The sequence below is a fragment of the Crocodylus siamensis genome, chromosome 3 (assembly GCF_052110815.1).
Source record: "Crocodylus siamensis isolate JL-2025a chromosome 3, ASM5211081v1, whole genome shotgun sequence".
In the NCBI taxonomy this organism is placed as follows: domain Eukaryota; kingdom Metazoa; phylum Chordata; order Crocodylia; family Crocodylidae; genus Crocodylus; species Crocodylus siamensis.
In genome coordinates, this window is record NC_143397.1 from 222,945,488 (window position 1) to 223,017,576 (window position 72,089).

The 72,089-nt window shown below is 44.5% G+C and overlaps 1 protein-coding gene across 1 annotated transcript; it reads right to left on the bottom strand.

The window, feature by feature from the left end:
• Positions 1-12,210: 12,210 nt before the first annotated feature.
• YWHAZ (tyrosine 3-monooxygenase/tryptophan 5-monooxygenase activation protein zeta) lies at positions 12,211-37,702 on the bottom strand. The gene is made up of 6 exons (XM_090040443.1): positions 37,544-37,702; positions 35,451-35,754; positions 19,179-19,302; positions 16,166-16,329; positions 15,981-16,076; positions 12,211-13,256 (listed from the first exon to the last, which is right to left on the bottom strand). The coding sequence occupies exons 2-6, from the start codon at positions 35,742-35,744 to the stop codon at positions 13,197-13,199; spliced, it is 738 nt and encodes a 245-aa protein (XP_089896569.1). The 5' UTR covers positions 35,745-35,754; positions 37,544-37,702; the 3' UTR covers positions 12,211-13,196.
• Positions 37,703-72,089: the final 34,387 nt, after the last annotated feature.

A 72,089-nucleotide genomic window follows, 5' to 3' on the forward strand; every position in this document is an offset into this window, starting at 1 on the left:
CGACAGCATGGAGAGGGTCCAGAGGAGGGCCACTCGTATGATCAGGGGACAACAGGGCAGGCCCTATGAGGAGAAGCTGCAGGACCTGAACCTGTTCAGCCTCCAAAAGAGAAGGCTGAGGGGGGATCTTGTGGCCTGTTATAAACTAGTCAGGGGGGATCAGCAGGCATTGGGGAAGTCACTGTTTCCCCGAGCACCGCCAGGAGTTACCAGGAATAACGCTCACAAGCTGGCAGAGGGTAGGTTTAGGTTAGATATCAGGAGGCGCTACTTCACAGTCAGGGTGGCTAGGGTCTGGAACCAGCTTCCAAGAGAAGTGGTGCTGGCTCCTACCCTGGGGGTGGTTAAGAGGAGGTTAGATGAACATCTCGCTGGGGTCATTTGACCCCAGTATTCTTTCCTGCCATGGCAGGGGGTTGGACTAGATGATCTGCTCAGGTCCCTTCCGACCCTACAAACTATGAAACTATGAAACTATTCCATTTCTCCTTGTGCACCTAAACAGCAGCTTGCTGGCTGCTGAAGACATTTTTGGTATTCATATGCAAGTAGTGGTTCTGCTTCCTGAGTGTGGGAACAAATAGACACATGTAGATTGAGCATGAACAGTAGGCTGCACACTAGCTGGGCAGCAACGTGTGTGTCCAGTTAAGACATCTGCCTGTTTTTAAGTCCAAAAAACCCAGCCAGACAAGAACTTACAAGTCATGGGGTTAGATTCAAGAGGACCCTCCTCTGTTCTAGACCTGCTAGCTAAGTGGTTAAAACACTTGCCAAAGAAGCAAGAGGGCTGGGTTTTAGGCCTATATCACCCAGAGGGTGTTTAGACCTGCCTCTGACTTCCCAACAAACAATGCTCTAACCACCACACCACAGGTCTGGCATTATCTAGGCCTCTCTCTCCAGTGCCCCTTTTGAAGCTAAAACACTGCCCCTTACATTTAAAAAAGGGTAACAGACCCAAATGGATAGAGAGCAGCTCTGTGGAGAGGTTTCTGGGCCCATTAGGAGTAAGGGTCATCCAGCCTAGAACATGGTCTCCTCCCATCCAGGGTAAAAGCCATCTCGGAGAGGGGAATTGGATGCCTAAGCCATGGTGTGGTAGTTACAGCATAATACTGGAAAGCAGGAGTAATGGAGGTTCACACCCCCTTTGCATGAGAGGGGCTTAGAATCCAGATCTGCTGCTTCCTGTGCCAAGATTCCAGTGACTGTGCTATGGGGATGGCATTTACACCATGACCAAGAAACGACCTCTTCCTTCTCAGACCAACACACCATGTAAAGCTCCAAATGCCATTCAAGATGAAATCCTGCAACATCTTGCCCTTCTCGGAAAAGAGTACAGCTATCAACATAATCAACATTACTTCTGCCATCTCCACCATGCCTAGAGCACTTAAGTGGTAGTACGTCAAAATGAGCATCAAGATACAATTACTGATGTAGGTCAGATCTTTCCAGCAATAAAATCTGATTGTAGAGACCTGGATTTAATCCAACTGATAAAATCCAACACTATTTTGATTTTGAAAAGAGATTGTACTTACTGCTCTAAAAAGCCTATGAATTTTTTTTATGTTAAATTTCATACGGCTTTTCAATCTAATATTTTTAAGACAATGGGGTTAAATTGGCCTAGCTGTAACAACAGAAATACAAGAGATCACAGTATAATAAGAAATCCTAAGAAAAGCAACATGAAAGAAGAGACATAATTAAATAGAATGTAATATCATGTATGCATGGTTTTAAAATTAATGCTGCAGGGTTAACAGCTAAAAACTCCCACCATTATAGCATAACAGACATTGCTAGAATCAAGAAAAGGTCACTCAATTCATTCTTCTTGGACATTTCATTTCCTTTTGAAAGGCATTTTATTGGTTCTTTGTCTCAAGAACCTTGGTAGGGAGAGTGCAATGTAGCTTGTGTTTGCTGCATTACATATGGCATAAAGTTGGCTCTGAATGTGACTCCGTCTCAGATACATTTGTGTTTTTTCACAGTGCTTCAAATAGCATTGTGATAGATGTTCCTTATTTGAATATTAAATGTTTTAATCAATTAGTCAATTAAAAGCCACACACCTCCCCAAGATCTTTCACTTGACAGATACCAGCTTTGGAGAGCAGTTGTCCTTTTGGCTCCAGAAGAGAAACTAACACAGAAAGCAGCACTGCTCTACAGCCTGGTTGTACAAGGATGGCAAGTGTACAGTACTGTCAGAAAAAAAAAAACAAAACCAAAAACTACCAGAGCTTTTTTCACCCATCTGATATAGAAAGGCATGTTGGAAATGTTGAAAGTTAGAGGGATAAAATTCTACTTATTCACCATTTTTGTCTCCCCATGTAACCTCAAAGAAAGAAGCCATCATCTCTGAAGCAAGAAAATTCTTGGCTGTATCTGGGGAGGTTCTAGCTTTGTTTCCAAGCTTCAACTAATTAGAAGAAAGGTGAGATAGGCTGACAAGCTCCTTGAACAATCACAATTGCAGATAAGCCAAACAGGGCATTACAGAGTAATGCCCAGGTGGGCAATTATTTTGGGCAGAGGGCCACTTACTGAGTTTTGGCAAGCCATTGAGGGCCACATGGCAGGCAGCCAGGGGCAGATAAATATTAATTTTCTAAATTTTTTTAGGGGTCCTGCAGGCCAGACAGAATGGCTTGGTGGGCCGCATTTGGCCCACCCCTGGAGTAATGGCTATGACCATTAAAGGTCTCACAGGTTTCCCAACTCTACTAAATGTTTTATGAGCACCCTAGTCAGCATCTCTGGTTTCTTTTCCTTCCTGTCTTTCCTGCCCCTTGGCACTAAACAGCCCATTGAATGACGTCTTTGTGGATCCTGATGGGCTAGCAAAATATTAACAAAGGAGTCCATCAAATTTTTCCACCTGTAGTACATCTGATAAAATTACTGTCCAACACACTAAAGAGAATCTGTCAAATCCATATTCATTCCTTAATGTTCCATCAGCCCTAATACTTCCCAACCTTTCCACCTATCACACCTGAAGCTGGAAGAACTGTCAGGAGGTGCTGACCTGCCTACTTGGCAGCTATTCCTCAAGGCAGCAGCACTGGTAATTGGCAGCAAACGATCTTGGGATGCTCAGCTGTGAGGTAGGGAATGGACAGGTTTCCCTCGACTGCTGAAAATCTCCCTTAACTGGAGCGGGGCTGAAGCTTCCTTTGCCCTTTAAGGAGAAATGGCACCAGGAACTTCAAGTCTGGTCATCCTTGGTTTTGCTCGTTGAGGATCTCACATTTTTACAGCAGTAAATACATATCTGAATGGGGGAAGGGGCTGGGTGGGTGGAAAGGAGGAGGCTGCCACTATGCATCAAGGAAAAACCTCACATTTTGGAGACAAACCTTCCAAATATTATTGTGGAGCTCCAAAATAAATGGAAGGGTAAGAAGTGGTCAACTTTAAATATGCTTATTTGACAGTGGAGTTGGCTAACAAAAAAACCCCCAGTAACCAACTTTGAAAGAGACCTTGCGCTTATGGTTTTTGGAGGGATAAGACTGGACCAACCGTATAGCTGGGAGAAAGAATGTTACACAAACTTTTGAACACAAAATCTCTTTCTTTAGATATGGGCCTGAAGACCTAGAGGGCATTCTGTGCCGAAAGGTAGTCTAAATCTCTCCCAGCCATACAGCTAGTTTATTAAAAAAGAAACCTTATTTTTTTTTGTGTTTCCCAGGCAGTCATAGTTACAACTCTCCACCCTAATTACAGCTTAAAGCAGTCAAACTGAAATCTATTTCTCCTACTGTATGTTCAGGTTTTAGTACCTTAACTTCAGTGATCTCTCTCACATTTGCCATAAGGCAGACCTGAATTTGTAACAAAAACAAGTACACAAACGGCCACAGTCTTACCAAAGCTTCATTAAGATAGGTTAACACAAATAAAGGTTTGGTAAGAAATATTTATTAAAAATAACCTCCTTTCCTCAGCCCCTCCCCCAACAAATCAGAGATGGACTAAAAACAGCATTGTTAACTTTTCTCTGCAGGTCATCTTTAAAGATCCTATAGTGCATATTGCAAAAGCATTTTGATCAGTTTTTCACACTGTCACTTTCTACCTGCCTAATCACCTATGGCACCAAATGATACATTCTTCTTTGCTTTCTATCCCCATTGTATGTACACACAAGCAAACTATATAAAACACTCATATATACTTAGTAGTTTGTATTGCCTCATGGGTGGCTGCACTTCAAGGGTGGGAGACTAACTTGTTTACTCATGGCTTGCAAAATACTTCTAGATCCTTCAGGATGAAAGGGACTGGCTATTTTTACATAATATATATTATTACAGTTGCCCTTGTTATAGGGTGGAGAAGTAAAATGGTGTAGTCTCTACTGTGAGCTCTGAGGTTTTACTCTAGCTGCTTAACTTCCTTATCTCTCAACACATCTGCTTACTTCCTTATTTCTGTAGTCTTGTTCTTAGCCCCTTCCTTTGCTCTCACCTTTTCAGCCATTACACAGGGCATGTGTTTGTATCATCTCCCTTCAAGTACCGCATCTTCCCACATGCATATTTCAACAATCTCACTTTCTCTAATCCTTAAAAATAAGCCGTTTTTCAGTCATACTGACTGGAATTGTACTGCACGGCCTTGACTCAGTTGCTTATTCCTTCAGGTGAGGCTACATTTAACACGTCATTAGTCCCCTTATGCCTGTCATGATAGCTGAGAAATTCTTCATCCAAAAAATGTTTCTTTCAATGTTTTTCAATGCAAAGCCTCTTGCTTTGGTAGATCAGGACTAAAAGTGCCAATATTGCTAGAACTGCATAAAACCACCTGGTGGTCAAAGAGCAAGTTCAAATCACCCACTGCCAGACTCAGCTGCTTTACAAGATATAGGCTCGGCAGTGCTACGTTGGATAGCACTACAGAAGAAAGAGACTTGGGGGTCATCATTGACCACAAGATGAACATGAGCCTGCAATGCGATGCTGCGGCTACTAAAGCGACCAAAACGCTGGCTTGCATCCATAGATGCTTCTTGAGCAAATCCCGGGACATCTTTCTCCCCTTGTTCTCGGCCTTGGTGAGGCCGCAGCTGGAGTACTGCATCCAGTTTTAGGCTCCACAATTCAAAAAGGATGTAGAGAAGCTTGAGAGAGTCCAGAGGAGAGCCACGCGCATGATCAGAGGTCAGGAAAACAGATCTTACGATGATAGGCTGAGAGACATGGGACTCTTTAGCCTGGAAAAGCGTAGGCTCAGGGGTGATCTGATGGCCACCTATAAGTTTATCAGGGGTGACCACCAGGATCTGGGGGAACGTTTGTCCACCAGAGCTCTACAAGGGATGACTAGGTCGAACGGTCACAAACTCCTGCAAGACCGTTTCAGGCTGGACATGAGGAAGAATTTCTTTACTGTCCGAGCCCCCAAGGTCTGGAACAGTCTGCCAGCGGAGGTGGTTCAAGCACCTACATTGAACACCTTCAAGAGCAAATTGGATGCTTATCTTGCTGGGATCCTATGACCCCAGCTGACTTCCTGCCCTTCGGGCAGGGGGCTGGACTCGATCTCCCGAGGTCCCTTCCAGCCCTGATGTCTATGAAATCTATGAAAGATAATATCCACACTTGTTCTCTTAGAATAAACATGGACAGCTATCATTTAGTGACTGAACTCTTTTGCTCAGAGTATGATCCTGTCACCCTCTGTGACTGGTAATCTAGAGCAGTGGTTCTCAAACTTTTTTGCACCTGGACCCATTTGTAAACATTAACGGCCAGTCCCAACCCTGTGCCTCCCATCCCCAGCCCCGTGTGCGGGGTATGGGGGGCCCACAAGCAGCCCCTTGCAGGCTGGAACTCTGCCAGCCTGCAAGGGAAAAGCCACGGTTTCCCATTTTTCTCCTTTAAAGGAGAATCCATTTTTAAAGTTTGTTTGTGACCCTTTTGATGTATTCTTGCAACCCAGTATTGGGTCACAACCCATTGCTTGAGAAACACTGATCTAGAGGCTGTAAAGCCCACAACATACAAATTTCATCAGTGTAAGTCTCCTTACGTACTAAAGTACACCTCCAGTCACACAACAGATTCACAAACACTTTTCAGGCTCTATACAGTAAGGGTTGAATGGTTAGTACTCATACTAGAATGAATTTTATTTTTTAAGCATGAGTGAAATCTCACTCAGTGAGGGGGTAAAGATTTTTCACTCTTACTAAGGAGTAAGCCTACCACAGGTTTTGAAACCAAGTACAGTTCACACAATCTGGTATCCCACAATGGCCTCTTGGGGAAATTGGAGGATTGCAGGAGTAACTGTGTGACAGCCAGGTGGGTAGGCAGCTAGCTGCGGGGTAGGACCCAGAGAGTTCTCATGAACAGATCTGTGTTGTCCTGGTGAGAACTGGCCAGTGGTGTCCCTCAGGGGTCCCTGTTTAGGCCTGTTCTCTTCAACACCTTTATCAATGATTTGGATATGTGGGTGAAGAACTCACTGGCTAAGTCTGAGGACAACACTAAGTTACGGGGGAGTGTGGTCATGCTTGAAGATAGACTGCAGATACAGGTGGACCTAGACAGGCTGGGAAATTGGGTGGATCAGAACCAGATAAAGTTGAACAACGAGAAATGTAAAGTGCTCCACACCTCAGGACAAGCAACCCCCAACACTTACAGGCTCAGGGACACCAAATTGACCAGCACGACTGAAAGGGGCTTGGAGGTAATAATAGATCGCAGTATGAATGAGCTGTCAATGCAATGCTTTAGTCAGCAGGGGAAATAATATACTGATTGCATCAATTGATGCATCTCAAGCAAAACCAAGGAAGTGATTCTTCCGCTTTACTCAGTGTTGGTGAGACCGCAGCTGGAGTACTGCACGTAGTTCTGGGCATTGTACTTCAACAAGTGTGTGGTCAAACTTGAGAGTCCAGAGAAGAGCCACCTGTATAATCAGAGACTTGCACAACAAGCCATACAAGGAAAGGTTGAAAGACCTGGGATTCTTCAGGCTGAAAAAGAGAAGGCTGAGAGAGGACTTGGTAGCAGCTTAGTGCTGCATCAGGGGAATAAATCAGGCACTTGGCAAACAACTGTTCACCAGGGCACCCTTGGGGAAAACCAGGAGTAATGGCCACAAACTCCTGGAAGACCATTTCAGGCTTAACACTATGAAAAACTTCTTTACAGGAAGGGTGTCCCTCCAGAGGTGGTGCAATCACCTATCCTAGGAATCTTCAAGAAGAGACTGGATGGTCACCTCGCTGGGCCCCAGTTTGTCTTTTCTGCCTAGTGCAGGACAGCTGGACCTAATGATCTTGTGAGATTCCTTCCAGCCCTTACAATCTAGGAATCTATGAACAAGAACACTTCGGTCTTAAGCATTTTTTCTCTAAGCATTTTTTTCTGTTTTACTCCTGTTACTCCATGGGAGTCGGTGCGTGGAATCGGTGAAAGCGTATATATTCTTGATTTTGGATAATACCAGGATTACTAGGCAAGGAGAAGTATTACAAGGACTTTTCCATGAGATCTCTCCCCCCAACCTTTGTCATTGGTTGTTTTTTACTTTGACCACTGGAGAAAATGCTGTTCTAGCTAACTGTGAATGTTTCATAAACTTGCCCCTCCAGCCTATGTGATCTGAAATCACACACTGAAAAGAATCACTGCTGTCTGACAAGCTGACTCAGCATAATGCTCATGTGGTAGAATGCACTGAGAAATGAAGTCTGCCAATAAGGTAACAAAAACAGTGCAAGGTGAGAAGTAGCATGAAGAGGGACTTGACAGTAGAATAAGACAAGAGGTTGATAGGAGCCAGATAAAGGGGATTGGGCAGTACGATTTGCAATTCTTCTCCTATCTAAAACAACCTCAAAGCCTTTAAAAACAGAAGTCTTATCTGTGAAAAGGGTTGGCTGTCGCTTCAGAGGTAGTCAACCCTACTTACCAAGGTAAGATTTACCAAAACCCTATTGGAATTGGGAGCTGGAATTAAACATATAATGCTAAATCAACTAGGCTGTTTAGGTATTTAGCTAAACAGCTCAGGTTAAACTTTAAAACGGGCTTCTTAAAAATGCTTGCTACTGTGATAAGCATGTGAGACTCTATTGGAAGTTTCCTCCTTTCCGTATCTTGTGCATGCAGAATAGTTAGTAGAGAAAGTGGTAAAAGAGTTGAGATGACTCAAGCAAGTGGGATCTCACACTAGAACATAAGTATCATTTTACTGTAAGAACTCTACCCAGTGACCCTCTTCCCTGGGTATTTCATGGCACCCAGTATCTTTGGACTGATTTTGCAACTCTACATGTGGACAAAGTGCTACACCATGCAGGTTCAATAGGATGTCTGTGCATAAAGTTACAGATTTTAGCTCTGATATTGAAAGGTACTGACAAATGCTCTACTAGGCATTTTCTAGCTCTTATTTCTTTAATTGTGTTGCTGACCCCAAAATTCAACAGTGAAAAGGATCCTTATAAATAAATGCCTCTATTACATAGGAATCACATTACTTACGACTAATACAGAGCCCCAGGGTGAAATGCTGCAACTTTGAAGAACCATCTAGAGTTACTGTGCACTGCAAAAAACAGAACATTATTATGAGTGGGGAAAAAGAGGAGAAAAAGGAACAAAAGAAAAGCCAGGTGCATAAAAGCAGCACTGCTAGGAAAGAGCCCAGTTTTACAAGGCTTCTATTACAACTATTTTTAAAATATTTTCAGGGATTTAAGAGAAACCCCCAGATGTGGGACTTAGACCATTTGACAAACTTAAAAAATTCTTCCCTTAGAATCTCATCTCTGATGCTTTCATTGTGAATCACATGCAGCAGTTCTCAAAATCTTGTATTTAACTAGATTTCAATATAGGATCTCAATGGCTTCCAGCTCCTGTGGAACAATCCCCACAGGAGTGCTAAATATGATAGTGGTGGTAGTGGCACATGGAGGTGGGAGGGAAAGCAAAGTTTCACCTGCAGTGCTTGTATCAAGCTGGCTTATGGAGCCATAAGAATTCTCCCCTACCTCGAGAAGTATGTGTCCCTTGCTGCTCCCCACTTTAAACTGCCCTGTAGAAGTGTTCTAGAAAGCATTTCTATAGAACCAGGACCATCTAAATTCTGGGGAAAGGTTGAAAATCAGATTCTGGGGGCAACATTTTGCTTTCATGTTGCTCAACTGCAGTTCATAGCCTTCCTTTTACCACTGGTAGACTCCTGCATTTCCCTCTTGGGAACAGAATCTAAAGTTACCAATTTTTCTCCAATTTTGAATTTGCTACATAGAAAGCTACCATGGAGTGGAATTTGCAACAAAGATGTCCCAGTCATTGTCAGCATACCAGACCAGGCAGCTGCTGTGACCATCCCCCTTGAAGGGCTTCATAGCTACACTATTCCTGTCTCTGCCAAAGTTTTTGCAGAGCATTATAATTAACACCACCACTGAAAACCAACAAGAGGCTTCAGCTGGTGGAAAAAAAGCCTGTCCAGTCTGAGGCAGACTAATGCATACTGGGCAATACTGGTTATAACTCACAGTATTAAGAACAACAAATGTGATAACAGCTGAATGGTACATGTTTTGCTTATTGAAGCTATAGTCTGTCTCTGTACTATATTATGGCATAGCAACTGGAAAGAACATTTTTGCTTTTTGCTACAGGCATTTGATTTTACAGCACCAAAAGATGGCATTTCCAGCAGATTACAGAAGGCCCCTCTAGATCTTGGTGGCCTTTGGATAACATGTAAGGCACATAATTTAGCTTAGTTTTCTAGCTGATTATATTCTATTATGTAATATGATCCTAAATTTCTTCAACTGCAGTTAGTTGCTATGGTGATTGGCACTTCACAAATTAAGAATTATTTCTGCCAAAGCAGCATAAATCAGATAACTGGGAGAAGAGACTGTAAAGTAGGTAGCATTCTCAATGCACATAATTTCATTTTATATGAAGCCAGGGTGGGACAAACTAACTGTTACATCAGAGGTGGGCAATTATTTTGGGCAGAGGGCCGCTTACTGACTTTTGGCAAGCCATTGAGGGCCATATGACAGGCAGCCCAGGGCAGATTAATATTAATTTTCCAAATTTTTTAGGGGCCCCATGGGTTGGATAGAATGGCCTGGTCGGGCCACATCCAACCCCCAGGCCACATTTTGCCCACCTCTGTTTACATACATCCTGCATAACAAGTTCATCTGCAAACTTGTGAACCAACATGCTTGCATCATTGCAACTAACCATTCAATGAGGATCCATATAAAATTTCCATTTCAGCAGAAGCAAAATGTATCTCAGTGTTCCTGTCTAACAGGCTAATTGAACACTTTGCTCAAACTCTTTTCTACTTCATATTTTGATAGTTGCCATTCAGTGTTTTTTCTACTAGCTGCTTACATGGATGAGTTAAAGCATGTTAAGGTTAGCCTCGTGTCTGGCAAAAATACCTTTTAGGAAAAAAAAGTAAACAGAATAAAGTGAGCAAAATGTTCCTGATGGCGAGCCAGTTTAGCCTGTATAGTCTTCATTGTGTCTATTTAGCTGCATGTTAGTACCTTGTTCTACGATCATTAGTTTTTACAGTTGCTAGTAGTCCTGCCCCTTCCCTCACATAGTATTTAACAGAGTTGTCCTTTCCATAGTTTAAGCCTGTTTGTTGTACAGCACTCAGCACCACGCATTAACATGTTATAAACAAATCCTTTTCCATATCAAATAATATCTAGAATGTTAAACAAACTTGTTTCCTTGGTTAGAGAAGAGACTGTTGATGGGATTTTGGACCCCCTGTGCCCCCCCACAAGTTCCTTGTAGCTGAAGAGTTCTGCTTAGAGGACAACGTTTGCAGCTCCCTTAATTCAGAAAATATGCAGTGTAAACAGTCAGAGATACTGATAACAAAACCGCCTTATGTGAGCATTTAACAGTTTTATATTTAAAGGCTGGAGTCATTTCACAGAGTTCATTAGTGTTGTTCACCCATAATTCTCATATTCTGCAATCAGCTCTGCTATTCAAAACAGAGAATAAAGCTGTCTTAAAAGTGGATAACAACCCCCTTTTTTAAAGCAAACCACAGATTCATGGATGAAGAGTTGATGAAGAGTCATGGAAGAGCCAAGTATTAGTTATGCTGTACTCCACTGTATCCCAATGTAATAAGTTATTGGGTCTTATTTTGTATATAATTTTAAAGTTCCAGTTACAAGGAGCAAGTCAACCATTTCATTTGGCTCCCTAATTAAAATAGAACTGACAACTCTCTAGGAGTAAACTTCAATTAAAATTTACTTTGAAAATCTAAGTTAATCCAATATGTAGGTTTAAAAAAAAAGTTATCATGCAACTCTGAAGTTAGAGTCCACTATTTTTCTCCATTGATGGCAAATTACTTCTAATGAAAAAAAGGTTTACTTATGCTCAAAAACAAGTTATCACATACCATACAAATATACCTTGCACCCATTTCTACAATGGGGAGTTGGGGGTGGGAAGAAAAGAAAGTCCTTTGGAGGATATAGCCATGTTCTAATCAGACACTGTTCAATTAGACCCCAGCTAGAATTCAGCCCTTTGAGTTCAGTAACAGCATTCACCAAGCAATTACTGCCTTTCCCTTTAGAGAGGCAAGGCTAAAGTCATAATACTAGACAAAAGAATAGGCGTCTAAAAAGTAATGACCTTGGGTTATTTTAGATTTTCCTTTTCTAGGGGAAAGCATACACTTTTACCTTCCCTGAAGTCTCTTTCCATCTTGAATCATTTTACAACAAATGCTGAAATTCATTAAGAAAACACAACATATTACCTTTGAGCTGGTAACCAGTTACTGCCATCTGGGAGCAGCTTCATAGTTTGAAAGATTATCCTACCCACCTGCTAGATGTTTCCAGCGTTGTTGTATAACTACTGTATTCCCCCAGGACTTGTGATAAATTTACAGAGTACCACTCAGAAAGCTTCAACAATTATTACAGCTTTCAGACAACTGCGTTAAGGCTAACTTAACTCCCCCTCGCCTCCCCACTACAGAAAAGATGGGTCAAATACCTAGATGCATACATTTCTTTAAGTTTAAGGGAGTTATTTGACTAGTTCATATACTTTCTCAGTGCATTTAGCGAGAAGGAAGAAATATTTACATGAAAATCTAATTTCAAAGGTAGTTGAAAAGTCCATTCATAAAACTTTTATTCCACTTACATCAACTTAATACACATGTTCTTAACAGTTATGCTTAGATTGTTCATGAAAATTTCGTAAGACATTAAACAAAGCTAGCCATCATCTCAAGTTATTTCCCTGTTAACTATTTTTACAGCACATGCATGTTAGGCAAGTATCAAAAAAATCACGAAAGCAAAAAACCTAAAAAAAAGTTAAATACATGGGTTTGTTTTACTGCTGTGCTCGATATACAGTGTAGTTATCGATATCAAGCATTTCATTTTTACTGCATCTTTACTTGTACATTTGTTCTTAGGTTGCTTAAACCATTTAAATACAAATAAAATGTGTAGCAAAAATAATGAAAGCAACAGCAGGTAACTTTACAAATAATGGAATGTGAACCGTTTCTGCCCTTCTCTGGAAAAAATGGACTGGGTTATCAGACTGTCTCAAGGAACACTTCAGCTGCAATCAAGATGTACACGTGATTATATTCCATAGATTTCACATGCTTGACATGCAATATCCATGGGACATTGGTTCCCTCACAGCCATGTATGCTCCAGCTTTGAAGTACTCGCACTAACTACACCTGTGGCTGCAACCGATTATCCCTCCCCCCACCCCACCCTGACTGTGACAGACCAATATGCAAGCGGTTTTCTTTGCCTGACATAGGAAGCTGTTTAACACTGGCCTTGTGGGAAGCCACAATGTACCAAAAGTACTATGCCAAACATGTAAAACTTGTATAAAAATTTCACAACCCTATATTGGCCACCTCAGATGAAAACAGATAAATTCCCCAAATGTTAACTGGCTCTATTCCCTTAATATTAAACAAAACCACATGGGAAATATAGAAATCCAAATAGAAGTAACATAAACCTGTCATAAATCGTAAACAAAACCTATTTGTGGGACAGCATGGATGACAAATGGTCTACTGTGTCAATTTTAGAATGAGGCAGATGAAAGTTGGAAGGCTGGTTAATTCTCCCCTCCTTCTCCTGCTTCAGCTTCGTCTCCTTGGGTATCCGATGTCCACAACTGATTGAGAGAAAAACAGAGTAAAGTGTTTACAATGTGAAGAATGCAGAAGATCCAGTCGAATTCCATTTCTAACTAAACACTGAAGTTGGTACTGTAAAGGTAAAACTGTTCTTGTTTTCAAAGGTGTTATTTCTCCTCACAACTAGGTTAAATTCCCTTATGCAAGTTGGTTAGCAATCTTATTCTCAGTTAGTTTCTTCCTCACTGTGACACACAACACCGTGGGTAAGGGCTGATTAAAAGAAGCAAGAGACTTCCCCCTTCTACTTGAGGAAAAACAAATTAAACATTTTCAGCCTCAAGTGTGGTTAAGCCTCTTCCTGAGAAGGAGAGGCATAGAGATATCCCCTTGAACTGTAAAACTAAAAATGAAGCAAGGCAGATTGGGGTGGGGGTGAGGGGGTATGTGCCGCAGTGCCAATACCCACCTTTTGGTTGTACCATGCATGCACAGTTTGCTCAGAACTCACTGCAGACTCCTGCTGATTAGTGCAGGCTCTGACCAGAGCCACTGTTTCTGTGCAGCTCCACAGCCCATGAGGTGAACACCACTATAGTTTGCCCTCTCAGAGCTTACTGCACATGTGCAGCACAGCTGAAAAGAGGATGTGTCCCCCAACCCCTCAAGATCTGCTGGGATGAAGCAATAAGGAAGTGAATGGCAAATCCACAGTACTCCCAGTGCTATGATCAGAAAATGGTAGCTTTCAGACAAAAAAATCTGACTGTGCAAGAAGTCCAGATTTAAATTTCCTAGAAGGTGTCATAGGTCAACTAGACAACAGTGTTTTGCATGACAGAGAGGAGATAACCAATGTATTTTTGTTTCACAAAAGTGTTTCTTGTCATTTTTAGACTATACTGTCAAGATACTAACACCACAATGCGATTTGAAGCCTGTACTTCCACTAAAGCCCCACTGAATCTTTTAGCTACTAAGGCCCTTGAGAGGCTGATTCTTTACCATATTCTACCATTCTTCTGCTCCCAAAAACCCACAACTTTTAAGTTCTAAACTAATTCTGATAATTTAAGTAAACAAGGCGACAAAAAGCTACAGGAAGCCAGGAGTTTGTGGTGTAACTAAAGGTCCTGGTAAAAACAGAAACAAAGTCTAAATCCTAAATCCTGACAGGCAGAACATTTAACCCATATGCTTTTACAGTCATATAAACATAAACATTCATATCAATCCCTTGTTTTAGATGCTTGTTAGAGTTTGAAGACTTCTTGCAAGTATAGGGCGATCCAAAACAGAATGACTGAAGCGAACCAGCAAGAACTACTGTTACACCTCATAAGTGAACAGCATATTGGATGAGCTCTCAAGAGATGGCTTTGTGAAGATAAGACTAGAAACCACTGTAGAGAAGTAACTGAATGAGGACAGTGAATCATCTGGTATTGCTGTGTGAATTAGGGTATTCATGAAACTTGAAAATCCAAAATATCTACCTAGTTGAATACTTCGTTTCCTACCATTTTTTTTTAAATTTGGGAGCCAAACGTTAAAAATCAGTGTACAGGTAGTATAAATAGTATGTGGAAGTATGTCAAATACTAGATGTTTTTATGATCTGATTAATTCTGAAGCACAGCATTTAAAAGTCTGCACAAGAAGTATTAACAGATTTTTTGCATTCACTGACCATACAATACATTAGCTGTTACTGTTTAGATGACACTAGTGGAGGTCAATAAGAGCAACACTCATGCAATGAACATAAGCAAAGACAAAGACCCCACACGGAATCTTGGATTTCTATTTCTAGTTTTAATTGATGTAACTGCATGAGGACACTAATACTAAGCATTAGCCCAGGTATCTGCTTAAAGATGTGCTAGTAGGAGAGGTCTTTAGTTGACACCTCAAATCACAGCCGATGCACTTTGTGACCAGCTTCAAAATGTTTCCCACAGAATAATGGTTCTCATCTCCTCATTAGTCTAAAGGCACCCCTTGGAAAAATGCAAGCTCTTAGCTTTGACTCTTTTTTTTATTAGAGAAAGAGTAAAGAACATTGAAGACCACAACAGGTCAGAATGCTTCTGACACTATGGATTCCCAATTGAAACCTTTGGCCCCTTTACAACGAATTCACTGCATCCCAGGATGTTACATCACCCTGGTCGGGAATCACTGCCAGAAAACTAGTAGAGTAAAAATAGTCTCTTCTTGGCCACACAAGGTTCTCCATTTTTTAAATACTTGACAGCTATTAAAAAACATCCAACCTACTCTATTTCTGACACGCCTATCAGTAGTTAAAGGAAGCAATACAAAAATTGTTTCTTAACATTAGGGAAACAACCCTACAACAACAAAAACAACAAAAAAAAAATCTGACATCACAGAGCCCCCTGCAACAGTCAAGAAAGCAATCCATTCAAGAACAAGAGCAGCTAAATCAGCTTAATTTCAACAGCAGGCTTTGGGGTGAGGGGAAAGAGGAAAATAGCTGGTGGCTATTTCAACCCAGAGAACAAGCAGTGAGAGTCTTAGTTTAGATGACAGCATTTGCACTAACCTCATGCTTCATGACTCTTGCTCATAGTTCCTTGGTATCAAACAGGTCTCACCAACTGATAGCATGCACCTACCCATCAATATGACAAACAGTAGCCACCAGCTAAGTGATCACACACTTTAGTCAAGCAGTGACTAAAACTCTTCATGGTGCAAGATCCCTTGCTTAACAAGGAAGTTTTAATTGTACTTACTGTCAAGTTGTCTCTCAGTAATTGCATTATTAGCGTGCTGTCTTTGTATGATTCTTCACTTAATGTATCAAGTTCAGCAATGGCTTCATCAAAAGCCTGATGTTAAAGAAAAAAAAGTATTATTTCTCATGTAATCATAATAATAAAAAAAGTCACAAGAAAGATGAAAAAAATTAAATGCTTACCGTTTTTGCGAGGCTGCAGGCTTTCTCCGGGGAATTCAGAATCTCGTAATAGAACACCGAGAAGTTTAGGGCCAGACCTAATCTGATGGGATGTGTTGGTTGCATCTCCTTTTTACTGATTTCAAAAGCTTCTTGATATGCCTGTTGCGACTGTTCCACTATCCCTTAAAGAAAGAAGAATGCAAATAATTCAGATATTGAACTCAAGCAGCTATGTTTAGCGGTACTGTTTTTATCATACAAGTATAATACAAGATGACTACATTAGGATTAAGTTTGCTTATTCACAAGAATACAATCTTGGGTTAAAGTGGTACCTTGTTGGTAATACTTTTAAAAGAACATTTGTTGTGTTAACCAAATGACAGGTCGACAGGAACACTGCCAGGTATCCTGGACCAAAACATGGCTAAAAGCTTTTTATGACTGATCAGTTAAAGCTGTGTTGCAACCTAATCTTTTTGGCATTTTTTTAGAGACAAGAATAAAAAACCACCGTGTAATGACAAGGCAAGTAATAAAGAATAAAACAGAATTAGAAATAGTTAGGATAAAGTTGAACAACAGTACTTCACCACATACAGATTTACTTAAAACTATTTTATGTGGCAATGTGTTCGACACTGAAAAACAATACAAGTCTACGTTTTAATCACAGGCATAGCTGATAGCCCAGTCTATTAAGATGCCTTCCACAATAAAGATCCATTTAAACTTACAGAATTTTGACAAAAAGCTGTTTGTGTAGAAATATCATGCCCTACATCTTAGGCTGACTTTTGGGAAGCAAGTAATCCAGTTCAGCCATTTCCAAGAAGGAAAGCGTCTAGTTAAATTCTGGCAACATTTTCTCTGGAAATCTCTAGAATTCCAATTTTAGACCAGAGATTTCAAGTTTTGCAAAGGGCCTGTGTCATGAACATGCTTTTTGCTATGCTCATTAAAACACTCTTTCAATTTACCTAAGTTATAGACTAAGAGAACTGCTCAAGGGATTCCAGCCTCAGTGAGTATGCTCCTCTCCATCTTCCCAGTTCCTGCTTGACTGCACTCCCCGTGTCCAATCCTCACAGACTACTAGCACAGGGCTGAAGTCACTTCCCTTTAATGACTTCTGGAGACTGCCACAGTGCTGGCAGACAGTGGGGAGGAAGAAATCACTGAATTCAGATGCCAAAGGGACAACAGTAAATCCAGGAGGAATAAGGGGAATAAAATGGAACAATAAGTTTATGGAGACTTAGGAGTGGGGAAGATATTGGTACTGGCTAGAAGCCAGTGGGAGGAACTGAAAGACTGGTGCAAAGGAGAACCAGGAATAGTTTGGAAAAGGAGACTAAATGAGAAACTGAAGGAGATGGGGGAAAACTGGGAGAGATCAGAAGATGATCAGTAGAATTCTGAAAGGACTGAGCAAAGACTGGAATAGGAGGGTTGAGATGAGCACAGACAGACAACTGGAATGGGATGGGACAGGAATATGGAGAACCGGGTGGGGGGGGGGGAAGGGGACACGGGATGTGTAGGGTGGCAAGAAAATGAACAGAAAAGCCTGCATCCATGAGCAGATTCCCTCCAGAGAACAGAATAAGTCAAATACTCCAAGCCTCAAATTTCAGTCAGCAGCTATCTCCAAAACCCACAGGTAAAATTTGAACTTTTAGCCTCTTATGACTGGTCCACTTAGATGGCCTATTACTGCCATTTACTTTGTTAACCCAAATTGCAGAAAGTGTGGAAAGTGTTTATCTCAATACACCACATTATATGACGTTCATTTTAGCCTGCTTTTTAAACAAACCCTAGGAAATCAATTATTGTAGACTGGGATGGATAAAATATGGCCCACAGCACATCCCTCAGCCCTGCCTGGCCCAGGTGCATCAGCCCAGGCCATGGTGCACGCGGCCAGTCCTGCTGCCCACGGCATACAGCAGAGCTGAGGCAGCTGCCAGATTCTTCTTCCTGGCAGCTCTGGCTCCTTTTGGCTGCCGCTGCCAGCATCACCACTGCCACTACACCCAGCCCCACTGCCTAGGCACCTTGGCCCATCTGCCCCGCACCCACCACCAGGGGCACCAGACGAAGCAGGCAAGCATGCAGGGTCCCCATGGAGACCAGCTGGGACCCCCACTATCCCAGCCAGCGTACTCAGACAGCTGAATGGGATGAGGCTACAGGAGGGCAGGGAGCAGCGTCCTGGAGCAGGATGCATGGGCAGGGCCAGGAACCTGGGACAGTGACAGCATGGAGCTGTGCAGAGAGCAGACTGTGGCACTGCCCTGGGCCCCAACCCTGGCCCTGCCCGTCCTGCTTCTGGATGCCAGTCCCCACCTGTCCGCAGCCCCATGCCATCTATCCAGCTGAGCATGCCCTGCCTGCAGAGATCCTGGGCTGGTCTCCATGGAAACCCCACCTGCCCACTCCATCTGGCACCCCCAGACTGGTCTAGTAATCTACCACTTAAGGAGTTTTGGTGAGCTGTTGTGGGCTGGGGAGGAGAGGGGATGTTGACCCGGTCTGCAACAGCTCACCAGAACTCCTTAAGTGGCTCTTCAGTCCAAATAATTGCATGCCCCTGTTGCAGACCAACCTTGAGGTTGCAATAAGTATTCATAAGTTAGGAAATGCTAAAACTGAGTTTGCCCATGCAACCCAAATTTGCCCCTCTTTCGCAGACAAGAGATTAGTCTTTAATCATATTATATTGCCATAGAAAGATCACTTCCTTCAATTGACAAGGTGGTACTCTGAGAGAAGCTATTATTTACTAGCTTCTTTTCCCCATATTTTACTCTCTGCAGTGGCATTTGCATTATAATACCAATGCAACTGTGGCTACTCAAAATTTCTGCAAGTTCTTCTGTGAAGTACAAATTTAAGTCATTACACTTAGTAGAATAGTTAACTAATTAGAATGACAAGTCACCTTGGAGGCAGTGGGGAAGACAGTCCCAATACCATTCAAAGCAAGTAAGTTTGACAAGTTTAGCAAAAAATGGACTCACTGTACCTTTCTTGTCATCTCCAGCAGCAACCTCAGCCAAGTAACGGTAGTAGTCTCCTTTCATTTTCAAATAGAAAACTTTACTTTCTGCTTGCGAAGCATTAGGAATCAAGAACTTTTCCAAAAGAGACTAAAATTAAAAACAAAGAGTAGTATTTTTATCTTACCTTTCAAAGGTACTGCAGAACCAGTTTAGTTACATTGCAGGCTATTACCACAAGCATGAAAAACAACCCCTTTCCCCCCAACAAACCCCACCTTAATTAGACTAAATTTTTTCCATCTATTTCATTGATGAATACCATGTTGTAATGTTCAAAGACTTATTCTACATACAGTTCACCAATACAAACTGAAAATGTTTTAATAGATAGTGATATAGACTTTTTAACTTCACCTCAAGTAGCAAGTAGGACACTTGGCCTGCTGGTGTTCTGTATCTTGTTTTATGCTAGTTGTTTATTGTTAAATTAAACCACTGTAGTATCTCTTTTAGCAAATTGGGGTAGGAAAAAAAAAATAAATGAAAAAAAAATTAAAAAAAAAAAAATCACTGGCTGTGATACCCAACTCAGTTTTCAGAATATTTCAGTATATAATCTAAACAAACATTTTTGCACATGGATGCTTCTAAGCAAATGGCTTTTTTTTCTTCCAAGGTTAGCATGTCTTTGGCGGCTCTGCATCTTAGAGAAGCAGACTACTTGTTTAGGGGCCTAATCTATAATAATAATAATAATAATAGGCTTATTCTATCTGTCCAGAGCACTCTGGTTGGATGTCTTGGCAGCCAATCACAATGTTTACTAAAACAACCAGGCTGCTCCAGACAGACAGAATAAGCTGAGGGGCACCGCTGCCACAGAGAGAAGCACTAGGCCCTGCCACAGCTCAGGGGCTGCGCAACCCAGTGGCAGCTTGCACAGGCAGGCTCCACTGAAGGGGGGGAAAAAGCAGCGAGGGGCCCAATCCTTCCCCTCCTCTCCCCGAGCCACCAGCAAGCCCTGAGCTGCAAGGGGGCCCCCTGGTGCTTCCCTCTGCTATGTTGGTGGCCCCCAGGAGCACCTGAGTGGGGTGCCAGTGAGTGAGTGTTGCCCAGGGGACATGGTCACTGGAGGGAAGCACCGTGGTCTCCCGCAGCTCAGGGGCTGTGCAACCCACCAGAAGCTCGCCACCTGGCCATGGGAGATGCAGGCAGGCTCCAGGAAAAAAAAAAAAAAGAAAAGATTGGGCCCCTTGCCACTGCTGCCCCACCCCCCCCAATGGAGCCTGTCTGCATGAGCTGCTGCTGGGTCACACTGCCCCTGAGGTGTGGGGGCACCCAGTGCTTCCCTCTGTGGCAGCAGTGCCCTCAGGGGCAGACCGGGCAGGGTGCTCGCTGTGCAGGTGCAGCCCCAGCTCACAGACAGCACCTGCTGGATCCAACAGTTAATGAGGCGCTGGAAGCCCAGGTGTGCTCGGGAAAGCTTGGGTTTGGCAGGCTTCTAGTGCCCTGTGCAGCATCCCCACCACCTGGGACTGCCTGAAAATGGGCTGGCTGCCCTGGGAAGATGGCATGAAGGTAGCCAGGTGTGCTGGCAGCTGGAGAAGGTGGCAGGGACAGTACATGGGATACTGGAAGCCTGCCATGCCTGAGCTTCCCCAAGCACGCTTGGGATTCCAGTGCCCCGTGCACGGTCCCTGCTGCCTTGTACACATGAGGAATATTGCTGTAATTCGTTACATAGCCAACTAAAATACATGGGACGCATTTTAGTTTGCTACATAAAAGACTTTTAAATCGTAATATGTCACCAAATGTGTATGCTAGGCCTGTGCGAAGTGGCAAGTATTAGCTTTGGATTCAGACTTAGCAGATTCAAAGGACAGCAAATTGCTTCAGCCGAATCAAATCCAAAAGATTTGGCACCGCTTCGGAGATTTGGCCATAGACTAAATAGGCAGCTGACGCAGTTGCCTCCAGCTGGTAAGCCTGATGACAAGCTGCCCAGCTGGGGTGGGGCAGCACATTACCCGGGGGGGGGGGGGGGGGGGGTGCGTGGATCTGGGCATGGCAGTGCTTGGAGGAGGGTACTGCTGCCTACTCAGCTGGGGCACGGGTGTGGGATGCAGGCGCAGCTCACTCTGGGTGGAAAGGGGCAAGTGGCAGCAGGGCACAGCCCCCACACCCTGCGCTGCTGCTCCCGCACCCTACACCCCGCCCCATGCTGGCTGGGTCACACCACTCCTGCCCTGCTTACCTGTGCTGCAGCCCCCAGGTGATAACACATGGTACATCCAGCTCTGTAAGCCACAACCCCAAGGCAGTGCAGCTGAACACACTGCACTCGTCACTGATGCCTACCTTCTCCAGCTCCATATTGCCTGGCCATCTGTACACATCCTGCCCCTTAGCCCCTTTTTCAGCTGTGCACCTGAAGGTGCACACGTAGCCACCACTGCTACAAAGCCCATACAGGGCTCTGGAGCCCGACAGAGCTGCTTGCAGCTTTCCAGCTGCCTGCCACAGCTAGCCAGGGCTCTGGGCAACTGCTTCCTTGAACTGAGCCCTGCTGCAAGCAGCCCAGGCTCTGTGGCCAGTGGCAACTGGCCAGAGCCTGGGCTGGCTATGGCAAGCCAAGCAAAATGGCCTTGCATGCCACACTCTGGAACACGTGCTGGGGATTGCCAACCCCAGGTCTATCCTCTAACAAAAGTTAAACATCCATTACTGTAATAAATGCTGCAGTTGCAACATTTTTCATTGAGTGGTTCCACTATCTTATTTTGATAGTAAACTTCTCAGCACCAGAGAAATAGGTATAAGGCAATGTTAAAAGCTGGATAATGGCAACAGTTAAGATGAGTCATGTTTGCTTCTTACATAAATTGTGGCAATCAGTTGGCAAGAATTTGACCCAACACAAGCTGGTGACAGTTTCAAGGAATATTTTTGTTTTGTTTACTGGTTAGAACAAATAAAATCTTCAAAATTTTAGTCCTATGACCCAAATTTCAGAGTCCCAAGAACAGAACATGAAGCTTACACAGATGTCAGCAACAACTGTTAGGTGTTCAAACAACATTCAAATTAGGCAGAAGGCTGGTGAGGGTGCCACCCTGCCTTCCATCTTCAGACTAACACAGCTTACTGCTTCTCATTTTAGTGAGTTCACTGGTTCTCAACACAACCTTTGGTGCCAAAGTCCCCTTCTGCAGGCTGCTACAGAGTTTATGAACATCTAGAAACAGTAATTGCAAGCATCAGTAAGGACCATACCCATATGTACTTGCCTCCCACTGTTGGATTTTGCTTTGGCTATGCCCTACTGCCACATGCCCCCTTCTCCATACCTAGATTCTGGATCCATTTGAATAGGAACAGGAACTTTAACATTCATTTATCTGTTCCACACCAACTGATAAAAACTAATGTCTAGCTAGTGTCCAAAGGGTCCAAGAAATCAACAGACAAGCCAGGCTACAGCCTTCTCCTGATTGAACAAAAGGATTATACAAAGGTGATCCAAACAAGTGTTATTATCACTCCACACACATCCCTTAGTTGAGAAGACTACATAATCTGGCAGATTATAGAGTCTGGTAAATCACAGATTCCTAATCTAACATCCATCTAGCAGGGGCCATTTTAGGATGGTTTAGGAAGCCACACCCTCCTGTTCCCCTGCCAAAAGTTACATATTGTACATCTCTGCTCTTGCCATTTAACAGTGTCCTGAAAAATGGAGATTTAAATTAACCTAATGTAAATTGGGTGGTTCTTTTGGATCAGTATTTAATTCCTGGAATTCTAAGAAGCTCTAGTTGGTCTTAGTATCTTGACATAAGGAGTTCCACAGATAAGCCAAGCAGACGTTTTTGCTTATGATTCAAGATGCATTTCAATTTTGGTCAGGTCTTTTTCTTTGTCCTCTTATTGTGAGAAGTCAGGTGTTCCTATGCTATTGAAATTTTCAACAGTCTTCCTTACTAAGCCCTTTTCTCAAGGGAGCAATTTTAGTCATTCCACTCTTTGTTTTTGGGTTTTGTTTCTGTAGTATCACAAATAATCAAGGTATATTCCAACAGTAAAAAGCAAGGAATATTCAGACAGTATCTTACCATTTTATGAGTATTCCACTTTTCACACATCCAGATTTTTTTTTTAGGGTCAATTGTGCCATGGACTGTTTAATTATGGTTGCGCCTTTCTGGAATGATGAGATTTCACATAGGTCTCAAACTATTATTAGTCTGAGGCATTCTCTTTATCATCCATTTATTAACTTACAAGTCTGCTCCCAATATCAATATGCTTGCTATCCAATAGAGATCATACCTCAACATTTAACTTTCTACCACCGTGATTGCTGCTCTGCTATCTCTCTTAATTTATGATCTTCTCTGGTCCTGACTACAGAAATGGTCTTTGCTCTACATACTACATTTAGCAAATCTAAGAAGTTGTAGGTTTTCCCCACTTCCAGGATGTTTGAACAAGACTGCAGATATCAAGATACAGTATCAACTACATTGACACAAACTTCACTATTCTGCCAATGACTCAGCTGGACCTACAAGGACTACTTCAGAGGGAGATTAGTTCAGTCTCAGGCTTGCACCGAAGCAGCTAACATGAACACTTTACATACCTATGCATAATTAATTTATTTTATTGGAAGTTATTTTATTTTGTATTGACACATTAGATTTTTCACCCAATTCAAATTTATCCAATTAATTAATTAATTAGTGACATCAGCTAGCAAGCATATTGACCGTTCTGAAAGTGATACACAAAAGACCTATCCTTCCTCTATTTCTATTGGTTACAGAACCACCAGTTAGTCAATGGTATATAGGTCAGGGAAAACATATAGATTTACAATGCATTATATGCAATGTGCAACTTTTTGGCCTGAGGGGCCAGTTACTTGGTTCTAAGCTCTTGCACAATGAAGTCTAAAAGAAAAGTCAAGAAAAGTGAGCATCTGTGAGATACAGATACTGGACTGGAAGTATGGCTAGTGAATGAAAAGTTCAGTGATCCATTATAATTACCTGCTCCAAGATAAAGCCTTCACCATTATATAGCTAGGATACCTATTTCAGTTTGCCATATTGTGGTGTGGCCTTCAGTGTAAAGCCAGAATCCAGCCCATGAATATTAAATTGTAATCCTTCAACATCTGAAGGCAAAAAAGCAGTTACTTCAGTGAAACTAAGGAATAGGGAATAGTAACCATTACTAAATTAGTTTTTTTTTTTTAAAAAAAAGGATATTAAACCAAAGCTCCATTTTGGTCAGATGCTTCTAATTGTGTGCGGGTACAGTAGAGCTGGAATTTTCAGTAAGAGTCCATGTCACTGCCTGGGGATTTTAGATAATTACTATTGCAGCCAAGGACTGCTTCAGCACTCTGATGTTCTAGTTAAGATATTTCCCTTCTGACAAACACATCATGAGGAGTGTGGCCCATCTGTTAGTGACTTATGAGCAGCTATATCAAATAAAGGTAAAATGCCTGGGAATACTCCTGCCCATGTGGGAAAAGGGCCCTCAAGCTCTAGAAAGGGAAAATATCCGAAAAACCAAATGTTACTTGAATTAGGTAAGTGAGCTTGTTTAAATCTTAGACTATTATAAACAAAAGGCACAATTCAATTTTAAAACTAAACAGCAAACCAAAGTATATTAAGGATAATTTACTACATTGTGCTGGTAAGTGCAACAAGACCTTTCTTTGTGCCTTTGTTCATGCTATTTCTGGTATGACTTGTATGCCTCAAATTGTTTTTCAGGGTGGTTTTAAATGAAGTAGAAAGCTCCCATTACCTTAATTAATAACTCTTCTAAAAATGAGTTAGATTTTCAATATTATGAGCACTCGCAGGCAGGCAAACACTGGCACTCAGTCTGTTTTTATTTTGTAGAGACTGCTGAGATGACATCAGTATCATTTAAATTGTGGGAGTAATTAATCCCTATTCAAGATCAAATTCAAACGTGAATGTTTGTATAAAAGAGAAGATGCACTTTAAAATATAAATCTGACCAAGATGACCATTCTAAGACACTTACATTCTTATTAATGTTTCTCCCCTCACACACATGGGCTCTATACTGAAGTTCATCAGAGTTTTTCTATCCAGCAACTACCCCCATCATCGGGAACCTTATTTTGGGAGCTGGAGCCCAGTTATGCCTACTAAAAACATTAGGTTTTGGGTTTTTTTTAATTCATTTGTCTTTCTGCCTCTGCAGGAAGATTAGAAACAAGCATCTCTTATGACACAGGCTTTCCACTTGTCCATTTCCTCAAAATATGGTCTGGAGCACAAAAAATGCTCTTATTTTCCCCATTTAAATTCAGCTTCTTAGGAGAAGCTTATTCAGATATTTTGTACATAGCTCTTGGCAACCTTGTTCTTTACCAGTATACTAAGGCTGTCCTAACTTTACTCTCACCTTTCTGACAAGCAATTATAGCAAGTGAACCAAACCGATTTTATCAACTCTTAATATAGGGGATTTCACCAACAATAGAAAGATATGAATGCCCCACATCAGTGTCTTAAAAAAGAAACCAAACAAACCCCAAAGCCCCCAAAAACCCTGCAACCAAGTGAAGTGACTCAACTGATGCAGTACTAAGAAAATTCAAGGCTGCTTACAGATGTGAAAAAACAAACAAAAAGCGCTTTATTGGTGTACCCCTGCGCTGAGTGCAGTACTTGTCCAGAAGAGGCACCGTGTCAGTTTGACCTGGCTTGCCCAACATCTGTATAGATTACATGCTTCAGTGGGGCTTTTTATCTGATCAGCTATTAGATAAAAGCACCAAAAAGCCCCGCTGAAGTGTGTGATCCACAGCTGTTAGGCAACCCAGGTCAAACTGATGCAGTGCCTCTTCTGGTAAAGAGCTCTTCTGTCCATCCTCCCCCCCATGTTTGTCTGCAGCCTAAAATATGTTAGAAATACGATGGGAAAAGGATTAGCAAAGATGGTCAAGACACTCTTGGGTTCTAATCCCTGTACACAAGATACAAGTTTCCCTACTGTGAAGTGGGGAATAATAATTATGGAGACAGTATCGTGTACCTCAATCCTCACAATATATCCAGTGCTATAAGACCACATGGTACTAGCTAGCATTACACTGTATTTCACTTTGATGATGCCTTGTATTCAATTAGAAGACTCACAGCAAGAAAGGGCTTTTCCAACTGACTTTAATACATTATTCTCATGAGAAAACAAATTCTTACTAAGAGAATTCTGATAATTCCAACCTTGTATTAACCCATTTTAATGTGGCATTCTGACAAGTATACAAAGCTAAATGTATGCCAAACATGCTAAGACCTCTTTAGTTATATGATAGTTTACAGGCTTGCACCATAGAAACAAGAGAACCCTTGGGCTTTGCCAGGATAATGCAAGCTCTCCAAAATAGTCCTTATTACTTCCTGCTCAGCACATCAGCAGTTATTATTAACAGTAGCACCAGTCCTACCCGTAAGAATTTAAGCTTGAAGACTGCATGCATTCAAGAAGTTTACTGGGACAGACCATGACTCAAGTGCTTTGTCAGTAAACTGACATTGTTTTTTTTAGTAGTATGATATACTGGAATAAGATGTTACGTTGATCTGAGTTTCTGTACCTGCGTATGCCTGTGCACTCAAACATGCGGACTATGAAGCATGTACAGGGCAGAAGCTCTCAGCAGTCAGGTAGTGTGGGATCCCTGAACATCATAGTTCATGGTTCCAGAACGTTTTCCAGTTTTACAGAGATGTTTTATAAAGCATCTGTTGAAGTAACTGTAGGAACCTTCACCCACTTAAGCATGCTACTTCTGTACTAGTATTAGAAATTCCTGCCTCAAAAAACAAAGTTACAATGCAGACATCTGGTGCCCTTCTCAAGTAGGTTACGCAAGTCTTGTGCTGCTACTAATAAGCAGTTCCTGCTACCTGCATTCAAAAAGCTCAATTAAGCAGGGGGGAGAAGAAATCAAACAACATTAAAACACTTTTCTCCCAAACTTTATCTGGCCTTTGTGGCTTTTAAAAAATAATCTTGGAACTACTTGTATGTCTAGCAGCATAATATCCTCATGACTTAATTTTACCAGAAAAGAAGCTACTAGTTAACCTACCAGTTTTGAGAAACCAGAAGTAGCTTTACAAGAGTTAACCACTAACGTTTATAATATTGTTTTTATGTTAAAAATGCAAGCAGGGGAAGGAAAAGTAATAGGGCAAACTAGAATAATGATTCTGAGCATTTAGGAAAAAGACAAAAGCTTCTATTTAAAATAAACAAATTCAAATTTAGTGTCCTTTACCCAGATATCTTCTGAGTAGTAGTAACACTAGCTGGGTTTCATTAACTAGGCATACAAATTTTCAAGCAACAAAATGAGGAGCTGCATCCTCTAAAGACAAAAGGTATTGAGCATAAGAGGAAGGGTCACAACGATTCAGCTGCTGGTTTCTCCCTATTTTATTTTATTTTTTTAATAGTTGACAGGATACAGGTTCCTACTTGTCACTGGCAAATACACTTATATTCTTGCACACAAGTTAAATGAATGCTAAGAATTAGAGGTGCACCAATATGATATGAACCAATGTACTGGCACCAATAAAATGAAAAATGACATTGTTGGCAATCGGCTTTCTTTAGCTGATGTGGCCGATTATGTCAATGATAAATGCTGTATGCATGTGCACAGCCACAGCATGCACACAGCCAGGAAAGCAGCATCTAGCTAGTAAGTCTGTGGTGGGGAAGGAGTGTAGGGGGCCAGATCGAGGTCCCTGCAGCAAGGGCGGAAGTGGGGCTGGGGCAGGCACTGCACATGCGGGGTGGGGCTCCTGCTGCTGCACACAACCCCAGGGAAGGCACATGCCCCCAGATCTGTACACAGTGCGAGGGCAAGCTGCTGCTGTGTACTTGGGGCTGGGGACTGCACTACGCTCTTCCGGCAGGGGTGTTGAGCTGGGGCTGTGCTCAGGGCAGGCAGGATGGGCTGCAGCGGTGCCAGGAGGGGTGTTATGGGGGGGCTACAGCAACTTTTGGGGTGGCTGTAGACTCCCTCCCAGCACCACCACTGCTCCAAGAAAAGCCCAGGCCTAGCCCCCTCACCAGGAAAAAGCTGGTGCAGTCTCTGGCTGCAAGCCTGCGGCAGGCAGTCCACCCTCACCTCATGCACAGATCTGGTGGGCACATGGCCTCCATGCTTCCCCCAGGGGTGCGCACAGCGACGGGAGCTGCTCCTTTCCCCACCCCCTCCCCGCCGGCTGGGCAGTACCTGCCCCAACCCCAAGCCCAACTTTCTTCTTCACTGCGGGGGCCTCCATCTGTCCCTCCCCACCCCGTCATGCCCCTTCTCCCCCACAGACTTACCAGCTGGCAGAGCAGCGTCCAGCTGCCAGGCTGCATATCAGCAATCAGATTGGTATCGGCAGATATGACTGGTTAAAAACTGGCTATCAGTATTGACCCAAAAAATCCTTATCAGTGCACCCCTATTAAGAATTCCTTCCCAGATACTTTAGATGAAACCACAGTTCTTGCTACTGAAATTAAATGTATTAAAATGTTACTTAAATGTTGGAGAAAACTTGTAATATGATGTTTTTAATCATTCACACATACCAACTGAAAAGCACATACCTGTACTGGCCATTTAATATTTTTTTCTTGTACTCAAAGGGACCTCCCATATTTATCTCACAGTGACTAGTGCATTGTAATACATTCAGGCAGATTACATCTAGTAAGTAATCTGTCTAATAATACGTGTCTGTAAAGCCTCATTGTCAAGAATATGTATAAAGCCCAAAGATCCCTTCCAGCTATAAGAATGCTAAAACAAAAAACAGAACAACACCACCCCAAAAGAATTCCATGTGCTTGCTAGACAGACCTAGATAGAATACAAAGTGGCTATAAAGTGCTATCAAATTAAAACTTGAATTTTAAACTGTAGTTTCTACTAGAGCCGTAGCCAGCTTCAGCTGGACCAGGTAATGCTGCTTAATAAAGGCAAATTTGTTAAACCTTGCTAGTACCTATATTCTTGGGGGGCAGGGCAGAGAAATGGACAAAAGGTGAAGATGGGTGTAGCTACAACCAGAATTTTTTTGGGTTCTTTGAACAAAGTCATCAGGCTCAAGAAATATGCATCTACCTCTGGTCTCAGTACTTCTGAGAAAACTATACATGCTGAAGCCAGACAGAAATAAGAATATGGGCATTTAGATCAAGAGACCTCATTTAAAGGCCACTGGCTAAAGATTACTATGAAACACACCTATAACCTTTGTAGCAGTATTTGTTACGTTCATAATTCACAGACAAAACTAAATTCCAGGCATGAAAACATTATTTTATCATTTCTTAATACAAAAGTAGTGGGTTGGGGTGGTAGGTTGGAAAGTCACGAAGCTGCACAATTAAAACATTTGAAGTTTTTCACCTGTTTTTCACCTGCAACTGTTTGGGCATTTATCTCTCTTTATAGTCCTTTGAGCAAAATCCATGTTCCATAATCTATAAAGTCTTGGCTGAGCACCTTTTTTTCCCTTTAAGATCCATTAAACATGGGACATTAAAATCTGAAGAGGTACAAATCAAATGCATATTTTAACCAATTCTACACGTCCACATTAATACAGTGACAAATCTTTACCAATGACTGAAACACAATGTCATAGTATATACTAGCACAGGAAAGTTCACAAACAGTTAAACTGCGCGTGCTGAAAAGCCATCATCAAGAGAGAGACCAGCTGCTTCATTATTAAATGAGAACCCACCAGCAACTCATTAATCTGCCAGAACAAATTTCAGAGACTAACACCATACATTAGACCCATTGACCAGAAGTGGCTCTAGTTTCTAAGTGGGTTTACATCTGTGAAAACATTTAATAGGAACTCTTCCCATGCAGCGAGAGGGGGAGGGGGAACCCCAATAGTGAGAATTTTTTTTTACTTTTGTAATGCCATTTAATCATTTCTGCATCAGCTGTTAACAGGCAGAATGATAAATACGAAGTATCAGCTTTTATAAGTGAAATAAAAAAGGGTTAAGAACTGGAGTGTTGCAATAGTTAATCTCAACACACCAAGTCAAGACTACAGATTCTTCAAGAAAAATTAGCTATTCAGATTTATTCTAAGTGGAACTAAAAAAACCAAAAAAACCCAACATAGACCAAGTACTTTTAAAAAGAATTGATATACATTTCGGAAAAACTGCAAGCCAAGAAATTATAGATAGCCAATTCAATTCCACCTTCTCCTTCAACGGTTCTACTACTACTTGGCTTCAACGAGTGACTGCAGCAAGATGTAAATGCATTTTCAAGGGGAGTGCCATTTTATGCCTTTGAGTCTGAAATCAGAGAGTTGCCATACAATTTAAGAAAGCAGCTCCCACATTTGAAGTATCCTCAATATGCAGAGCAGTTGTCCCTGGATTTTTCTGGGCTGAATAAAGCAAGTCTCTACCCTTTATAATAATGATTTTGAACCTTTTAGCTCTGCAGGCCAGATGAGTGGTATGGGGCTGGTCTGTGGGCCAGATCCCTCTTGGGATTTGCACCTAGATCCAGCCCCATGTCAGCTCAGCCCTGCACATCCAACATAGCACACACAGCTCTGCTATCTAGCCTGCCAGGTTCCCCACAGGTCCTGAAATCTGGCAATGAGGGAGTGGCATTAGCACTGTTGCTTCTCCCTTGCTGCCAAAAGCTTTGGATGGTGGAAAGTCCATCAGGCCAGATGACAGCTCTGCAGGCTGGATCTGGCCGACAGACCAAGGGCTGGGCACCCCTGCTTTACAGCATTTTTCAGTCTGGCACACCAACTCTAGGATGCCCTATCCAAACCAATTCCAAAAAATTGGTAATTTATTAGACTTCAGAAATACTAGAAGAGCCTGATTTAGAGGAAGACAACCCAGACCCTCAGACAGGACAGTACTGCAAGCAAAGAAATCTACCAGTCCCAACATGGATTCATTTGTTCCATTAGAGAGGTTATTACTTGACCTTTCACAGAAATAGCCCAGAGAAGAAGGTAACAAGGACTTAGGGGAGGGAGAGAGCAGTATGGACCCTGAGAAGTCAGTAACCCACAAGAAGTTGGAATTGCACCTGAAGAATGAGATGGGCAGAAAAAGGTGCTATTCAAACACTTGGGCATGGGAAAGGAGATAAAGTTGCACAGAGTGCCTAAAATAGGACATGGGAGAATAGTATGTTTTATATGTGGGAAACTGGAGGAAAGCAAGGATCCTCTGTACATTGTGAGCTTTGCCTATAGCAGTTAAAAAAAATAAACTGTCTAATGTTACTTTCTAATTTAAATTGTTGCCTACTAGTCATGTTTTACGTTACCAGGCAATAGAAGACTTGGGCCAATACTGAAACCCACGTACAAAAAGCTTACAGCTGGTAAGGACTCAGAGAATACTTGTAACTTGTATATATAATATATACACCGTCTAGAGCAACTCCTCATTCTGGCTTTCAAAATTTCCATTTAACTGGAAAGCTTATTTTTAGTTTGTGAATACAATGAAAAATTGAGTTATGAGACTAAAGAGAATCTTGCACGTTCTTGTATCCCCCTGCGAATGGCAAAATCTGCAAATAAGGCACAACACAGTCTGCATTCATGAATGCAGTGCCCCCAGCGGCTGAGGGGGTTGGACATGGCTACGGCAGGATCACGGATCTCCTGTAAGTGTATAAAGTGTATTTAAAATGCGGGTTTGTATTCGTGAATATTTGAAACCATGAATGCCAAACCCACGAATAGTGAGGGTTTCCTGTAATGGGCAAAGATGCTAGTATCTTAAGAGGAAGAGAGCCCAGTGATAACTTCAGATGAAACCTCCTGCTGCCGAAACAGACAGGAAGTTAAGCATACTGTTGGCTAACATGGGAGATGGGCCAGGGAGGAAATCACTTTAGTTCCGTATGAATAATACTTTATAAACCAGAATTTTTTTGTAATGTTCTATTTATAATAAGGACAGTTGAGCTTGCCCGTTTGTCCTCTGTATTTTAATTTTTAGGTTTAGAAACCAGTGTGAGACCTTTCAATATGCTGCAATAAAGAGGCAGTATACAAAAGTAAGAGATGGTTTCTTGTGATGTAGCATTTTTAGCCCAATTAAGTTACTATTCCACAAAGCACTGTGTAGACACAAGAAAGGTCTCCTTACATTTAAAGTTTTACATCTAAATATTTATGGAACCAAAAGTGAAAGTGGTATAGAAAATGAGTTATCCAAGTTCAAAACAGCAGGTTAATGGCAGGACTGGAAACAATGTAATTTCAGAAGTCCCACTCAACTGGATCTCAATGCTACCTTCCCTATTTCTATTGTTTGGCCCTAGCTGGAGGTAACATGAAGTCACAGTAGGGCCAACTGCTGCCATGACCTATAAATAGGGCAGATTAATTTAACTAACTGCCACCCTCTCCCATCCCCAAAACATTTTCTTTTTAAGTGCAACGATTAGGACATCAGTTACTTCCACACCAAGCTATGATGTAACACTTCAAGATACGAAACATTACTTAAGACCCTGGCAGGTAGCTGGAGGAAGAGTGACATCTTACAGTCCCACTTCAATGAAGTGGAACAAGTATATTCATTTGAGTAAAGCTTGCTGGAGAGATTCTCCATGCTTTGAGGTTTAATTGAATTTTGCAAGGGCAGTTTCACTTAGTGGAAAGTTGTGAATGTTTAAAAGCAGATTATCTGCTTGCTCAGTTTCACCAACTTCTGTTTAACTTTTTGTGAACAGTTGCATCTAAGGGTCAGCCTAGCTGCGTCTTCATATGAAGGATCATGCAAGATGTGTGCACGTACGTGCGTGCACATACACGTGCACACACACCTGCTGCTGATTTTCACCTGCTAAGCTGAAGAGAGTGGATTTAACCAGTCTACCAGTTTGAGTCAAGCAATTTGACTAGAACATTTCTCAGTACATATTAATTAGTTTAAGTGGGGCATCACAGGCAAGAAAACAGGAATGGGTTTTAGCTATAAATCTAATTCTTTACCCAATATTTTTAACCTTGGTAATTAGGTTGCACATCTAAAAATACTTGCAAATCAAGTCCTTGGGATACAAGAGAAAGTTAAAAATATTTTTTTCAAATCTAGAAGCTAGAAGAGCACTTTAAAAGTCACTGCTTGGGACTACTTTATTTGGATGGTAGCATTGTCCAAATAGGGTGAATTGGCAATACCCAGATGAACAACACTTTAACTGGTAAAAATAATTTTAATACTATATAGTAATGATCTAAAAGATCTTTTATTATTCTGATAGACTGTATCAGAATAATTCTGTTCTGCTTTTTGTAACTTGAGGGATGCTTACAGGCTTCAAGCCATGCACAAAGTAGTAAGTATTCAACATTTTTTTGCTTCCTGCATTATAGTTCAGTCAGTCATCTTTGACTGTTCATACCTCCTTCTCAAAAGGCATTTTATGCTTCAAGAATTGTCAGACTGCAAAATATTTCTATTTGCTAGAAAACTTTCTGGTGGGATTTAGGAATATTTCAGACTGCTGGTCTCAAGCTTAATCTATGCTTATGCACAGGTTAGCATCATAGACTTATTCCATGCCCCAGAGAAACTGTTCGTTCCTAACAGTAAGAAATACCAAAATATGAACTATTTAATTTCCATTTCTTATGGAGATTTCAACACCACCTCCCAATGAGAAAGTTGTTTTTAGTTTTACATCTGTTTAAAGCTTGGCAGTACCAATTTCATATGGACTTGAAGAGTTATCCTTCTACAAAATGTCAAAACAGATTAAGCTTTCTAAATGTGCCAATCACCATGGAAGTTAGGCCCAAAATATAAGCAGAAACTTGGCATCATCCTTGTTCTCATTTACACCTTAGTAAATCTGTATTCTGTACATCTCCATTTCTTTATGAGAATCATCACTTCCATTTCACGTAATTATTCTAAGGCAGACGAGACTTATTTCAGAATGCCATTATGGTCACTGGTGTCAAAACTCAGAAAGGGTGCACACCACACCTTTGAATGGCAGATCACAGAACAAGGAGCAATGGTTTCATGCTGCAGCAAGGGAAGTTTAGGCTGGATATTAGGAAAAACTCTCTCTCGGAGAACAGTAAAACACTGGAGCAGGTTACCCACAGAGGTGGTGGAATCTCCAACCCTGGAGGTTTTTAGGATCCAGCTAGACAAAGCCTTGGCTGGGATGATCTAGTTGGGGACAGTCCTGCTTTGAGAAGGGGGTTGGATTAGATGACCTCCTGAGGGTCCCTTCCAACCCTAACTGTCTATGATTCTATGACGCACTTTAACCAATACTTGCATATACTGCAGACTTTTGTGAAAGTCAGGTATGCTCTAGTCCTGCAAAGAACGAGGATGATACTAGTAAAGTCCATGGTCTACAGTAGCTGTTGCTGTCAGCAGCAGAATTTATTTCAGCACATAACAGGAAGACAAACACCCAGTAAGCAATGGTGAACTTGTAAGAGTGTACTAGTAGTATTTGAAAAGTCCCACCCACCCCTTTGACTCCCTCCCCACCCCCCAATTAGTTTAATTTTTCAATTATCATTCAACAAGCCACATTATGTTCTGTAAGCCACAAGACTAGTTTAACTCTCAGGGTATCTTTACTATAGTTTACCACTAAAAAACTATCAACTGCAAGAGGGAATCAGCAGTACTGCCACTGCCTCCTCCTGCAGAGGATTTTCTGCATGGCTGAGTCATAACTAACATTACATCATCTAAGCCAGGGAGGGGCACAATTTCCATAGTGTGAATTACCTCTTACAAGCAACACAGTATATTAAGATGCCAGAAACGAACTAAGTTGTGGACAACACAGTTCTTGGAGAAACCACACCCAAAGCTTTTATGAACACAGTCATTATCTGTGAATGAACCCATATGTGCTTATTCACAAATATACATCCTACAATAAAGCAACCTATGAATTTTTAGAGTTTATGTACATTTAAGATTTGACAATGTTAGTAGATGTCCATGAGAACTAATTACCAAATAAATTAAGGGGAAGAGGAAAAAGTCACCAACTTATCTCAGTTTTTTTTTAAATGGTATAGATAAAGATTAAAGACTTATATCACAGGCCTCAATTTTCAGTTTATATTAAATGTAGGTTTAATGGGGTTAATATCATTTACCCTGCAATATTAAATCAATAGTTTAACAGTTCTGTTAGTTCTCACCAGCACATCATTGCAGATGTCCCTTAGCTCAGTCTCAATTTTCTCTCTGTATTCTCGGGCCATCTGCTGCTTTTTCTCAGCACCTTCCGTTTTTTGTTCAATACTTGAGACTACTCTCCAAGATGACCTACGGGCTCCTACAACATTTTTGTAAGCAACAGAGAGAAGATTCCTCTCCTCATTGGACAACTCAGCTCCTTGCTCAGTCACAGACTTCATGCAGCTTGCCATGTCATCATATCTCTCAGCCTGCTCAGCCAGTTTGGCCTTCTGTACCAGCTCATTTTTATCCATGCTGATTTTTCTGAGAAGGAAAAATAGGAAGGCATTATTCAAACATTTATCAAGGACAAAGACATTTTTAGCCTCATATCTAAAGCAAGGATTTCTGTAGAGTAGTTTTAAGTTGTAATATTTCTAATTGTCAGCTTTTAGGGGTTCTCAGTATTCTTTGTCATGACTTAAAGACTTTGATTTGCTTGTTTCTACAAAATTCAGACTATTAATTGATGCTTCTAGTCTTTATTGTTGCAGAGATAACTTTAAAAATGCTGAAGGCACACCTTTTCTGTGCTCTACATAATTCAGATTGTTTCCTCCCCCTCAGTTCAGTCCTAGTTCTCTACAGCCTTCTCCCAAGCCACATCATGAAGCTTGTCCATTTCATCATGCCAATGATTAAAGAGCTGGGGAAAGCAATTTTGTGCTGCCACAAGCCAAACAAAAAGGCTGGAGAAACAGCCTTCTCTCTCACGCTGTAAAGCTCTAAAGATTTTTTTTTAAAGTTGTTAACTACTTTGAATGTAGTGGTTTCATTCATACTAAGGATCATGCCCTTCTAGGAACGTTAACTCTTTCCCTAGAGGATCAGTGGGACGAGCTTCACATCCAAGTTGTGCTTCTCAGCTTCAGTAGTGAAGGCTTGGTGGACAAAGTTAGTATTACCTCCATCTGTAGAGCCCCACTAAAATGCAGCCAAACACATACATCTTTTGCTGGCAAAAATGACAACCAAGGGATCAAAGATTTCTTAGGGTGACTGCCTTTTCTTGGGCCAATGAGGCAGTTGGGATAAAGCCGGACAAGCTTTTAAAAGCAAGTCATCCTTCCTCAGGTTTCCTTAATGATCTGCACCCCAACGGGGCTTTTCAGCACTTGGGAACCAACCTGACTCTTATTCATGTCAGGAAAGATCAGAGGCCAAACTCCCTCCTCCCACTTATTTCATCAACCCTTAGTGACTAGTGCCTTCATTTATTTTTAAAGCCTACAAATATACCGGAGGTTCCTTGAGACCTTCGTATCCACCTGGGCAGCAGAAACTCCCTTCCGTCCTGCCCTCGGGCTCGTTTATTACCGATTCTCACGCGCCTCCTCCCCGACTGCGGGGCTGGGCGGAGGCGGGTGCGCGGAGCCCGCGCGGGGAGAAGGGTGGGAAGAAGCCATTTTGGGGCCGGGTTTCACGCGGGGAGGGTGGGAGCAAGGGAGGCACCGGATGCCGCCGCCGCGCCCGGAGCCGTGCGGTAGCGCAGGGCAGGGCAGGGCCCGTCGCGCTCGGCTCTGACGGGGGAGGGGGCTGCCGCCGCCCCGCCACTGCCCCGCCCGCCAGCTTAAAATGGTGCTGGCCGCGCTCTCCGCAGCGGCGCGGGGGCGAGCCTGCAGCCTGGCCGGGCCCTTCCCGGCCCGCATCCGCCTGGCTGCGAGAAGCGAAGCGCCGCGCCCGGCTCCTTTGTCATGGCGGCGCCGCGCCCAGCTCAGCCCGCCGGCGCCTCCATCCCCCTCACCTCCGCCCCGCCCGGCCCACGGGAAGCCGCTCCCCAACCCGGCCCGCCCCGGCCCCACCGCCGCAGGGCGGGGCCGCCCGGCCGCAGCCCCCCCTTCGCTAGGCAAGGACGCGGCGCCGCCTCGCCTCACCTGCCGCCGCCCGGCCCCTGCACCCACCCGCTGGGTCCCCGCAGCGCAGCGCACCCCCCCGCCGCGGAGCAGCTCCCGCCTCAGCAGCCTGACCCGAGCCGGGGAGTCGCCCGCTGGGGCGCTGCTCCCTGCCGGGGCCGCCCTGGGAGAGGCGGGGGGGGGGGGCACGGGCCCGTTACCTGCGGCAGGAGGCCGGGGCCAGGCGGGCGGGCGGGCGCGGTACGACCGGGCGGCGACGCGGACTGTGCCTGTAGCGCGGCTCGCTCGCTGCAACCTCGCTCCCAGCGCCACACACGGGGGCTCCGCCAATCACCGCGCCGCAACGCACTGCCCGTGACGTCAAGCGGGGCCATGGCAACCGAGAGAGAGCGCGTGCGCACGCGCACCCGCCCCGCCCCGCTCCCCTCCGACGCCCCCACGGGGGAGGGGTGGGGGAAGCGGCCACACCAACCGCCGCCGGCACCGGCGCGCGCAGCTGCGAGCGAACTCCCGCCCCGCCCCTCCCTCTGCAGACTGCGAAGGAGCGCGCGCGCGCTGTGGTGTCCTGCGCTGCGCTGCGGGAGGCAGCTCGCGGCCGGGCTGCGGCAGGGCGGGGTCGCCCTGGCTCCGTGTTGTATCACCCGCTCCTCTCCCCAAGGCCCCCGCAGCCTGGGCTGCCGAGACTGGCCTGGGGCCTTGTTCAAGGGGATGGGAACGGCCCCCCAGGAGGCGGCGCGGATGCGGCCCGCATCCCCCACCGCAACCTGCAGCCAATTCGGGAGCCCGGCTTATCCGCGGGGCTGGGTGAGCGCTGTGCCCGGGCAGGACCTGCCCCACTGTGGTGCCGTCTGCAGCCTGTCTGGGACGGTGCCGCATGCGGTGCCCGGGCAGGGCTGTTGTGACATGAGCTTCCTACCTTGGCCACTGGTATCATTGAGAATGAGGGTGAACCGTAGTTTAACCCCTGTTCGTATCAGGGCCTCCCCAACTAGATCATTTCAGCCAATGCAGTCTCTTAATGGGTCTTACAAACCTCCTGGGATGGAGATCTCACCACCTCTCTGGGTAACCTGCTTCAGTGCTTTACTGCCCTCCTAGTAAGGACGTTTTTTCCTAAAATCTAACTTAAACTTCCCTTGCTGCAGCTTGACTCTGTTGCTCTTTGTTCTGTCATCTGCCACCACTGAAGACAATCTAGCTTGGGTAGGCAAATATTTGGGACCATGGGCCACATAGCTCCCCAAAACTCCCTATTGTGGGCTGGGTCACCCCCAACACACAACTGCTCCCCAAACCTCCCTATGTGGAATGGGACTGCAGGTGGGCAGGGAGCTGGTATAGGTGCCAGGGCTGCCCTGTGCCTTTACCCCACTGGGCACAGGAGCCTGGGGTGGCGATGGTGGCAGTAGCAGTGGTGGGGAGGAGCTGCAGGGCAATGGGTCCCACTGGCATGGGCTCGAGGTTTCACATTTTCTGGTTGCTGCCACTGCTGCTCATTGGGGCCAGAGCAGGCAGGTCCAGGGAGGGCGCTGCAGGGACCCCGAATGCCATGGCCAGGGCTGTGCACTCAGCCCAGGGCTCCGGCTCTGCCTACACCAGTGTCCATGGCACTAGAGGGAATGGCAGCAAGAAGGAGCCACCACTGTCGCCTCTGTGTCGGGACCCCACCACCTAGAGGGACCATGTTGTAAAAATCTAAAGGCGGGGCACGTGCCCACCTTCCTCCTCCCCTTCCACCTCCTCGCTGGTGGCACAGCCAGAGCAGAGCCAAATGGAGCAGGGAGGCAGATACAGGTTGTGTGCTGTGAGCTCCAGGCAGCCCTGCTGCCCTCTCCCAGGAGCCCTATGCCAGCCGTACACCCCCTGCTTGCGCAGCAGCAGTAGGAGGTACAACTCCATACCTCTGCCATCCCCAGTGCTGCCTAACGGGTGGGGCGGAGGTGTTGCCATTGCGGTGGAGTCTCCCTGTGGGGAGGACAGCAGGATGGGCAGCCCCAGCCCACAGGAGGCAGCCTGCATCCACCCCTGCCCTGCACGCACATCTGGGGGTCACATGCCTCCCATGCCCTCTCCCCCCCAGGACAGCATGCAGCAGTGGGAAGCTGCTCCCCTCCCATGCCCTGTGCCTCCTGGAAGAGCTGCCTATGGCTGTATCCTACTCTATGCACTGCTAGCTGGGCAGTGCCCCCTGCCCCATCCCACTCGCTCCCTCACCATGGAGGGCTCCATCTGCCCCCATCCCTCCTCTCCTCCCCATAACCCTTCCCTGACTTACCTGCAGGGAGCTGCTTTCCATGCTTCCCAGCTGTATTTCCCAGCCATGTGTGTGGACATACACATGCATGTGGGCAAACACCTGCGTCCTGCTCCCAGCAGCCCCTTGCAGGCTGGAATGCTGCCAGCCTGCAGGGAAATGCCATTTCCTGTGGATCCCTGCACGATGCTGTGAATCTGGGACAAGCCTGGGACCAGGACTTGAGGTTCCCATTCTGGGACTGTCCTGCGCAATTAGGGGCAGGTGGTCACCCTACTACTGCCACCAGCACTGCCTCTGGGCTGCCCTTCTGTCCAGTGGAATGACTGGAGATGGTGCCTGGCTTTGGTGGTAGCAGCCTGGGTACAAAGCTGGCAGCGGCAGCAGTGGCTCCTTCCAGCTGCTGTTGGCAGCCCTGGTCCCAGGGAGGCCAGTGCAGGCAGGGCCTGAGTGCACTGCCTTGGCCCTGGGCCCAGCCTGTGTGAGGGGTCAGGGTCCCTTCAGTACCTGCTCCAGACCAGACCTGCCCACCCTGGCCATGATAAGCAGTGGCAGCAGCAGTGGTGAGAAAAGCAGGACCTGGAGTCCATGCTGGGGCTCCCACTGCTGTCACCGCTCTTTGTGGTTGGGGTGGGCAGGCCCAGAGTAGGTGCTGCAGGGGTACCAAACCCCAACATGGGACAGGACAGGGCTGGGGCTGTGCGTTCAGCCCTGGACTTAGGCCCTGTCTGAGCAGGTCCCAGCTGGTTTCCATGGGGCCAGGGCCACCAGGGGCAGCAGCTACAAGGAGCCACTGTCACTGGAGCTGCCAGGAAATGGAGCCTTGCTGTGAAGCTGTTCCAGCCCCACTGCATGCTTGGGGGTGATGGGATGTGCCACAGTCCGGATGGTGCCTGGGCCAGGTGGAACTGGGGGCCAGACAAAGTCCCTCCATGGTCTGTATTTTGCCCACTCTGGTCTAGGTCCATCTTCTTTGTAACCACCCTGTTATTAAATCTACCCCCTCCGTCTTTCTTCTCTAGACTGAATAAGCCCAGTTCCCTCAGCCTCTCCTCATAAGTCATGTCCCCTAGCCCCCTCACCATTTTTGTTGCCCTCTGTTGGGCTCCTGAATTTGTCCACATCTTTTCTGTAGTAAGGGGCCCACAACTGAACACAGTACTCCAGATGTGGCCTCACCAATGCTGAATAGAATGGAATACAGGCAGTTCTCGACTTACAACGTTTCGAGTTACAATGTTTCACACTTAAAACATTTATAAATTGACACCCTGCTTCAATTTTCTGATGTCAGTTTTGACTTTACAATGCTTGATCTGATGTGATGACATGCCAGCGAACAAGTTCACTGTCTCATCCATCTCCCTGGAGAACATCGGTCTAAACTGCCTTGGACACTTTCTTTAAGAAACCAGACAAGACTCCAAAAAATCTGCAGCCAAGACTCCTGAGAAGACTCCAGCCAAGAGCCCTTCAAAAAGTCCAACCAAGAGCCCTTCAAAAAGTCCAGCAAAGTCACCTCAAAGAAATCCTTCCAAATCAGTATGATTGCTATTTACAATATAAATACATTAATGTAGCTAATATGATTCATCTATAGTTGACTGAGTACAAAATTCTGGGGTGTTTTTGGTGAAAATAGGTATCATGCCTTTGTTCAGGAACCAATCCCCCATTTATAACATTGTTCCTTATGTGAAAATTGGTTCCAAGTTACAACGTTTCAATTTAACATGTGGTTTTCAGGAACCAATTGTGTCGTAAGTCCAAGGACTGCCTGTAATCACTTCCCTCCATCTGCTGGCAATACTGCTACTAATGCAGCCCAGTATGCTGTTAGCCTTCTTTGCACAATGTTGGCTCATATTCAGCTTATTGTTCACTGTAACCCCCAGGTCCTTTTCTGCAGAGCTGCTCCTTAGCCAGTTGGTCCCCAGTCTGTAATGGTGCATTGAATTGTTCTGTCTTAAGTGCAGGGACTTTGCACCTGTCCTTATTGAACTCCTGCCAGTCTGGGGCCCATGCTGCATGTGGTGCCTACCCTGGAGTAGCCAGGGGGTGCTGCATACAGTGCAGGTCCCAGAATGGCTGGAGTGGGTGCTGTGTGCTGGCTGGGGTAGGCACTGTGTGTGTCCCAGACTGGCCAGAGCAGGTGCCATGTATGTTGCATGGCCTGGACATGCAGGCAGGCCCACATGCAGTGCAGGTCCCAGGCCAGGTAGAACTGGCACCCTGTGTGGTGCAGGGCTGATTCGGTGCATGCCATGTGAGGGGTGTGAATCAACTCCAGACCCAGGGGCAGTACTGGGGGTGGATGATGTGCCTCTGTATGCCATGTCTGTTCCATGGGCCACCTCCTTTACAAGCCTAGCTTATATTGTACATCTCCAAGTTAGTTTATGAAGATGCAAAACTACCTTGCCTTCTGCCTGACTTCAGGCTACCTACCTCTCTCTCCTAATGGACAGAGCCAGCTGCATCCATCCCTGAAGGCCCAGCCCCTCAGGCTGAGGATCAGTGTCAGGGCCTGACTTACTTTAGGGAACAAGTAACAAGGGCAAGGTTACAGGTTCAAACTGAGACAGAATCTTCAGTCTTCTCACAAGTTAGACAGGTGAAGGCCATACACCTGCAGTGGAAGGTGGAGACAATTTCTTAGCCAGCTTTTCAAAGTTTTCAAAAAACGGAGTGGGGGGATGTGGAAACTATTTTTTATGGACCTGCCCAAAGTTTATTAATGGGAGGGGGTAAAGAAATAGACTCCCTCATACAAATTCATACTGGACTTCCTCTTATAGTCTTATAACAAGTCCCTGCATTGCCTGGGAAGAAAGAATGTGCCCTAAATTTTATTCCTGTGGGCCACCTCCATGCACAGAATTCCTCATTTTTAAGATGGGGAAGGGAGAACTTCTTCATGCACTTCAGTGAGATGTTACTGGTAGGACAAGCTATATAAGCAGGCCTGAATGGGGAGGCGAGAAAGACCCTCTGGTGTTTATAAGAGGCAGAAACAGTCTCTCCAGAACAGAATGTTTTTGAGACTTGATACAGATTTGTCTCAGATCCCCTTGTTCATTCAAAATTAAAGGAAAGACTCTTTAAGAGAGATGATCTCTGTCTTCTCAATGTCTGGGAGCTAAAGTGAAGATCTAAAGTAAAGTATCCCAAAATCCAGAGGTACTGAGTATGTGCGGGTCAGAGGGCCCTGTCCCCTCCTTGGGAAGAGGGCTGTCACCTGAAATGCATAAAACTTTCCACATGTCAATCATCACAGGAACCCCCCCCCCCCCCCCCAAAAAAAGTTGGTACCTATGCCCAAATGCCTTTATTCATTGGAGTATCAGCCATCCAATATGGACCTGACTAAGCCTCCTGTCTCATTGTAGGAAACCCCCCCCCCCGAGTTCCTTTACTTGATAGCCAAAGAAAAGAAGCATCCCTTGTAAAGTAAGAGTGAAATCTCTGCAAGCAGAACTGCTCCTGACCTCCCTTGTCACTGGGATGTGACCTTGCCTTTATTCAAACTTGTACTAATTTAATTGAAGGTGCAACAGAACTGGTCTAGTTTAATTGATTAAATGAAAATAATGTATCAGGTTTGTAAACTGATGTTATTAGGAGTGGATGTTATTATTAAAAAATGTATCATTGTGATTTTTAACAGCTACAAATGATGAAATCTTTATAGATTTTGTGCATGACAAGACAATGTAAACTTAAAATCAGCTACAATGGAACATAAATAGCTAATGTACAGTTTGAACATCTTTGGCTGATAAAAATCCATAGATGGAATAGTAGCGCTTCTGGTCTTGGATAGTGCCGTGGCCTGGGAAATTGTCAGCTCCTTGCAGTTGGGAGAATGATAGGAGTTTCCCAAGTTCATGCGTTCTCAGTGAATTGCAGGACAGGATTGGGTGGGGTGCTGTGTATGAACATTGTGCAAATATAGCTGCTTGTACATCATATCCAGCATCCTTTCTTGAACATACACTTTTTCTGTGTAGTTGTTCTGCCATTTATATAGCTTCTTGCCATATTCCTTGCCACTTTCTCTCCTTTGTTCCTGTCCAGACTGCTGAAATGGCAGAGACTTGGAAGTATTATAAAATAACAAATGAGGATTTGGCCTCTAGATCTGAAAAAGCTCACTCTTATACATTGAACCAATCTCAGAGTCTGTTTTAAGCTCTTCGTGATGAGTTTAGCCTTGTTGAGGATAGGAGTGAAAATCACTTCCACAAAGGACCATCTTCAGTTATTTTTTTAGCTGGTGTTATTACCTCTAGTACTGACTTTTCATCTGAGAACTGTCATGAATGGTGCATGCCCCCAGCAGCTGGCGGGGCACAGCTGCACTGGTGGCAGCGAGAGCCCAGTGGTGGTGAGCAGGGAGCTCCTCACATGCCACTGGCACTGGCGGCAGTGGGGGGTGGGAGGGTGGCTAACGCTGATCATGGCTCAGTGACAACCCACAGGCGCCGGCGGCAGTGTTGATGGTGGCCAGGGGCGATCATAGACTGCCCACAGATGCTGCTGGTGGTGCCAGCAGCAGGGTAGTGAACAGTGACTGCTGGCAGGCACCATCGACAGTGTTGGTGGCACCTTTTTGCAAGGGATGTGCTGCCACGTGCAGAGGGTGCACATGCACCTGTGTGCACTCCTTACGCGTCACCCCTGAGAACTGTAGTCAGGTTTGACATGGCATACGGTTTTCTCTAGGTAACTTCAGTCCAGCAACCTTCTTTTAGACATTGTTTTGCGTACAGATCTTGTTTTAACTTTACATTATGCTCTTTCTCAGAATTCCCCCTTTAAGTCCTCCAAGCATTTTCCAGCTTGACAGCAAGCATCTCACTTATTTTCTTTTGGAAGATTTCTGGAGCATGAATAATACCCAGTGAGAGGTAATAAAAGCAAGGTATTCAATATGGTAGACATGTGGTGATGATGAAAGTTATCAATGGCTCAATATCTAGATGGAAGGAGATATCAAGTGGGGTCCACCTGGGTCTTTCCTGGGTCCGGTATTGTTTAACATCTTTATTAATGATTTGGATGATGGACTTTAGTTCTTGTTTAGCAAATCTGCAGATGATACCACGTTGGGCAGAGTTGCAGATGCTCTGGGTTGTAGGGCTAGGATCCAAAATGACTTGAATAAACTTGAGAAATGGTCCAAAATCAGTCAGATGAAATTCAAAAGGGCCAAGTGCAAAGTCCTGCACTTGGGGAAAAATAATCACATGTACAAATACAGAGTGGGGAATGACTGGCTAGGCTGTGGTACTACAGAGAAGGACCTGGGGGTAACAGTGGAGCATAAGCTGAATATAAGGCAACAGTGTGCTCATTGCCAAAAAAAGATAATATACTGGATTGTATCAACAGGAGCCTCTTTTGCAAATCAAGGGAAGTGATTTTTTTTCTGCTCTATTCAGCATTGGTGAGGCCTGCCTGGTGTAGTGGATCCAATTTTGGGCTCCACACTTTAAGAAGGATGTGGGCAGATTGGAAAAAGGTCATCAGAGATAAAAATGATTAGACGCCTGAGATGTATGACTTATGGGGAAAGGCTGATAAAACCAGGATCGTTCATTCTGGAGAGGAGAAGACTAAGCATGGATTTGATAACAATATTCAAATACCTGAAAGGCAATTACAGAGAAGATAGAGATGAACTGTCCTCTGTGGCTGTAGGGGACAGGACTAGGAGTAACAGCTTCAAGTTGCAGCAGGGAAAATCTAGGCTGAGGATTATGAGGAATTTTCAAACTAGGAGCCTACCTGGAAATTTTCAAGAGCAGTTTAGACAGTTGCTTGGCTAAGGTGGTTTAGACAGGGATATTCCTACCTTGAGCAGGGGGTTGGACTAAGTGACTTCATGAGGTCCTTTCCAGCTCTACTTTCTTCTGATCCTACTGTTGCTCAAGTCAAATCTAAATATTCAACACTTGTTTATAGTACTTCCTTGAGCCTCTTTAGAAGTGTGCACATACAGAGATCTTTATTTTTTTTGTAACAGGCATTGTGAGGCCTGTTGTTTTCTTGGTTCCATAATGTCTTCCATCACATTATTTTTCTTTACCATATTTAGTTCTTTTTTCATTCTAGGAAGTCATTGGATTAGTACCCCATGAGTAGTGGGGAACACGCAAGATGATATGGTGCAGTAACTGCTGCAGTGGAGTTGTACTACTCAGCTGTTGTAACAGGAACTTTGAACTTTTATTTTGTGAAACTCAGTGCAATAACAAAATGCAAACCATAAAATTGTAGTATTGCACAAAGATTTCATATTAGATGGTGAAAAATGAATTAATAGAAAATCTTAAGAGTATAAAATACTTAAAAGCTCTGTCTAGGAGTGCAAGCTAGATAATATTTGGGTACATATTCCTTTTTAGCTGCTGTTGGAGATTTAGCTGTAGAATGTTGGAATGAGTTATTGCTAACATTGTATGCAATACGGTTAGTATTTTGTAGAGGAATGCACCTGTCTTTCCCCTAACATCTAATTTCCAATCTTTTATTAATGAAGGTGGATGTAGTATGCCATAGCATAAACAGTAAGTGAACGTAGTTTTTGTTTGCCAGTAGCCCTCTATTTCAATACACTTTTCACTGGTTCTCCTTTAGACAGGCTATTTTTATAAAACACCATTTTAGCTTCTTCTCTGGATTTCCTGAATGCTGCCTTTTGACTCAGATCCAAGGAATCAGATATTACTCACCTTTGCATGTGCTGTCTCCCTGATTAATTTGCTTGAATAGACAGTGTTTCACTGTCTTTTATTCTTACATTTCCTGCATATTTCTAGTGGCTGGGCAGACATCATCTGTCCTATATTTCTACATTATCTTACTTGCTACATTTTTGATCCAGGAATTTAATTTCTTAAATCTATCTATCTATCTATCTATCTATCTAAGGGGGTTTTCCTTTTCCTCAAGCAAATTTTCTTTGATGTTTTTGAGCAAGCCATGCTTCTTCCACTATATTTTAGTTGTGTGACTAGCATTTTTGCTATTGTGAACTGTCAGGCAGATTTGTCAAGATCCAGGAAGCAAAAACCACTGGATTATTAATTTGTAAAGTTATTAACATTTGCATATATTTATACATATTTGCATAAACTAACATGAAGACAGAAAGGGCAGAAGTAGAAAGAGAAGAAAGGAAAAGGAACTGACATCAAATGACCCCAAAAGATCTTTTGTCCACAACATTTAATTGTTTCTCCCCATTTCCTTAACTAAATTCTGGAGGTATGTTTCCCCTTCTCCCTACAGATAACTTTTAGAAGCTGGCTGGCGTAGCGGGGCAGGATTATTTGGCATCTCCCCACACCTGGGGAAATAGCAGAGAAGGGGACTATTATTCCCCTCACAATCATGGTGAAAGGAGAGAAAGGACAGAAATTTGTTTACCTCTGACACTTAGTATTGGGGAAGACAGTCCAAGAAGCTGGTAGGAGCAGCTGCTGTCCAGCTGGTACTTAAACACAGGGTTCCCAGGTGGATGGAGGAGCACTGCTTGCTCACTGTGCTAATGAACCAGACTATCTATCAGCACATGGAGAAGTTCTGATTGACTGCCTGGGTCCTAGGAGACAAGAAAGGAAAAAAAAAATGGGGAAGGCTACTAATCAGGGTTAGGGCCTCCCTCAAGAGACAAGTAGAAGGATCTGCAAATCTGTAGACTGTCAGGAAAAGCCCACAGGATGGGCAACTTTATCCTACTTGGTTCCTTTTCTGTTCTAAAGTTACCTCAGACATTAACTGAAGCCTGGTCTATGCTGTAATGTTCTGATAGCAAAATCTAGTCTTAGTAGCAGATGTTTGCATCCTTTAGGCTTGATGGTGGCAGCCCAGCATGCCAGCTTTGAGGAGGCTCAAAGCGATTGATGGGGCATTTCCCCTTCCCCCACCAATCAGGTGATGACAGGGGAGAGGCTTGCCCTGCCCCTACCCAAGGACAAGAGGTGGACCAGAGAGGGGACTAACCCAGTGGTGACATGTAGGGGTTGCACGGGGGTGCACATGCACCCCCTGAGAGCACCAGTGCACTCCCTGGTTGGCCGTGCTCGCTGCTTAGGCGATGGGTGGGGGGGCAGGCAGGAGCGCTGGTACTCCCCCTGCAAGTGCTGGCCGATCACTGCAGCCACTCCCAGAAGCAGCTGCAGCCACTCCCGGAAATGGCTGCAGCCATTGGCCATGGGGGAGTTCCCTCTGGGCAGCAACATCTGCTGCAGGGGACCCCCCACCCCAGGTATCAAGATCTGCTGTGGGGAGACCCCTCCTGAGCAGCAAGATCTGCCGTGGGGCACCCGCCCCCTGGGCATTGAGATATGCCACAGGGCACCTGTCTCCCTGGGCATTGAGATCTGCCCTCCTTGACTAAGGCAGCACCAGTTGCCCCTGGACTAACCCCCCTCCCCCCGATTGGTCCATTTCCAATCTAGGGGCGGAGCCTCTGGAGAAAATGAAAAGGCAGTGTGCAGGGCAATGAGGGAGGGAGAGGAGGGCTAAGAAGAGCTAGTAGAGCTGGCTAGCAGGGCAGAGCAGTTGCCCTAGAAGAACCCGAAAAGACTTGCTGGATGGGGAGTGGCAAGCAGCCACGTCCCCCAGCCCTGCCATGAGGGAGCACAGCGTTGGAGGGTCTGGGGGCAGACCAAGGTCCGAGAGCTGCAGGTGACAGCTTGGGTCTACGACCCCTGCACGAGTGTATGGAGGGTCTAGGAGCAGACCAAGACCCTGGAGTTGCACGAGGTGGCTCAGGTCTCCAAGCCCCTGCATGAGGCAGGGTAAGCAGTGCACAGGTAGGTGCATGGAGGATCCGGGAGTGGACTGAGACCCCAGAGCTGCATGCGGCAGCTCAGGTCCCCCATCCAGCACAAGGCCGGGCATGTGGTGTACAGATTGGTACATGGAGGGCTGGGAGAGGCCTATGGTGCACAGGACAGTGCACAGGGCCAGGAGTGGGTGAAAGGTAGGGAGGGCTTCAAAACAGCTGAGGACCCCCATGCCAAGGGTGGAGAAGCCTTGTCCTGGCAGATGAGGACAGCCACACTGGGCCTCAGTGGAGTCATGAGTTGCCTGGAAGGAAATTTAAGTTTGTTAAGGGGGCAGCTGAGTTATAGGGTTCCCTACTCCCTTTCTCTCATCTGGGGCCACCCACTACTGGGATGTTGCCAGTGTTTTAAGTATCGCTTATTGTTTTTTTCCTTCATTTCCCCCTGAGCCCTGCACCTCAAACTTTGTGAAATATGCACCTCAAGCTTTGTGAACTCTGTGCTCTATTAGAGTGTAAGACTGCATAACGTTTCATGAGCCTCCCTTTTTGATTACCTGCTCCCTCACCTGTATATACAGTATTTGCATAGATTTGTACATGTACTGCCTATAGTTTCTATATCCTCTGTATGTATGTCATATTTTAACATTCTTATCTCTTATTAAATCATATATAGTTAAGCCACAATACGTGTCCTGGCTTTACTCTATGGGGGGGTGGGGGTGGAAAGCTGCACCTAGCTGGGCAGACATGTCTTCCCAGTGCTCCTGCCCACTAACACTCCCTTCATTTGGAGAAGGGGTACATAATTGAGTATCACCTGGGTTACACTCCTAATATTTTACCATCTCTAGTGACAGAAGGCTTCTGCTACCATATGGCTGTTTAAAACAGGTACATATAAACACTCCTCTGTCTCTGGTAGCCTTAGCAATCCTTCTTCAGCAATCTCATGCTTCCTTGCACTGTGCATTCTGGACCCTGGTTTGTACTGTCTTGGCTGAAACTGAAACCCACTTTTTTCCACAGCTTAAAATCAGCCCACCATTTTGGAAACTTCTGTTTCCTGCCACCACACATATGTAATCCTGTAATTAGGTCTGCAGTATAGGAAAGACTTTCAGCCAAGGCCTATTCTTCTGACTGTTCCTGAAAGATACCCCTGGATCTCCTCAGGCTTTGGTATCAGAGAACTATCCTAGCTCTATAGGAACAGGAAAAATTGGCATGTTTCTGATAAAGTTGTCTGGGGGAGCTGGGGGTGGGAGAGATGCATGCCTCAGAGTATGATAGGAGCAACATCCAGTGCCCACCTAAAGCAAAGGATCTTGATCAACCTTATCACCATATAATGATGCACAATAAACTTTTGAGGGTCTTTCCTGTGATGTGCCCCTTCAAGTAGCTGCACTCAATCCCAGAAACCTCAGACAGCCCCCTGTCTTCTCAATTAAGTGTCTTACCAAAAAGTCCACAGTATTCAGGGAGAAACATCATTCAGGTTCCATGCAGAGGAAGATGATAATTTCCCTAATGAGGAAGAAGGGGAGGAACTGTAATCCTGAGATCTCCTAGATCCAGTTGTTATTTGATAGCCACAACTTCTACAACCAAAGACAATCCTAGCTAGTGGACAGACAACAGCAGAAACACTGAAACAAGTACTTTTAAGTACTGCAATTTGATCTTTCCCAGCTCTTGCCTGTTCTTCTCCAGCATACCCCACTGTACTGGATGAATTTCACATCTTTCCCACTCCTGATCTCCAGATTGAAAGGGAAAGAAAGGCTTTAAGTACCACCTTACCAACAAAAAGGTGCAGATACCTCAAATCGAAAAGTACTGTCTGGTAAATGCCTGCCCTTCCTGCCAGATAGAAGTCTCAGTTGTTTTTTGGCTTGTGAATCATGAAGCTCTGTGATTCAAGTAGGGTGTATTTATGTGTGTTTAGTCAGGGTGGGGATCCCGATGGGGAAACATGCTTGTAAACGGGTGGATCCGGAGGAATGCAGTGATGCAGTTGTACCCTTCTCTCTCCCACCCCTATTTGATTCTTGCTCCACACAAAATTTAAGACCAACTGCCTGGCAGTGGCAGCAACATTTCTAGTCAGGCAGTGTTGATTTCATGGCTCATTGCAATCTACCTGATTCCACCTAAACACTTTATTTCACAGATGTTAATGGCCCTCTCCTCTTTATAAAGTCTTGATGTTCCACTAATCAAGCTATCCTTTCTTCAGCAGTTTTGCTGCCTATTAGCTGCTCCTGGTAATGTAGGTCCTATTTAACAGTGTTGCACACTTTTTAACTGTAGCTAAAAGTGTTAACTCAGGTGAACATTAATTCAGATGTGGAAATAATTTTCAGTGAAACACTGGTAGTGAAGCACTGCCAAGATAAGAAGGCTAGATTTTGTTTGATGAATCTGAAAAAGAGATGTACATTTAACTCTAATGACTACAGAACTAATGAAACAGTATCTTTTGATTAACTTTTGCCTCATTTGTTGTGCTTTTTAGACTTAATAGAAAATTAATGCACCTTCCAATAATTTGTATTTGTTTTTTGCTTTGATTTTAAATGGATAATGTAGCCCTAGGCTGCTAACATATTAGTAAAGCACCTCATTTCTTTTTAACTGGAGAAAAATATGTGTTGTGTTATATGGGATGATGCACTAGACCATCTGCACCCCACCATTTTCAAAATCCTAGAGACACCTGTGCTTGTAAATATATGTTATTGGGAAATTCTGTAGTAAACATAGGCAGGTAGGGGTGAGGTCATGGATTGTGGCTCCAGGTTTTTGCCTTCCTAACAGCTATGCTGCCAAATGACCCACAGAGTCTTGTGGAGAATCATGTTTATCTCACAGAGGGACATCAATGTCCCTTTCTACCTTGGGGATTACCAGAAAGTACTCCAGCAGATGTTCCTATAGGCACTCATTTTGGTTCTTGGGGATGGTGGCCTTATTTTCCCTTTCTGAGAGGACATCTTGCTAAATCCCTGGTTCAAAAATTAAGCAAGGACTATTTCTGGCAGCACGTAGGCAGCAAGGCACCCTGGGTATCCTTGGTGATCCTCTTCAGGGGAAACGGGCCATAGAACTACAATGCCCTACGAAGATTTTTTAACAGCTTACTTAGTTCTGTAGATCTACTCAGGTTTTCCTCCCCAAACTCCATTCCAGAGCCCAACCAGCCACCAACAACTTTGCAGCCACCAGCCAGGGAAGCTTACCATGGCAGCAATGGCATTAAAGTTCAGGCCAAATGGCTTCATTGCTGTTATAATGGGAAAAAGTATTAGGGAGTTTTCACAGTTTCCTTTACCTAAGGCTACAGCTGTGAATCAGGCATGCTCCACATTTTCTTTTTCAGTCTTCTCAGTCATGCTGTCATTACAACAATCCTATGTTAGTAGCCACCCAACTGACAGGTACAGAAGCGGAGAAGGAGAACACAGGGGGAAGACATGTTCACACAGGAGATCTGTCACATGGATGGTGCTGACAGGTGGGGCTGCCAGTGGAAGGAGAACATGCTGTAGGACTGACAGAAGAAATGGGAGGCCAGTAAGCGTATGCAGGGGAATATGATGCAGATTCTCAACCAGCTGATCAACATGCTACAGAAGGTTGTTGATCATCATACCCAGCATCATATCCACTTACCTTCCTCACCAAGCCCGATCCCTAAATTCTGCATGCAGCAACCTATATTACAGGAGGATTTTCTACCCCCACCATATCTGGTCTTCTACTCTATATTGATTCTACAGACAATTTTGAATGGTCCTACATTAATCTCTGTGAAATTCAGTTCGGAGTACTTTGTCCTTTGTCCCTGTTCTGATGGTTGTTCTGTTTTCTGGGTGTTGGTCATCTGAGTAACTTGGTGAATGGTGTTTGTTTATTTGAATCATAGAATCATAGAAAAGCAGGGCTGGAGAGCCCCTCTGGATGTCATCTAATCCAAACCCCTACCTGAGGCAGTATCATCCCTATCCAAACCATCCCAAGCAGATCCTTGTCTAACCTATTACTAAAACCATACAGGCAACACTATCACACAACCACAAAGCATAATGCTCTAACTTGCCACAGGTAAAACAGGGGGACAACAGTAGTCAATGTCCTGCTGCTGCAAGGATTATTAAAATATGCTTGAGAGATCTGAGGAAGAGGGCTATGTCCCCTGCTATAGAGGAAGACACTCCCCCACCAAGTCTGTACCAATCTGATTATGGGGTAAAATTCCTTCCTGACCTTAAATGCAGTGATCAGTCTGACCCTGAGCACAGGGGCAAGACCATCAGCCAGGAACTCCTGGTTTAAGTCTCAGCAGGAGCACTGGCATACCCCAGTCAAAATTCCCAGCCTTGGCTACACCCAATATCCAATGTTTTTCAGAAAGGCTTACCCTCCTAATGTGTAGCAACAGGAGTAGAAAAAAATTCCTTCCTGGCCCCATGCAGCAACCAGCAAAGCCCAAAAGCATGGGAAATTTCCATAGTATAGGATAGGCATAGCTACTCCTAAACCATCTCTGACCAATGTTTATCCAAACTTTTCTTGAACACCTCCATTGATAGAGATTTCACAACTTCCTTAGGCTGTCTATTGCACTGAGAGTGTCCTAAGAATGAAGCTTTTCCTGATATCCAGTCTAAACTTACTTTGCTGCAGTTTAAAGCTATTGTTCCTTGTTATGCTCTTTGCAGATAGAGAAAAAAGGCATTCTCCCTCATCTTTATGGCAGCCCTTTAGATATTTGAAGACTGTTATTATATCTCCTTTTAAGTGCTTTTTCTGAACGTGCCTGTTTCCTTCAACCTCATCTCCTATGACTTGCCTTCCAAGCCCTGTATCATTTTTGTTGCCTGCCTCTGGACCTTCTCTAGCTTCTCTATATTCATTTTAAAATGTGGAGCCCAAAACTGCAAATAATGCTTTGTTGACTTATCTATTGTAATACATACTGAACACTGTTTATTGTTACTTTTCATTACAAATATTATTCTATTCTGGATTTTTCTTTGTATGCATAGTAAAAGAAACTGATGCCAGCTGCCTCCAACCCTAATTTCACCATCTCACTGTACTCTGAAGTATGAAGGCTCTGAGGCTAAGCCTATTACTTAACATAGGAGACTGAAATGCTTTCTTGGGGCCTCAGCTCCTCACAAACTGTTATGGTGTGCACTGTTTATGGCCCTTGTGCCTGGCTATACAAAGTTAGTAGATAGTTGCTTCAATAGGGACTGAATTGTCCCTGTGGCCTCACAGTTTATATAGAACACAGGAAGTTGCAGCACTTAGACTCTTAGAGGTACATTTATCTTGTTCATGTCTAGCATGCTCACAGGACTTCTTCAGAGTCCTTTTAGATGCCCAAAGAGATACCCTATTACCATTCTGCATCTGATTAATCTGTAGCTGAATCTCTCCTTGGTGCTGTTAAAATTGCTGGTGCAATTTCATGAACCATGGCATAAGAAGATACACTGGGTCTCCAGGAACAAGGAAAGGCATGTCACTGTTACAAGGACTTCCTTTCCTAACCATCTCCTGTTTCAATGTAGTGGTTAGGAAAGGAAGTCCTTGTCATAGAGAGCCCTTACCTTGTTACTGGGGGAAGGCTGGGGGACAAGCAGAGCCTGCAAGTGCTCCTTAAGAGTAGACTCTTTGTGGCTTGAAGGGTGGGAAATAAAGGCAAAGATGAGCCAAAGCGGGAAGGGAAAATTGTATTATGGCTGGAAAGTGACGTCTACCCACACATTCCAGGGGAGGCATCTCATAATGCTGCTCACCTATGTCCTACAATGCACTGGCTCAAGGGGTACAACAAAGACCATTGGGATGTCTTTGTGATCGTCTCACTCAGCTACTGGAAATACAGGTAAACACACCTGCCAGAAGCAAAGAGATGCATACACACTCTGGGAGTTTGGCAGCGGCCATTATGGAATGTGACAGAACTTCTGTTGGGAAAATGTTCTAATGTAGATAAGGACTAATTTTCCCAAAGTTTCTTGCTTGAAATTCCAGTTATTAGATGGTCTCTTATATGCTCTTCTTTACTGCCACCAAAGTTCAAAAACAACTTTTGTATCCTTACACTAGGTTCTCTGGGGCTCTGCACCTGTTGTGAAAGGGTGCTGATTTACATATTAAATTCCTTTTTTGTAATTAAAAATGCATCAGACCTTTTAAGAACATGTTGCAATAATTTTCAGTTAATAGAAAGAGCTGCTTTTTTTCGAATATCGAACAAGAATATATACCAGAAGAAGGTGAGGCATAATGTGCCTTCAGCTATGCAGTCTCATTCTGCCAGTCTTTTGTCTGTATTCTCTTTTCTCTGTCCCAGTGAAGGGTTTTTGCCTAGAGCCATCTCCAAACCCCTCTCCAGCTTGAAGTTTTCTTTTTATATAGTTTTATAAGAAACCATATGGGTATCTATTATAGGTAGTGTCAAAGTACAAGTGAAACCTGAAGTCCTGTGTAGTCTTTGTACTCAGTTAAAATCCTCAAATGGCTTTATGTTTGGCTTGATATAATTATATAGATTTAGGTTGCAGATGTCCTCAGATGAATCCAAGGATACCTTAGATTCTGCTACCTGAAAGAGGAGTTTACTTTAGGTGAAACCATGTTAAAATGTTTACAAACAGTGGAAATTATTTAAGAAACAAACTATGGAATTTCATCAAGCTATTTGCAAACAAATCATGTAGGACATGCAAATGGCAACCTTAGCATTCCATTGTATTCTGAAAAGAAATTATGTAAAACAGCAACTTCCAGCAGACCTGCTCACCTCAGTAACAAAAATAAGCTTACACTGTTTACACTACACTTCAGAATCAAGGGGGCTAAGAAAAAAAGCTGTTTATTTTTCTTATTTACCAGAATTTCCAATCAGATTTTTGCAAACCTGTTGAATGCAATAGGTTTACACGGCTGTCATTAAGGACTTGATTTGTTTGAATATTTGTTACTGATGGCTGAGATGGGATATGGAAGAACCCAAGTTGAGTCTCTGGGCCTCAGCTGTGTTTGAAGGCCTACAGGAAACTTGCATAATCTGAGGAGGAGAAGGAGGAGTTTAATGGTCTCTGAGGGTATGGTTGTCAGACGTACCTTATGAAAGTTTGTATATGGTTCTCACATGGAATCCAAGTACCTGCTAAATTATGTGTGAAGATGTTTGACATTTGTGGTAGTCCAGCAGGGAAAGCAATGCTAAAGGGCAACCAGCATGGATTCATAGCAGGTAGATCCTACCTGACTAACCTTGTTTCTTCTTATGACCAGGTCACAAAATTCTTAGACGCAGGAATTGAGGTGGATGTTATCTACTTGGATTTTAATAAGGCCTTTGATACGGTATCTCTTTATATGCTTATAGATAAACTGAGTAACTGTGATGTAAGTTGATTACATGGTCATGTGGGTGGGAAGTTGGCTTAGGGGTCACACCCAGAGAGTGGTGGTAGATGGGTTGGTATTGACCTGGAAAGATGTGGGCAGTGGAGTCCCACAAAGCTCAGTCCTTGGACTGGTGCTGTTCAATATCTTCCTCAGTGACTTGGATGAGGGTGTGGAAAGCACTCTGTCCAAATTTGCAGATGATACCAAATTATGGGATAAAGTTAGCACGCCAGAGGGTAGAGAATGAATGGCTAACTAACCATCAAGGAGCCCAATGGAACACTCTTAATTGTCAGCAACAAACTGAAGTCTCAGGTCTAATGTTTGAAAACACTGGACTAGATCAACCATTACAAAACTAGGGGTTGCAACTCCAGATGGGTTCATAGAACTTAAAAGGGGCAAGCCCCTGAAAAATTCAGTTACAGCAATCAGGCTCAGACTAAAAGTAGGATTGAGAGCTTGGAAGTTGGGTCAACACACAAAAAGATTTAGAACGACTAGGCTAGATTGTACTCAATAAAAGTCATATCCCTATCCAGACAAGGTTCTTTGGGTGAATCTGATATCTTTTATTAGACCAACTTAAATAGTTGGAAAACAATTATTAAGCAAGCTTTCGGGTTCAAAAACCCTTTGTCAGGCTAAGGAAGTTTCTGCGGAAATTGGTGTGTGCTCTTCCTGGATGGAATGAAAAGTAAAGCAGCCAGAGGCTGGGCTGGTATGCATACAAGACAGGTAGTCAGTGAAAATGTAGAGTGAAGAGTCAATGGGTGTGAGAGACAGGCTGGGCAGGTGGGTGGGGAAGAGAAAGAAGGGAGATGAATAGTGAAGAGATACCTGGGGAGTCAGATGTCAGGCAGGTTATAATGTGTCATAAATCCAAAGTCTATATTTAGCCCATGATAACAATTGCAACCCATACTAGAAAGAGACCCTATTCTTAAAAAGATCTTCACAGAGCCACCCATCCTAGCCTTCAAACAAGCACCGAACCTCACTGACCTCATCACCAGAAGCAAACTTCCTCAAGCCCAGAACACACCAGTGGTGGTCTGAGACCTTGGTGTTGTCTCACATGAGTCTGATAATCAGCTGATTGTTGGCCCTGGCCCTGGGGCAGCCACTGATATACCATATGTTCAATTTAAGGTACCATGCAAACTGACCATAAAAATGTTCTACATATGTGGGCCATTTTTATGGCTGGTTTGCCATGTTAAGGCACCTTAAATTGGGTGCACGTGTAACACTTGCCATTTACAATCAACATATTAATTGAGGCATAAATGTAACATGTAGAGGGGCCCTAAAATATGAAAAATTGCATTAAATACAGATACTCTTCCAGAGGATTGCAAGGTAGCAAATTTTAAAAAGGACTCTAGAGCTGATCCAAGGAAGTAACCAGTAAGTATTGGTCCCCTGCACCAGCAAGTTGAAAGCTGGGTGCCTGGTGTGACTCCATGTAGTCCTAGGGCTGGGAAGGAAAATCAACTGATTGTTGGCCCTGACTCTGGGACCATAGTTTCATAGTTTCATAGTTTCTAGGGTCAGAAGGAACCAATAAGTATTATATCTGTATTTGGCAAATTGATTAATATGATAATTAGGAAAAAGAATTAAAAAGTGAAGGACTATTACAGGATATGGTCTAATGAACCCAGACTCCCCAAAAGAAAAACACATCTCATTAATCTGTTAGGACGGTTCACATGTATCAATAAAGTAGCAGAAAAGTAGAATTGGTTTACACAATTTATTTAGCCCACCCAAGGCCTTTTACAAGGTATATCACAACAGGCTACTAAAGAAACTAAGGGCTAAATTCACAAGAGGGCCCTTAGATACTATCTGCTTCAGTAAGTGCTTTTACCTGACATATTTCCATTGACTTCATACATATCCCATAGCTGCTGTCTAAATTAGTAGGCACTTCCATTTCCTCTGGTATAGTCCCATGATTAAGTTTCTTCTGCTGAACGTGCTCAGGACTGCTTAGTATTTTGACAGGGCTGAGTGAATAGGTGCCAATTCACATCTAAGCCCTGATATGATGCACAGATTAGGCTTTACCTAATTAACACACCTTTGGGGCCGAAAATAGTAGAGATGCTCTGAATGTATAACCCAGGGGTGGGCAATTATTTGGGCCCAAGAGCCACATCCACATACTTTGATAAGCTGTTGTGGGCCAGGTCAGCACTCCCCCCCACTCCCCTGGCTTTGGGGAGGTGGGGAACAGTGTTTGGGAACTGGACAAGTGGGCAATGCCAATCTGCTCCCTGCACACCCTGCTCTGGTGTGGCTGCAGCCAGCTGAGTGCTGCTTTGCTTTCCCTGCCTCCAGCGGTGGCTCCTCCTTCCGCTCCTGCCCCTGCTGCACAACGCTGGGCGAGCAGGCAAGAAACTTCAGCTGGGTAGCTCCTCCTGGAGGTGAGAGGAGCAGAGCAGCGCCAGGAACAGCCCTGCCAGAAGCTATGCCTGCTGGTCCGGGCCCAGGCCAGTGGGTGGGAATGCAGTTTGGGCTGCCCCAGTGGGAGCAGGTGGGGCTTAGCCCCATGAGGAGTGCTGCAGAGACATCCACAGGCCAGATCCAGTCAGTTGGCAGGCCAGATCCAGCCTGGGGGTCGTGTTTTGCCCACCAACTTCCCCTTTCCGTATAGAAAGGAAATTCTGCCTTTTCCTTTTTACCCAATAGCACAGTGGCAACCCTGATTTACATCTCTCCCCTGCCTGAGAGAACAGGTACTCTGGTCTGGAGCTGTTTCATTCTTTTCTCTTAAAACATTTCCACTTTATGTGGGATAATTAAATATTCATTGAGACTGAGATAGACATTAACTCTACAGCTAATTTTGTAGTTAGAGCATTCCTTTGGGAGGTGTGGAGACGTGGATTCCATTCCCTGTACCAATGAATATTTAAGCCTTTTTATATAAAGTAGAACAGCTTCAACAGGAAAGACTGAGAGCCCTACACCAGAACAGCCTGGTAGTTAGGGCATGTTCCTGGGAGATATAGTTCAAGTCACCTCATGGAGAGGAGGGAATTGAATAAGTTTCCTAGCTCTAACCTATAAGAAAAATAATAGGCCTGTCTTCACGACTAGGGACAGAAGTTACACATAAACTGGTTTAAGTGATCAGAAACTGGTTTAAACCTGTAACAGGAAAGAAGTTCAGTGCACATAAACCAGTTTCAAAATGGCTGAAAGCAAATGCACAGCTCATGCTGCTACGTGCCAGAAAGCCAGGCTCTAGTGTCCCCTGGCTTCAGCCACTGCAGGCATGTGGCTGCATTTCCTGTATCAAAAGTGAATGTCTGTTCATTTGCTTATTGGTTCAATCTTTGCAGCTTAGACTAACCTGCAAAGACTGAATCAATTCAGCCTCAGGTTTTTGATTGTCTGTACTTAGCGCATGAGAGTATGCCCAACTCTGAATCCTAAGTGGAGATAGCAACTCCAGTGGTTGGGTCTGAGACCCTCTCTCTTCTTGGCATTTCCTACTGGGTAATTTGTGTGGTACTCTGCTCAACTTTCTGGTTTCATATTTCACATTTTTAAGTACCTAACTCTCTATGTATAGGAAACTTTGGTGGGAGGTATGAATTCCCCTAAGCAGCATGGTGCCTAAAGTTAGATTCTGTTATGTACAACGTTGTAACATCTCTCCTTTTGTAAATCTATCACTATACACTAATGGGGTGAATATAAAGTATTGTAGTGGATCAGAAACTGACTAGGGAACATTAAACAAAGAATAAGACTGAATGGTTGATCTTATCCTGGTGAAAGATTAAAAGTTGGGTACCACAAAGTTCTACAGAAGGTCCAGTGTTGTTTAATGAAGCAATATTTAACAGAGGTGCACCAATAAATTGGTCCAATATCAGATCAGCACCAGAATAAAGAAAAATGATTGTATTGGAAATTAGCCTGATGTGGCTGATAATTTGGCTGATGAATGCCTGTGCATGCGTGCAGATGCAGTGCAGCATGTAGATAGCGAGGAGCACAGCCTGGCAGCTTGAAGAGCTGCGTCCAGCTGGTAAGTCTGTTGTTGTGGAAGGGAAAGGGGGAGGGAAGGGGCTCATTGGGGCAGATCAATGCTTCCCATGGTGAGGGAGGAGTGGGGCTGGGGCAAGGGCTGGGGCAAGGGCTGCCCAGCCGGGGTGGGGTGGGCATGGGACAGAGCTGTGGCTCATCCTGGGGGGCGTGGGGCAGAGGGGGCAGCTCCCACCACTGAATGCACCCTGGGAGGGCACTGGGGGTGTGAGTGTGTGTACCCAGATCTGCATGGGTCTGCAGCTGTGGGCTGGGGGGTGCGCTGGGCTCTTGCCAGTGTGTGTATGGTGGGGGAGGGTAGGCTGAGGCTGCATTTAAGGTGGGTGGTGGTGGTGCTGCGTGGGGGGGCTAGGGTGAAATTTGGGGTGGCTGCAGCCTCCCCCCCTTGGCCCTCATCCCTGCACGACTGCTGCCCACTTTGAGTGCAGCCCAGCTCAGCCTCTGCCCCAGCACGCCTCACCCCACGCACAGATCTGGGGGACACATGGCTCCTCCATACCCTCCCAGGTTGCACACAGTGGAGGGAGCCACCCCCTACCCCGCACCCTCCAGATGAGCCGTGGCCCTGTCCTGCACCCTGCCTCACCCCAGCTAGACAGTGCCTGACCAGGCTCCAGCCCCACTCCTCCCTCACTACGGGGGCCTTGATCTGCCCCCCCATACCTCTTCCACCACAACAAACTTACCAGCTGCACACAGTGGTATCAGAAATTGGATCAGTATCGGCTGATATGCCTCCTTAAAAATCAGCTATTGGTATTGGCCCCCAAAATCTCTATTGGTGCACTCCTAATATTAAATAATTATCTGGAAAGGAAGGTTGGAGGAGTGAGGTAGCAAACTGCAAATGACATAAAGACTTTCAGGTTGTGTACACATGTTCAAATAATTGGTGAATTCTACGTTTATTTTTTTGGTAGAAAAACTTACCCAAAGACACCTGAACAGACATTTGAATGCTGAGCTCCTGAAGAGCAGAGAGCTTGCAGTGCTGATGCTGCTCAGTGAGGGGGACCTTGTGCACAGATTTTACCATGCTTTAAGACTCTTTCAGTCTGCCAAACAATTTGCCCATAAGGCTACAGGTGACCTACAGGGGCATAGGTCCCTCTCAGTTTATCAGGCCTGAGGGCTGGATTGAGACTAGTAGGATCCAGGAGAGACCCAATGGGGATCTGTTAGGATTAAGGCTTACTGTAAGGCTTATGGGCAGCCTCGCTAATGAACCTTTAATGATAAAAACAAGGTGTGGTGGGTGAGCAATCTAGGGAGAGCAACATTATTGTCCAAGCTGGGCAGGAGCCACGAGGCCACTAGGGGGCATCACGGCTACCCTGTGGTCACAAGCCTGTCACACTTCACTTTTGCATTTCTAGTCTTGGTGTCTGTGAGGAAGAGGTTGTGGGTGGAGCATACTCAGAAGTGAGAGCACCAGGTATAGATAGTGCCCTAAATTAGTTGGATCAACTCCGGACCCTGAGTATCATTGTCTACAACTTAGTAGTGATCAAAAATCAAAGATGTTGGTTTGTGAAAGGAGGGAGATAAAAAAATGGTAGATACTTAGGATAATTCTATTCTAGGAATTAATTCTGTGGCTCCATCTAAAATACTGTGTGTTGTACTGGCTGCTCCATCCCTGAATGTCATCGTAGCATTAATGCAGTTACCGTATGTCCTGTTTTAGCTGGAACAGTCCCAGATTTCAGAGGCTGGTCCTAGTCAGCTGTTAGAAATTATGAGTGTTGCAGAAATGCAGCCGTTTCCAACCTAGGGTCACAACCCAAATCAGGGTCCCAGGGGGCCCTCAGGAGGGTCACAAAGTGTTTGTGAAGAACACTTCCAGGTTTGCCAATGGCACTTGTGCATGCGGCACTTCCAGGTTTGCCACCGAGTGCAGTGCGAACACATGGGGGACCCCTCCTCCAAAAAGGTTGGGAACCACTATCCTAACTAACAAGGGTTCAGAGAACGGTGATGAGTGGAATTAAGGACATGGAAAGTCTCAAATGCTGAGGAATAGAAAAGACTGGAGGGTCTTTACTGTAGAAAGACAGTGACTAAGAGGAGACATAATAAGAGAATATAGAATAATGAATGGCCTAAAGAAGGTAGATTCAGTTCCCTCAGTCACAGAACAGGAGCAGGAGGCCATTCAATTAAATTAAAAATGAAGCAAATAAGATGGAAAGCTTTTTCACACAGTATGTAATATGGCCATGAAGCTTGTTGCCAAAGAAAGTCTGAGAATTGAGACAGAAAAAAGGATCAGACATTTAGAATCAGATATTTAAGTTCATAAACATCAAACGAGATTATTCAGAATTTTATAATGTTTAACCTTAACAAAGTTTGGAAATAAGTTTAAATCTAAATCTCCCACCTTGAATCTTCTGTTTTAATTAGGGTTTAAGACAATCTAGTTATTACAGTTCAGAATGATACCTAGAGTAGGAGCAGGTCAACTACCAGCTTCCTAATTGTGGACTTTACATCCTACCTTTGAAACGTTTGCCTCAGGACACTGTGAGTGAGAAGATACTGAATTAGACCTCAGGGGTAATTCAGTATGGAAATCCCAGTATATTGGGACTTACACCACTCAATCAGAATATTCTCATGAATATTACATTACTTTAATCTCAGTTGTGAAGGATTATATACATCCCTCCCCCCTTTCTCCTCTCCTTCTTTCTAAGTGACCTCATTAGAAAAAAACCAGCTGGTTCCTCAGAGTTTGACTTCAAACAACAGGTGTCCTCAACCACACTAATAGTCTGCTCCACTCTGTTCCACTAACAATACAGGATAATTTTTTACAGCACATTTTGTTCAGTTGAGTTTTAAATGTCCCAAGTGTTGGGGTCTTTTACCTTTTGTGGGAGTCTCGCTCACAGCCAAATAGTTCTGTCATAAATGTTTCATAGTTTCTCATAATTAAATGTTTTATAATAGGTCATGGACAGTGAGGAGGGCTTTATACTAGGTTCCAGGTCCGACTAGTCCTATCCTGCCAAACCTGCGGTCACAGGGGGCCCTGCAGCCAAGGGACCCCTTGCATCTGGCAGCTCCCCCCCCCAACTTCAAATTCAGTCACTTCCGCCCCCCACCCCCTGCCACTGCTGCTGCCAGCTTCTTCGGCTGCTTGCCACACCTCCTACCCCCACCGCCGCCGCTGGCTTCTTCACATCAGGGAGCCCCAAAACTTTCTTGGAGGTTGTGGGACAAAAAGTTGTGGGACAGCCCTGCTAGGTTTACTGGGGGATGGAGACCAAAGCCCTGAGGTCAGCGGGGAAGCACTAGACCAGGAGGAAAAGCAAGCAGGAGGGGCGACAGGGAAGGTGCTCTCATACTTCCTGACAAATCAGAGAGATCTGTTAGTTACCTCAGGTGCCTGTACACAAATGCACGGAGCCTGGGAAACAAACGGGAAGACTTGGAAGTCCTTGCACAGTCACAGAACTATGACGTGACTGGAATAACAGAGACTCGGTGGGAGCTTGCATGCCTGGAGCACTGTCATGGATGGGTACAAACTGTTCAAGGACAGGCAGGGGAGAAGAGGAGGAGGAGTTGTGCTGTATGTAAAAGAGCCATATGATTGCTCAGAGCTCCAGTATGAAATGAGATAGGTGTATTGATAGTCTTTGGGTTAGGGTCAGAGGGGAGACTAGCAAGTATGGCAGAAGAGCAGCTTGGATTTACAGGGAACTCTTCAGTACACTGAATCACAAGAAGGAAACTTATAAGAAGTGGAAACTTGGACAAATAACTAGGGAGGAGTATAAGAGCATTGCTTTGGCATGCAGGGATGAGGTCAGGAAGGCCTAAGCACAACTGGAGTTGCAGCTAACAAGGGCTGTGAAAGGTAACAAAAGGGTTTCTATAAGTATGTCAGTAGCAAAAGGAGGATCAGGAAAAGGTGGGTCCCTTACTGATGGGGGAGGCAACCTTGTGACAGGATGCAGAAAAGGCTGAAGTACTCAGTGCCTGTTTTGCCTCCATCTTCACAGGCAAGATCAGCTCCCAGATTACTGCACAATGCAGCACAGCTTGAGGAGGACGTGAACAGCCCTCAGTGGTGAAAGAACAGGTTAGGCACTGCTTAGAAAAGCTGGATGTCTACAAGTCCATTGGGCCTGATGAGATGCGCCTGAGGGTGCTGACGCTGATGTGATTGCAGAGCCGCTGGCCATCATTTTTGAAAACTCATGCCGATCAGGACAGGTCCTGGATAATTGGAAAAGGCAAAAATTGTGCCCATATATAAGAAAGGGAAAAATGAGGCTCCAGGGAACTACAGACCTGTCAGTCTCATCTCAGTCCTTGGAAAAATCATGGAGAAGATCCTCAAGGAATCCATTTCTAAGCACTTGGAGGAGAAAAAGGTGATTAGGAACAGTCAGCATGGATTCACTGGGTGCAAGTCATGCCTGACAAATCTGATTGCCTATTTTGACAGGGTGACTGTCTATGTGGATCCGGGGAGACGGGTGGATGTGGTGTATCTTGATTTTAGCAAGGTTCTTGATATGGTCTCCCACAACATTCTCACAGGCAAGCTAAGGAAGTATGGGCTAGATGGATGGACTGTAAGGTGGATAGAAAACTGGCTGGAGCATTGGGCTCAGAGACTAGTAATCAATGGCTCGATATCTAGTTGGCAGCTGGTATCAAGTGGAGTGCACCAAGGCAGGGTCTTGGGGCCGCTTTTATTCAATGTCTTCATCAATAACCTGGAAGATGGCATAGAGTGCACCCTCAGCAAATTTGCACATGACACCAAGCTGCAGGGAGTAGTAGATACGCTAGAGGGTAGGGCTAGGATTCAGAGTGACCTAGATGAACTGGAGGACTGGGCCAAAAGGAATCTCATGAGGTTCAATAAGGACAAGTGCAAAATCCTGCACTTAGGATGGAACAATCCCATGGTCTCTGCTGCACTAAACAATCCCATGTCTCTCTTGTGTGTACATGTGCAGCCCTATTAGGCATCAATAAACTACTAAACTCCACAGCAGGGTAGTACTTGTAAATACAAGCACTATTCTGCTGCAGAGTTTTTTACTCTACAGCATTACATGTGTAGATGCTGAAGCAGCTGCCTGGGGCCTGTGAGTGCTTCAGTCCAGGGGCTGCCTGCCAGGTAGCTCAGCACTGGAGCACTGTTGTGCCCCAGTTAGCCCCTCCACAGCATGTTGAGCCAGGGGGAGGAAGCAGCCCTGGGCTGGTAAACTGATCCTTGGGGCTCCCTGGCAGCTGGGGCTGTTCCAACCTGGCTCAATGTGTTGCGGTCCCAGGCACACATGTAAATGCAGCACCTAGGAGCAATAAACTCCAGGGTGATATGCATCAGAATTTATTGTGTCACATTAATATGCACGTGTAGATACACCCTGGCTACAATATTATTTTAAAAGGTTCAAAATGGCCTAAAAAAAGGGTGACTGCCCAGAGCCATAACACAATTCAAGCCTCTTTTATCACTTTTACATTTATCATATATTTGTGAACTCTTATTCAGACCCCATTTGTCATGTACATTTTAATGATCTAACTGTAGATACTGGTAGATCTAATTTAGGAGAATACTTGTTTAAGTGAGAACATGGAGTTGTGAATCTCTATATAAAAAAGCTGCAAATTCCTAAATCCACCCCAAGGAAATAGTAAGGAATCATTTAGAATTATAATATAAAGGTAGAGATTTAGGATCATCCTACAATATCATTTTTATAGTTCTTTAAAATATATAATAATACCAGAATTGTTTTTTTGTAAGTGAGTTTGAGTGAGGAGAGAAACAAAGAGGAATTACTATATTCTTTTTTGCCTCTTGGGTAAAGATACTCTGTGAGGTTGAACAGCTGATCCACCAGTGTTGGTTCTTAATGGACCCGCTTCAGGTGCTGAATTAACTCATAGGTCATCTAGACACAATATTGCATTGATGAAGTCAAAAGAAGGAATACAAATACTGCTATGCCAATAAAGTCAAAAGCTGGTCTCCTGCATCCCCTGCCAACCAACTGAATCTTTCTCAGTGTGAAAGTAAGCCCCAGGAAGTGTGAAATTAGCAAGAGGGCATGCAGTTTACCCAAACAACATATTTATAAGTGTTTAATATTCAGCAGCAGATCAACAGCTATACCTAGTCTTCCAATATGTAGTTTATGAGGGGCAAGGAGCAGACACAAGCCAGCTGCAAACAAGTTCTAAGTGATTTGTCCATGGCTGTGCAATGAGTAAGTGGCAGAAGCACAAACTGCATCCACACCCTGCAGGTTCCAGTCTAGTGCCGTAGGGAGTCTATACACAAGTGCCAAGGTTGTTCCAATGCACTGGAATTCCAGCATGTCAGAGCAGACTCTATTGGTTGAGTCTGCTGGAGTGCTACAGTTGCTGTGCTCTAGTAGCCTCCTACATCTCCTGTATCAGCATCCCTGTACTTGAAAATGGTGGTAGGGGTTCTTGAACTAAAGCTTGTTGAATGAACTTTAGTTCAAGCACTCCTGCTGCCATTTTCAAGCATGGGGCCGCTGATACAGGAGACACAGCAGCGCTTTAATTAGAGTGGCTCTCAGAGCTGCTCTAATTAAAGTGCTGCCCCCCGCTCTGGAGCACATGTAAAAATGCCTTTGGTTTCCAAATCAGCCCTTCCTATGATTCCTTTGTGATCAGTTTCCAAAGACCTAGACCCTGGTGGTTGATTTCTGGAGAAAGAACTCTGGGCCTCAATTCTCACTGAGCCGGTCCTCTTTCTTTTTTTAACTTCCAATACCTACATGCAGTTCTTCATGGTTCAACTTGAAAAATAGCTTTTAAAGGGAAAGAGAATTAAGCTACTAGAGGAAAGCAACATGTTTATGGACAATATTATCTTCTGAATAGTTAATGTCTCACTTCTCAGTTAAACATTTATTTTTCTTCCAACCAGGTTAAAGTTGGCAGGCTTCTGGCTAAGCTAATTAGAGCACAGCTAGGTAGTAACTGTATGATTTCTACAACTGATAAGGAGCACACAAGAGATGATCAGAGCAGTAAATTATTTCCGAATTTTCCAGTTTCTTTTTAGTTCCAAACAGAATTGTCAGCTGATCAATCCAGTGTTTACACAATACAATGTCTTTAGTGTACCTTTTTTCTTTTACACAAAAGGATGACAGAAGGATTTACAGGCAGTTACAGTTCCTGTAGCTAAATTAAAGCAATGCATAGAGGCAAAAATATCACTTAGAGGAAGATGTGAAGGGCAAGGTTTAAGAAGAGTACAAAGGCCAAGGTACAGGGAGGTAGTTGAGCCCAAGAAAACTGACAGCTCGAAGAGCAGAGTTGAGCTGTTTTGCTAAAAATGGTTTAGAGTTATTTGCCAGAGAGAAAGAGCTACTCAGACAGGGTCTGAAGAGAATGTTACAGGTGCAGAAAATGCACTCCTGCCCACTGTGCAGGGAGAGGGAGGGGTAAAGAGAAGTATAATGTACAAGCAGCCTGGGAATTGGCTTGGAGAAAAGGAAGCAGCTGGATGGTGCAGCATATGTGTAAAAAGAGAGAAAGCCAGTGGAGATATCTGAGCATGGGGTTAATATGCCAAGAGGTAGGTTAGAAGACAAGATTCTCAAATTTTCAGCTAAGTGAATGGTTGATACTCAGAGAGCAAAGAGTGCTTTCTTTCATAGATGCCCTGAACTCTACTGAGGACAGCTAAATCACAGATAAGAGAGAAAAATTGGGGGTTTGTCCCTGACTTGTAATGAATGACCAGTTTGGAGCAAACCCTCTGTTCAGCACTGTCCAAAATATTCCTTTTCCCACCCCCTTCAGCAATGCAGCAGAGATAAAAAAGCATGGCTAATTATTAGCTTCTCTAATAAAACCTCCTAGTTTTAAACTCTTGCTGGATATGTGTTCAGATTCCCCAGGAACAAGCCACATTACAAATACACATTGGCTTTTGTGCAAATAGGAAAAGGCTTTATTGGCATTTGTACAGTGTTCTGCTCCCAAGAAGACCTGGGAGGTGAGTGGGCACGCCCAGTGCTCCTACACAGTGCTGTCTATGGCATTGTTCTCCGTTCTCATACAACACTGCAGCTCCGGTGCCTGTCTTTCTAAGTCCATGAAACAAAACAGCTCAAGAGACATTCAGAAGGGTTTCTCAGGGCTCATTCAAGCTGGGGGTGTACAGAAGATGAAGTGTTTCCTTCCTGTGCCCTGCTTTTATACACAACTGAAATATCCATACCCCAGTGTTCTCGCCATCCTTCTCCTTCAACAGCATCACTCCTGATGTCTCCGACTTCTCTCATAATCCATACCATGCTTTTCACTCTGGAGATTAACAGTTCTTCTCATGAAGCCAATAGCCCCTCAGGGCCTCTCAAATGTGAATCCTGTGGTTCTGGCTATGGGATGTGAAAAGCCCTGAACATACAAGGAAATGCTTTGCAGCTTTGTTGACAGAGTAACAAAGAGCAGGCTTATTTGTGTCAGGTGACCATAAACACTATAACACCAGGACTGATGGTGTTTGGGTGTATGCATCTCGTACCACTTGGAAAACTCCAAGACTTTCAAGCTGTAGTTAGGTTCTCAGCATTTGCAAAAAAGCATGCTACTCCATAATTTAAAACCATATCTTCTTCAGAGGAAACTTCAATTAAAAAAGGATTTCCTCCCTATAGGGAAGCCTGTGTTATGTTCTGGGGAGAGAGGGATTCCCTCAAATTTATGTAAGCATAAAGGGTGGTGTAGCCACATCCCTTTTCTGTCCATGTGACAGGAGCAGCAGCTGGGGACTTTAATACTGAAGAAGGTGGGAACTATATTCCCCTACCTCCCCACAGTGCTCGGAGGTATATCCCATCCCCTCCTCCCTCCCCTGCTGCTGCCAGTGTCCAGGTGGTCCCAGAGTGAGAGAAACTTCTGTCCTGCTCCAGCCAGGCTGTATGGGGGTTAGGCTTAGCCCAGGACATGGGTGGCGGCAGCAGGCAGGTGGGTTCTCCCACTCTGCTTGCTCCCCCTGGGTATTCCCTACCAGCCTGGAAGCAGGAACAGGGGACAGGATCCTGCCCACCTAGTGCCACTGCCATCCTGGGCTGAGCTCAGGCCCCGTGTACCCAGTTGGAGTGGGTCAGGTGCTTCTCATCCCTGGGACAATGTGGACAGCAGGGATACCAGCAGAAGGGAGGAAGGGAGGCAAAGTGCCTCTGAGCATGGAGAGGAACTAGAGAGAGAACTGTTTACCTTCTTTGGGACTTAAAAGTTCCCAGCTGCTGCTCCCATGGTGAGGTCTGCCTGCTTCATGGGCGGGGGGAGGCTGGGATTGGGTGCACAGTCACCCCTGTAGTGCTGATCACTGCTCCTGCATGTCCCCTTAAAATTCTGCATCTGTTTCTAAGCATACATATACAGTATATTTTTAATTGTATTACTTCTAAAGGAATATTTTTACAGATATGAACACTTTCACAGGTTTTTAAACACAAAGATGATACATGTTCCTTGCCCCTAATGACTTAACATCTAAATATTGGGAGCTGTTTTTTGTAGAATTTTTCTCCCATCCCCTCTCTGCTTCTCTTTTTATAGTTTCTCCTAGGCAAGAAAACAATCAGCTGTTTGGTTGCTGTCCTGTTTAGTTGATGTATTTTTCTGTCAGCTACTTAGGAGAGGTTGGACTTTGAGTTTGTATAGAAATGTGACTGCACCTGCAACCCCCCCCACCTTTGTAATATGCTGACCAGTATCATTTTACATATATACCCCAGAGTTTTTGCTGGATCCAGTGCACATGCTGTTTTCATGCCACACCTGTTATGTCTTCCTTTGAACATATGTTCATTAATGTCAACTGAGCAGCATGCCTCACACATTTGGCTGGCTGGCTGGAATACCAAAGGGGATGTCTTTTTTCCGGGGTTGAGAGGGGAGGGGTGTCAAGGGGGGAGGGGGGATTGATAAATGCCTGTTTTATTTTTCCCACAAAGATAAAAATGGCAACCTGGAGCTGAATGTTTGGCTGATTTCATGTACGTATTTATTCCCTTTTTATTTTTGCAGTCAGTTAAGTCATGATGTGAGTTGCTACTTACATGATATGCTGGGTCTCTTACTTGATAGACTACTGCTATGAGAAACATTGAGAACTGTGACAATTCTCACATGAGTCTGCACACATTCCTCTTTCATTAACTAGGGTTTGGAGAAGAGACCATAGCCCATCTCTGATTCTTTCAGATGAGTACTCTAACCATGAGGCTAGAACAGAAGTGTCAGACTCACCTGGAGACTCCATCAATGGTGGCAGCAGTTGTGAAAGTGGTCACCACAGTGGCAGTGTGGCAAGCAGCTGCAGGCAGCCAGCTGCTTGCTATGGCAAAGCTGCACAAGTGGTAGTGAGACAGACAACTACAGGGTGACCAAGGACTGACCTGTTTGTTATGCATTAGCAGGTGCATGATAAACAGGTCCAAGGAGGTGATACTTCCCCTTTATGGAGCATTGGTCAGGCCACAGTTGGAGTACTGCGTCCAGTTTTGGGTGCCACGCTTCAAGAGGGAGGTGGACAACCTCGAGAGGGTTCAGAGGAGGCCCACTCATATGGCTAGGGGCCTGCAGGAAAAACCCTACAAGGAGAGATTGAGGGCCCTGGATCTCTTCAGCCTCCTCAAGAGAAGGCTGAGAGGTGATTTTGTAGCCACCTACAAATTCATCAGCGGGGACAGCAAAGAATAGGAGATGCTCTGTTTACCAGGACACTCTTTGGAGTAACTAGGAACAATGGCTACACACTGATGGAGGGCAGATTTAGGTTAGACATCAGGAAGAACTTCCTTACAGTAAGGGTTGCCAGAATCTGGAATGAACTTCCAAGGGAGGTGGTGCTCTCCCCTACGTTGGGGATCTTTAAGAGGAGGCGAGACAGGCCCCTGGCTGGGGTCATCTGACCCGCGCGCTTTCCTGCCCAGGGCAGGGGGTCAGATTTGATGATCTGCTAATTTCCCTTTTGACCCCAAAATCTATGAATCTATGACTTAGCAGCCCTTGCTCACCTACCTGCTAGAAGGCTATGTTCACCCATGCCACACAGCCCTAGATTCTGTGGCAGGCCGTGCCCACTCCTGGTTACGTACTCAACTTCTGGTGGCCCACCAGTCATCCAATGGGCCAGATGGAGTGGCTCCTCAGACTGGATTCAGCCTGCTGACTGTGTTTGACATCTCTGGGCTACAGTCTCACTTACTTTCTGGACAAATGAGTATGTAACTCTTTAGTGCAAAGAAGCACAGTTTTAACAGGAGGGAATGAAGCTCCATCACTCCACTCCAGAGTAGTTTACAGAATGGTGGTTGGAGAATACTTGGTCTCTCCCAGCCTGAATGAATGCTGTAATCACTGAGGGACTGTGGGGAATGCCGTCTTCTCTGGCTGTTTTAAAAGAATGGAATGACTCCTTCTTGCAGCAGAAGGTTCAAAGCTCCAAGCCTCCCGGGGATTGCCAACTATTTCATGTTTATGAATCTTCACTCACTCTCCATAAGTTAAAACTGTATTTTCTTCAGAGGAAAATCCATTTACAAAAGGTGTGGCAGCCTGGAATTAAGCACCCAAGCCTCAAGAAAACACAGAATTTCCTGTCAGGAGCATTTCCTGCTGTGTAGGCCATTGACCCCTCTTGGGAGGGCTGAGCACCCAGATAGTCAGGTATTGCAATGCTGAATTAATAACAAGAATTGGAACATGAATATAATGCATGGTCAGTGTAGTGTGGTGCACGGGAACTAGATGATGTGTGAATCCTCTAGTAGGTCTTGCATGTTTCAGAAGCCAACAGAACCCTGTTAGAGCAGCTATGTATTTATGGGGCCCCGGGCTGGATTTGGACGACGGGGCTCCTCTTGGACCAGATCCATGGAGCCAGTAACAGCTGAGGTGGGTCTGGGTCTGGGTCCAGGAGCAGGCGGCTGTGCACATGGATGAGCAAGTGGCGGTATAGCAAGCAAGGGCAGTATCTGCTTGCTTGCCCTTCTGCCACAAATAGTCATGTCCATCCAGGTCCAGGGACCCTGAATTCTGTAGCAGGGTATGCTCCAGTGGCCATACCCTCCACCTTCCAGTAGCCCATTGGACTACCAGCAGGCCAGATAGAGCAATTAGCAGGGCAGATCCAGCTCACAGGCTGTGT

Excerpts from the sequence above, each read along its gene's own strand:
- YWHAZ (XM_090040443.1), bottom strand. The coding sequence starts at position 35,744 with ATGGATAAAAATGAGCTGGTACAGAAGGCCAAACTGGCTGAGCAGGCT. Across the intron at positions 19,303-35,450 it reads ACATCTGCAATGATGTGCTG|TCTCTTTTGGAAAAGTTCTT; the intron begins GTGAGAACTAAC and ends TTTTAATTTTAG. Across the intron at positions 16,077-16,165 it reads CCTGCAGCCTCGCAAAAACG|GCTTTTGATGAAGCCATTGC; the intron begins GTAAGCATTTAA and ends CTTTAACATCAG.